General features: G+C 35.9%; 12 protein-coding genes across 29 annotated transcripts; 8 read left to right on the top strand and 4 right to left on the bottom strand.

Annotated features, from left to right (window-relative positions):
• Positions 1-8879: 8879 nt before the first annotated feature.
• LOC127903711 (uncharacterized) lies at positions 8880-9920 on the top strand. The gene is made up of 2 exons (XM_052444265.1): positions 8880-8989; positions 9383-9920. Exons 1-2 carry the CDS (start codon positions 8880-8882, stop codon positions 9918-9920), a joined length of 648 nt encoding a protein of 215 aa, XP_052300225.1.
• Positions 9921-10136: 216 nt separating this feature from the next.
• LOC127903710 (putative ubiquitin-like-specific protease 1B) lies at positions 10137-10782 on the bottom strand. Its single transcript, XM_052444262.1, has 2 exons — positions 10598-10782; positions 10137-10535 (listed from the first exon to the last, which is right to left on the bottom strand). Exons 1-2 carry the CDS (start codon positions 10646-10648, stop codon positions 10137-10139), a joined length of 450 nt encoding a protein of 149 aa, XP_052300222.1. The 5' UTR covers positions 10649-10782.
• A 13-nt stretch (positions 10783-10795) lies between these two features.
• Positions 10796-14497, bottom strand: LOC127903709 (uncharacterized). Its single transcript, XM_052444254.1, has 6 exons — positions 14249-14497; positions 12333-13353; positions 12140-12247; positions 11882-12043; positions 11551-11796; positions 10796-11464 (listed from the first exon to the last, which is right to left on the bottom strand). Exons 2-6 carry the CDS (start codon positions 13347-13349, stop codon positions 10796-10798), a joined length of 2202 nt encoding a protein of 733 aa, XP_052300214.1. The 5' UTR covers positions 13350-13353; positions 14249-14497.
• A 7468-nt stretch (positions 14498-21965) lies between these two features.
• Positions 21966-23866, top strand: LOC102613119 (auxin-responsive protein IAA14). Its single transcript, XM_006489440.4, has 5 exons — positions 21966-22385; positions 22490-22674; positions 22764-22899; positions 23155-23216; positions 23338-23866. Exons 1-5 carry the CDS (start codon positions 22108-22110, stop codon positions 23373-23375), a joined length of 699 nt encoding a protein of 232 aa, XP_006489503.1. The 5' UTR covers positions 21966-22107; the 3' UTR covers positions 23376-23866.
• A 2287-nt stretch (positions 23867-26153) lies between these two features.
• LOC102613418 (hypothetical protein) lies at positions 26154-31922 on the bottom strand. Of its 15 annotated transcripts, none has more exons than XR_008052418.1 (10): positions 31581-31922; positions 31284-31422; positions 31126-31184; positions 30830-31025; positions 29905-30018; positions 29378-29484; positions 28448-28558; positions 28291-28362; positions 26729-27260; positions 26154-26601 (listed from the first exon to the last, which is right to left on the bottom strand). XR_008052418.1 is itself a non-coding variant. In XM_052435160.1 (6 exons), exons 1-5 carry the CDS (start codon positions 31761-31763, stop codon positions 29909-29911), a joined length of 687 nt encoding a protein of 228 aa, XP_052291120.1. In that variant the 5' UTR covers positions 31764-31922; the 3' UTR covers positions 29271-29484; positions 29905-29908. The 15 variants fall into 15 exon arrangements, 2 of the variants coding, with proteins under 2 accessions (XP_052291120.1, XP_052291122.1); XR_008052420.1 differs by having other exon boundaries at positions 26729-26906; XR_008052415.1 differs by having other exon boundaries at positions 26729-26906; positions 26983-28558.
• On the top strand, positions 26485-28453 carry LOC102614008 (phospholipase A1-Igamma2, chloroplastic-like). The gene is made up of 2 exons (XM_052444250.1): positions 26485-27779; positions 28258-28453. The coding sequence occupies exons 1-2, from the start codon at positions 26485-26487 to the stop codon at positions 28451-28453; spliced, it is 1491 nt and encodes a 496-aa protein (XP_052300210.1).
• Positions 31923-32091: 169 nt separating the features above from the next.
• On the top strand, positions 32092-35040 carry LOC102614305 (protein transport protein SEC23). The gene is made up of 2 exons (XM_006489446.4): positions 32092-32896; positions 33229-35040. The coding sequence occupies exons 1-2, from the start codon at positions 32243-32245 to the stop codon at positions 34885-34887; spliced, it is 2313 nt and encodes a 770-aa protein (XP_006489509.2). The 5' UTR covers positions 32092-32242; the 3' UTR covers positions 34888-35040.
• Positions 35041-37815: 2775 nt separating this feature from the next.
• LOC102614983 (magnesium transporter MRS2-I) lies at positions 37816-43340 on the top strand. Of its 2 annotated transcripts, XM_006489447.4 has the most exons (11): positions 37817-38178; positions 38288-38317; positions 38659-38809; positions 38960-39081; positions 40181-40255; positions 40664-40888; positions 40987-41031; positions 42267-42311; positions 42423-42452; positions 42612-42731; positions 42826-43340. In XM_006489447.4, the coding sequence occupies exons 1-11, from the start codon at positions 37924-37926 to the stop codon at positions 42910-42912; spliced, it is 1185 nt and encodes a 394-aa protein (XP_006489510.2). In that variant the 5' UTR covers positions 37817-37923; the 3' UTR covers positions 42913-43340. The 2 variants fall into 2 exon arrangements, with proteins under 2 accessions (XP_024947909.2, XP_006489510.2); XM_025092141.2 differs by lacking the exon at positions 40987-41031 and having other exon boundaries at positions 37816-38178.
• Positions 43341-48252: 4912 nt separating this feature from the next.
• LOC102615555 (E3 ubiquitin protein ligase DRIP2-like) lies at positions 48253-53697 on the top strand. 2 transcript variants are annotated; one of them, XM_025092184.2, is made up of 8 exons: positions 48253-48599; positions 49758-49887; positions 50436-50535; positions 51691-52006; positions 52145-52584; positions 52696-52746; positions 53344-53416; positions 53524-53697. In XM_025092184.2, the coding sequence occupies exons 2-8, from the start codon at positions 49761-49763 to the stop codon at positions 53695-53697; spliced, it is 1281 nt and encodes a 426-aa protein (XP_024947952.2). In that variant the 5' UTR covers positions 48253-48599; positions 49758-49760. The 2 variants fall into 2 exon arrangements, with proteins under 2 accessions (XP_024947952.2, XP_024947951.2); XM_025092183.2 differs by having other exon boundaries at positions 48254-48599; positions 49761-49887.
• Positions 53380-55543, bottom strand: LOC102615275 (PRA1 family protein D). 2 transcript variants are annotated; one of them, XM_006489448.4, is made up of 2 exons: positions 54845-55543; positions 53380-53756 (listed from the first exon to the last, which is right to left on the bottom strand). In XM_006489448.4, exons 1-2 carry the CDS (start codon positions 55395-55397, stop codon positions 53743-53745), a joined length of 567 nt encoding a protein of 188 aa, XP_006489511.2. In that variant the 5' UTR covers positions 55398-55543; the 3' UTR covers positions 53380-53742. The 2 variants fall into 2 exon arrangements, with proteins under 2 accessions (XP_006489511.2, XP_052297628.1); XM_052441668.1 differs by lacking the exon at positions 53380-53756 and adding an exon at positions 54255-54639.
• A 194-nt stretch (positions 55544-55737) lies between these two features.
• Positions 55738-56512, top strand: LOC127902493 (uncharacterized). Its single transcript, XM_052441682.1, has 2 exons — positions 55738-55965; positions 56051-56512. Exons 1-2 carry the CDS (start codon positions 55950-55952, stop codon positions 56341-56343), a joined length of 309 nt encoding a protein of 102 aa, XP_052297642.1. The 5' UTR covers positions 55738-55949; the 3' UTR covers positions 56344-56512.
• Positions 56513-58718: 2206 nt separating this feature from the next.
• Positions 58719-60706, top strand: LOC102615856 (uncharacterized). The gene is made up of 3 exons (XM_006489450.3): positions 58719-59356; positions 59480-60003; positions 60125-60706. Exons 1-3 carry the CDS (start codon positions 58738-58740, stop codon positions 60557-60559), a joined length of 1578 nt encoding a protein of 525 aa, XP_006489513.2. The 5' UTR covers positions 58719-58737; the 3' UTR covers positions 60560-60706.
• Positions 60707-61168: the final 462 nt, after the last annotated feature.

Here is a 61168-nt window from a genome sequence, read left to right as displayed (position 1 = left end):
GACTTTGTTAGTTTGTTTTGATTAATCGACTTATTGGAAAATCTAAGCCCGATTCATGTAATTTAATCTTTGATGTTTATTGTTATAATGGTTTGACCAAATTCATTATTATGCCATACTTATATACGACTCTAGATTTGTAAACAATCATTTGACAAATACGAACAAGGCGTAACTTATCTCTAAAGGTTACAAATTTACATTCATTAATTTAATTTTCACCTTATTATAAATATACCGACCAGATGCAAATTCTGTGTCTGTTACTTCGAGATTCGAATACCTAATTTAGAAAAAGGAGAAAATGAGTATAATCCCCACTTTCTTTGCTGAAAGTGAAAGTAAGCAATCAAGTGGAGGGTTAGATTTTTATTTTTCCTAGATAAATAAGGAGGACTGAATAGTCATTGTGAAAATTAACAAAAGGTTTAATTTATGAGAGTATATTTCAAAAATAGAAATGCAAATCAGTCACTATGCGAACCGATATTGAGGCATCCTCAACGAGTCATCCAGCAAACTCTTTCTAATAGAGGGCTCTCGTTGATCCCACCATACATAATTTGAAATAATAAGACGACGAAGATTTGCAAAAATGACACTGCAAGCGATGGATGATAGACGAACAGTTCAGCCACCAAACGCACAAACGCCAAGGTGGCTGGAAATTAGAATTCAAGAGACAGGCCAGAGCTATTCCGATAGAAAATACACTAACAAATACTAAACAATTCAGTTTCTGTAGGATTATTCTCTTATTTAGTATTTATATATGTTCTTTCATTCATTACACTAAATACTATCCAAACAGAAAAAAAAAAAAACATTGGTGATAAGTTTCACCAAAGTTAAAGGAGTAATTAGGTTCTAAATTATTAGTAAAATATCTCAATTTAAAATTTTGAACATATATTAAACATGCAATATTTAGATCTAAAGAAAATGAGAAAACATGGAGCAATTTTCCTTTGCCACAGGTTGGAGTCCCACCTTGTCCGTTGGTCTGAACAATTTTGCATAGGATGCTAATTTGGGGCAAAATCAATTGGCTCATAGCATGCATACAAATTACATTATCAACATTTGGGGTCCATTTTCTACCTAGCTCGAGCACTCGTGCGCAATGAAAAGTTGGTCAATAATTAATTATTGATCATCTAGTTATGTTTTGGTATTTGTATTTTTCCGCTAACTAAATAATATCTGTGAACTTTCTCTCTCGAGTAAACTCTTTTTTTTTTCCTTCTCTTTTTCCCTGTTTCAGCTAATTGAATCATTAACATTTAACACGTGCTTTTCGTTTTTATTTAAAAGAATTTTCATTGTTTGAATTGAATTATTCAAAGCGTTAGCGGATGATTTATACCGCTGTGTTTTGTTTGATGTGGGTTGGTAAACTTTCATACCATTAACAATTAGTACTACTATACCGTGAAATCAGAACTAAAGAAGGACGGACAAAGTCAAAAAAGTTGTGAAAATTCTTTATATATTATGATAAATTTTGAATTCATGATTTTACTACTCTATACTCGTGTTCTTATATCATGCTAGAAATTAATTAGACTTGTAAATATGGATATATATATATAATTTAATAGGCAATATAGCTCATACTACATATGAATAGCATTGTCTCAATTGTAATTCATTCTTTCAGAGTGAGTGTATGGTAAATCTTAGAAGGGGAAAAAAAAAATTGCTTGGATGGTCATAACCGACATTTATTATTATTGATGACTAGGAAACATGAGTATAATGAATATTTATAAATCTCGAGTTCTCCTAACTAAATGAATGTGTTATGCACGAATAAGCAAACTAATTTGTCGTTAGAGTGAAAGATTTTTGCATGAAGTTCAAATAGGATAATCTGCGGTTAGTTAATTGGGTGATAGACTAATACAGTTGTCGTTACTTAATTTGCAGATGTGCATCATTTGCTGAAAGAAAACCAACTTAAATTTGCTTTTTCTATTGTGAGATAAATGGTAGGTATGCCTTGCTACTAGGGCCGGCTTTAGAGTATTAGGGGCCTTAGGTGAATTTTTTTTTTTTTTATGAGGTCTCTTTTTATTTAACAATTCCAATACTCAATAAAATAAAAAAGAGCTGAAAATTCATTTAAGCTTATTTCTTGAATTTCAACAAATAATCAAGAAGATTATAAAAATTTTCAAAAAAGAAATCTAAAATTTACCTTTAGAAATTATACAAAAATAAACAAACGAATAAATGAGAACAATATTATTTGCAAATAGAATATTTAGAATGGTAGCACATAGAAAGTTGAGATCATGAATTAATGGTTAGATAATGGATATGGATTTTGTATTTCAAGTAACTAATTTTTTTATCTTTTTTGAATGAACTAATGCATGTAATAATGTTCATTGTAGAGAAGAGAACAATAAATTTTTCATCTATGATTTTCTAGATTATAAGATTTTTAATAGAAATTAAAAGGAATACTCAAAAGTCAAAGATTCTAATGTTAAATAATTGAGCTTTTTTAAGAAGTTGTAAAGGTAAAAAAAATTACTTATTTTTATTGGAAAAACTAATAATGAATAAATTAATGGTTAGACAATATTATTAATTATATCTCTTTAACAATAAGATAACAAATTATAGGTTTTTACATATAAAAATAATTATTAATTATAGAATAATTATTAATTAGAGAGATGTCTAATAGGGTTTTTTACCACACATAATTTTTTTTTTAAAAAAATCTTTATTAACTAGAGAATTATTACTAATATTCAAAAAATAAGGTCTTTTTAAAATTTAGGGGTTTAGGTGACCATTTTGTTCGCCTATACTTAAAGTCACCCATGGTTGCTACAACCTTCTAGAGAGGGAATGCAGTGGTTCTTGATAGGCGTATTGACAGCCTAGCAACAGTGGACAATATTGATCAATAATGGCTTCTTATTGCCAACCAAAAAAAGGTTCTTAGAAAAGAAATAAAATAAACTTTGAAACTTCAAAGAACCCGCATGCACAACCAATAACATGCATGGCACAGAATCTAGTGCTACTCGTTCAGCAATAATTTTATCTTATCAAATCTAGAACTTAAGCTAATTTAACTTCAACGAATCAAACGAATCAAACAAGTATATGGTACGAACACTGCTTGATCTGTTTCGTCGTTTGGCTGATCGTGTATCATGTTCACATTATTTGTTTTTGTCATAATAGCTCTGGCAATATCACGATAGCAACATCGATGAAATCGTGAAATTAAAATCTTCAATGTTAGCTGAACTTCGTGCTCTATGACAGGCTAGCATGCTTTGCAATATTGATGGTGCATGCAAAGCGTATATCCTTTACTTTGACGTTTGTTCAATGTAAGACAGTGATGCATAACAAAACCAATGAATTGGATCATTTATTTAGGTCTCTTTTGGATTTTTTTGATCCACAAGAATGGATATATATGAATCACGATCACGATATGGGATATGACCATTCACTGGAGTTGAATTGAATGTATAGTTGGCATTGATTGACAGCTCGGCAAAGCTTAATTTTGACTCAGCAGCTCGCTTGTGAAATGGACATGTTTGGCATTTGTGGTGCACAAAGATTCTGATTAATTTCATGTTTGGTTCCAGAACAAGAGACGTGTGGTCGTGATTGATGAAGGTTTGCTTCTCCAATTAATTCTGTGCTTTGCTTTAGTTTTACTTCTTGACCAAGTCTGCCATAATATTCTCCGCGCTTTCAAGTTATTTTGTTGGATCCTGTTTAAAGGGAAAATTCTGCGAAGAATCCATCAAGTTTCTAGGCAATCTCCTATGTATCAGTTCCATGCACAGTTATATTATCACAATTTTTCATTACACTTTATTACAGACATGACTTTTCCGTCAAAAATTTTTCATTGTGAGACATGTGACAGAGAATTAGAGAAGTGAAACAAATACTTTATAATAATGTGGCATTGGAGCAAATGCTCTTGTTAATTATAACGTATCATTAATTGAGCGGATAATATGGAACCAGGAACATGAAGAAAAGTTTGATTTTAATATGTAGTTTTACAACTTTGATAGATCATGACTATATGCTCTTGTTTTCAACAACAGAAACACTGAGGGCCTTGTACAGCTTATCAAAGTTAGATTCCTTGTGTTACCAAGTCGGTGCAGATACCTTTTCAGTGATCAGCTGATCATGTCTGAAAAATATGAGAGTAAAATACCAAGCATTAAGAGATTAAAATATATATATGCCGACACAGCAAGCATGAGGGTCAGTGTAAGAGCAAAGCTTGTCTGAGAAAAACCAAGCTAAGTTGAAAGCTTCAAGAGGACGGAGGAAGAGATATATAAATATATGGATCAAGTTCCTCCATTTTTAGGGTTTCTTATTACAAGCCTAGCTGGGAGGGTAAAGTGACGAAACACAACTTAGCTAGCTTTAGGGTATCGTGGTCCTACTCCTAACAAGCCAAATACACTAAGAAACCAAACCAACTAAAAATAAATAAAAATAAAAAGTGTCTTTTTCTTTTGCATTGAATCCGTGGGCATTGATTTCTGCAACTCTGGCATTTGCGAGAATTTTGAACCACTTTTATTTGGCAAAAGGGTCCACAATTTTTGGCTGCATTATATTGTGCAGCAAAATTGAAATTAATACCAAACATTATATTGCTCTCCTTCTCCACGGCTCTGCATTGTATTAATTTCAGTATCTTTCAATTTTAATTTGCTTAATGGACCAAATTAATACCAAACATTGTGCGTTTTCAAGACATGCTCGTCCCACCCCACCCACTTTATTAATTTGTTGTAGAATAGAAGGAAAATTGAGTGCGATTGGCGAAGGTAATGATCACTTTCGGGCATTTATTTGAATGTTGGAACTATAATCATCCCTGGGAACCAAACTTATTTTTGTTGAAACTTCTAGGAGACAATGTATTCATATTAATTCTTTGAAACTTTTGCATGGTGTGTCTCATACCTTTGCCGGATTCGCCTGGTCATAGCAACATGAAGAGGAGTTGGCAGTGCCACAATTTGCTTATTCCACTTGCAAACATAATCAAGATGTTTAGGGCATGTGTTAATTTCTGTTAAATAACTTTTTTTATGTGGTTTAGCAAAACGCAAACCATTTTTGCATCTAAAAATCTCTCGGATAATATAAGAGGAAGAAGCCTAAAACCCTGTTATATACGAGGATAGGGATCAATTGGCATGCGGTCATCGTATATGTTGATAGTTAATAATAAAATTAATTTGTGTTATGCAAATGGTAATTAATGATTTGATGATACACAAGTAAGTTTCACAACTATGTAAACGTAATATTATTGTACTTAAAATGAGTTTTGCGTCTAAAAATGTTTTTAGCTTAGTTACGACACAAACTATTTAATTATATCATTAATAGGAAATAGAATCGCGCTTCGCGCGGTTTTGAAAAAAGAATTTAGTATTATCATTTTTTCTTACTTTGCACTTAATGAAACTGACATATTTTTAAAAGAATTTAGTATTATTATTTTTTCTTACTTTAAAAAAAGGTACGGATGCCTACTTTTTTTTAATGCGAACATATTTTTAAACCATGAGGTTTAATAGACTTATTTCTGAATGATCTATAAAGTTTTGTAGTTTAAGAGAGTTAGAATCTTAGCTCTATTAAATTACATAATTTAAAGATATTTTTGTATAAAACAAATGAGAATGTCCGCACTAAAAAAGTACTATATACACACATAAAATCATCATTTTTAAGAAAATTACAAAAATGTTTTATGTTCTGAAAATATTAAAAAAATAAAAAAAAAGGAGAGAAAAAAGTTACAGGCCGCGTGAACAGGAAGGAAACACAAGGGAGGAGGCATCGAGTACAAACAGATACACGTGTGGTGAGCATTATGCGTTTGATGAAATCATCATGGGCCCCATGTAATGAAACCCACACGGGAGGTTGTACGATGGATTCATTTTTGATTTTGATAGACTGATTGGTTGATTGTTTGTTTGTTTGTTTGTTTGTTGGTTGGTTGATTTGTGGTTGTCAGGCTTTCATGTCATTGATTGACACCAGCGTACGATTAGCAGATGTCAGGATTTCCACTGTTCGATGCTAGTCCGGCCACGTCTGCATATCATGCACCGTTAATAATCATCCCTTTTAGGATCTTGTTACCTCCCAAGTTGGATCATCATCACTGATTATGGGGCCCATCTTACTCGCTATGACCTTATCAGTCTATACGATCTTAGCTAACTAAGCGAGTCAAGCCCAATCTTAGTCCAGCTACTTTAATGGATTTGGAGAAGTAATTGGGCCTGAGTAATTATTCCCCGTCACCGGGCAAAAACTAATAAACAACTGCAAATTGTACGGATGCTCATCATTCTTCATTGGAAAATTTACAAAAATAGCTAAAAAAATTAGGTATTTTTCAACTTTAACCCCTCAAACTTTTTTCTATCATAACTAGCCAAACACCCTATTTTTGGACTACATTACCCTCATCATTTTCATCAAATTTACAAAGGCATGCCACTTTCCCTAATCAATTCCAGCACTTCCACCACTTTTCCCGTTTCAACTTAACAAATTTCATCACTCAACAAACTCCATTACTCTTAATAAATTAGCAAATTTCATCAAACAAGTATTACATAATTGAAGATATAATTATCAATTGGAGAGCTTCTTAAGGTTAGTTTATACTCTTACCATAACCTAAACTTTTAATCTATTAATTTTATCATTCGAGTTCGAAATTGAAGTGAGTTTTTATTGCAAATATTGTTATTTTTCATTAACAAAACAATGTGACTTGTTAAAGTAGTTAGTTTGAGTTGAGAAATGAAAATCAATCATTGAAACCCCTGAAAAATCGAGTAAAACAGAAGCCCAGAACAAGTGAGACAGGCACCTGTCTCACCAAAATATGTGCAACAGGCAAGTGGGACAGGCGTGTGAGACAGGCGCCTGTCTCACTTGTTACCACTAGTTTTATGTGAGACAGGCAAGTGGGACAGGCGCCTGTCTCACATAAATTTGCTGGTTTTATGTGAGACAGGCACCTGTCCCACTGCCTGTCTCACTAAATTTAAGTTATTTTCCGAAAGTAATAACTTGGGCTACATGAGTCCGTTTTAGGCGTATAATATATCATTTCGAAGCTTACGATGAGACGAAGTAAATCAAAAATTGTATACTTCATTTCATCCACATAAATGTACTGCATATTCATTTTTACTAGGTTTTGTAGCGTGAAATCTTATCTCTTTTGTTTTTTTTTAGGTTTAATGGATTCCGTTGTACTTCAATTATGTTATGACGGTTGGTGGGAGACATTAGCAGATGGCCGTACGGAGTACGTGAATGTGAAGAATACAACATTTTTAGTTCGGAAAGATTGTACGTTTGAGCAATTTATGGCAAGGGTGTATGAAGTTTTACAGATAAATCCTATTGAATATAGTTTGTCGATGAAGACAACTTTGAGATCTAGTAACACAATGTATCGTGCATGTTCACTACCTATGGATATATTTAATGATGAAATGGTTAATGTTGTGCTGCACATGGCCTCTGATGTGGTCAATTATGGATGCATCCCTATATTTGTCACCACACATCCTCGAGTTCTGGCCAAAAATCCTGAGCCACTTGTGGAAAGTGAAAGTTCGTTTAGAGCAAACGAGTCTGTCCCTGATATTGAGGAAGAGGTGTTACCACAACAAATGTCGTTCCAACAACATTACTCACCAGTCAACGAAAACAATGACACTATTGATGATAATGGCATTACGATAGCGGATGTTGAAGATAATGTGTTACCATTAGGGACATCGTTAGGGCAACATTACTCTCCATTTCAAAATAATGAGTTCCGCAGTTATAATTATCCTGGTTATAACACCAACAACACAGAAGCTGATAATGTGCAAGGCATGAACTCCAATACTGAAGTTGATGATAGGGACACTGGTCATTCCGATATTCCTATCAATAATGAGGATGAGCATCAGTATGATATTCTTGTTAACAATAGAGAGAATCGACCTATTCCTCCGATGGCCCGTTCGAGGAGGAGGACAACAGTTGATCCCCTGGTGAGTCTTGCTCCAGTTTTGCCTTTAAACTTGGTTGCTCCAGACTTAGTTAGAAGCTGTAATTCTGCCGACATTGGTGTGGGAAAGTTGTTCGTTGAGAAGAATGAGTTAATACTGGAATTGCGCAAAGTGGCCTTGCGGGAAAAGTTTGATTTCAAGATTGCACGGTCCACAACGACACGCTTTGAGGCTCATTGTTCTTCGGAATCATGTAATTGGCGTCTTCGCGCAACAAGAGGTTTGGATGAGCATAATGTTCCTTGGGTAGTGAGAAGAGTTGACAATGTTCATACGTGCTCTAATGAGGTTTTGCCTAGTGGCCTCCGCCAAGTTAGGAGTCGGGTTGTTGGCCATCTTATTGCGGATAAATTTATTCAAGATAAACGGATATACACGCCGAATGACATTAGAGCAAACATGCAGCAAGAATACGGGGTCCAGTTAACATATCAGCAAGCATATCGGGCTAAAGAAGTCGGTCTTGAAATAGTACGAGGGAACCCTGCAGAGTCATACAACTTACTTCCCAAATACTCTCACGTTTTGACCAAAGCGAATGAGGGCACAGTGACACACCTCCAGCAGGATGGAGATGATAATTTCTTATACTACTTTGTTGCGCTTGGATCTTCCATTAAGGGCTTCACATAGTACATAAGGCCTGTGATCGCTGTAGATGGCACTCATTTGAAGGGGCTATATCGTGGAAGCATGTTTATAGCAACATGTCTGGATGGTAATAATCAACTGTATCCGTTAGCTATTGGGGTCATGGATTCAGAAAACAATGATGCTTGGGAATGGTTTATGACGAAGTTACACGGAGTGATTGGCGATAGGCCAGAGTTAGTATTTATCTCTGATCGATGCACTGCCATCAAGTGAGCCGTTTTAAAAGCATTTCACACTGCTAGTCATGGAGTTTGTTTTTACCATGTCAAAGGCAACATTAAGTCTAAATTCAGGATGTCCAAAGCTATTTGGGATCAATTCGAGCCAGCTTTTATTAATACAGCAAAGACATATGGACACGAAGAATTTAAAAGACAATTTGAAGGGTTGTGGATGCTCCACTCGGCCGCGGCTGATTACTTAGAGAATAATGTGGGCACGTGTAATTGGGCAAGGTCCGAATTTGAAGGTAGGAGATACAGCATACTTACCACCAATATTGCAGAAAGCGTGAATTCTTTAATGAGGGAACCACGAAAATTTCCTGTTACTTATCTTGTTGATCACTTTAGAAAAACATTATAGCAATGGTTTTATGATAGGAAAATTGTCGCTGAATCGATGAGCACTCGTATAACGACGTGGGCAGATGAGATAATCGGCGAAAGGAGAATTTTGGCCGAAAGAATGACCGTTCGGCCAGTGTCTCAGCATCGATTTCATGTTTTGGGTGGTGGTATGAAGGAAGGGATAGTTGACATTCATGAAAGAACTTGCTCCTGTAGAGTATTCCAACTCGATCAGCTTGTTTGTGCGCATGCAATTGCTGCTTGTCTGATCGTCCGTGTGGATTGCATAAGTCTTTGCTCTGATTATTACTCTAAAGATTCATTGGTCATGGCATATGCAGAACTAGTAAAGTCGGTTGGGGACATGACAGATTGGGACATTCCAGAAGAAATCCAGGAAATCAGAGTTAACCCACCGATCGAAGCACCACCACCTGGTCGTCGTCCAGAGTTAAGAATTCCTTCTATCGGTGAGAATGTTAACCGAAGAACTGTGAGATGTTGTCGATGCAACCAACCAGGTCATAACCGCAAGAGATGTAAAAATCCCATTGTGTCGAATCCAAACTGACTGTGTCGTTGTAACTAATTATGGATTATGAACTCTTATTATAATTTATATTACAATTATATGTAATGAGGTATATTATGTTATGTTCATTTGCATAATGAGTACTAAAGTTGATCAATAATTACTTATAGCTAAATATATGAATATATCAAAAGTTTATATCTATTAGAAAAACAATCTACATCCATACATCAAGTCTTAATACAATACAACGACTTACAAGGCAATATCGCCTGTGAATATATCTACAGCAATTTTCTTCCTGAAGTAATGCCCGTGGCTACTATCAAAATCAAGTTTTAGCCCGAACATCAAATACATTGTAAACATCAACATAAATACACCGCAATCACCACTTCCAGGTGATTGTTGGGGCACATCCTTAACGATTCTTACTTTCCAAGGGTCGGCACTCTGCAGCTCAGATCGAATGTTGTAGAATCCAACATCTTGAAGCCATTGAGGGAAGACGACCTGAAGAGGTTTGAATTTACGCAAATATGTTTTGTCCTCGCGAAAGGTAACCAACGAGTCGTAAATCCGCATCCTCCTCGCGCGAAGGTCCGCTCGAGCTAGTACCCAATGATCGCCGCCCAAATTCACAGGGATGAATATCTACATAAATAAATTAGTATATTTTATACACAATTACCATAAGATTGAGTGACAATTCTTACCATATCGACATCCGTAAACGGTTTGGACATGAGATCTTCCTGCCCATCCATATAGCTGCTCAAGTTGTTGCCATATTGTAATGAATTGACATCACAACTACCATTGTTCCATAATTGCTTTAGGAACACCTATTACACGATGAGTAGAAAATTAATAACATTTCGAGATATTTAAAACATCGAAATTATAATTAATGATTATAAAATTTGAAAACATGCCCAAAAGTATGTATCTGTATGCGTGACGTGTTGTGGTAGTGCATTTGGAAACCGCCGTTGCTTCTCGCTGATCAAGCGGTAATACGTGTGAATATGCTGTGAAGGGATTATACCAAGTAAATTTATATCAATATCCATGCCAGCAGAAATATTATTGTGTATTGTAATGTACTGACCATTAAACACGCTTACTTCGTCACCAAACCACCCCATCGAAGCATTGCCCATGAGTATTTCAAAGAAATTTCGAGATTGTTGGACGGGCCGATCCACGGAAATGTTGCCGGCAAACCACTGATCAAACTCCTCACATAGTCTTGAGTCTTCTAGTCCCCTAAGCGGATTTATATCCACACTCGATCTTTCATCAATTTCATAGTCCGTAATGTTGAGTGCGGGTAGAGCCCTGGCATTCCTAACTCTCTTGAAAGGAGAAATGAAGTAAGGACTGCCAAATATATACGACGGTCGGTACGGACGCCCAAACTTACTAACGCCGGGAGGTGCCTCCTTGAATATCTGTACACTGTCATCACATATGTCCCCATGTAGACTGTACAAGGACATAGGGGTGTGCTCGTCGTCATTACCAGCATCAGTATGCGTACCATAGCCAGCATCAACGTTCGGACCATAGCAATCTGGGGCCTGTTGTTTCGAGGAGATGAACATATTAACATAAGTTCGGGTTTGAAATCATAATAACATAACGAAAACATACGAAACTTGCTCACCGAGGGTGCGGGGCCAAACGGAGAATCATCGTACGCGCCCTTTGAAGCACCCGCGCCAAACGAAGCCATAAACCCCATGACCGCTGCTCTATATTGTTGTGCTTCTCTGCGTTCCGCCATAAGTTCTGACCTCAGTTCGTTAATGGAACTGTGTCCAGTCTGAAGTTCCAACCTCAACTCGTGAATGGAAGACTCTATTTTATCCAGTCGTCCAACGAAATAATCATTGCGGAACTTAGTCCTTGCCTACAATTTACGCAAATAAGAAAGTAGTGACAAAATGTCGGATATGTATATGTGCATTGTAAATGTTCAGGACGACAGAAGTTACCTCTGGCTCATTTCTGTCATCTGAATCATGTGCGGATTCATAATGGTCGTCAGCAGCACCGGCATCCTCAACAGGACTATGCTCCAGTCCTATTGGGCTCGTGGGGTCAGGATCCACATCGTTTGGCCTTGTACTGGATGGCGCATTGATTGAAGGCTGGTGCTGCACCAAGTAAAACAGAAAACAATAAATACCAAAAAAACAAACATATAAATGACTTTGCATCTGGTTTTCAATGATACTATAGATGATACCCACATTACGGACCCAACTTGGCAAATATGGCACGTAATCCTCGACACTCTTCCAATAATTTGTGGCTCTCTCCTTTGCATCCGGTTTCAGGGTTTGGAAAATGGTGTCATCCTGTCGTAAAGATTACCAAATTTCCAATTAGTATAACCATATATTATGTAATACTTATATACAGACATACATATAAATGACTTACAAGACGCTCGTTCAGGTATGAATACACTTCGCCGAAGTTAATATTTGAAGAAGCCACAGGCTTCCATCGCACGATCCGAGCACCCTTCCTCTTAATTTTCTCCACCCACTCTAATGGTAGTCCTTCGCTCGCTTCAAAAATCCATGCCTTCAACAAGGAAAGATATGAAGCAAAAAAACGTGTCATTAAATATTTATTATAACAAAACCAAGTTATAAAAAAAACTTCTTCACTCACATGCACTGCCGACGTAAAGCCATAAAAGTTGTATTTCTCAATTCTATGCAATGGATTTTCTGCGCTTGCCTTCTTAAATTTTTTGGCTTTGCCGTTCAATACATTATCAATGCTTTTATATATTGTTTCCCATGACAAACGACCCCACGGAATACTTCGAAAATGATTTATGTCATCTACCTCATTAAGTAAATTGAAATTGATTTGACAATGATCCTTTCTTCCGTGTAGCACTCTATCAGCAAAGTAAAACATGGCAATTTTTAGCGCATCGGTGTCATTCATATTCTTGAAGTGTAAGTTCATAAATATTTCCTCGAACTGGCCAAGATTTATATCGCGAATCCTGCCTCCAAAGTACTTATTAAGTAACCTATGATTTGTTTTATGCTTCGTCAGGAATACTTTTTCGCCATAGCAAAGTCCCGTTACTAGGCACCACTCTCCAATCGATAGCCGTATCAAATGGTCGCCAACTTGAAACCATAACTCATCTTTGTCATTTCCATCGCCATGTGACACTTGCCGAAGCAATATATTGTGCACAATCACGCCACTGAACGGATAGCTCCGGCACTGTAGGAAATGCCCAAATATATCGTCTTTGAATAGCTTCAACTGTTGCCTTGTTAATTTTTCCCGGATGGCATTAACAACGACATCTAATTTGCACATACTTGTGATACGACCAGGGAAGTGATCAACATAAGGTATCTTCATCATTCCTGGTTCTTTAATCGGTCCGGGTGGGTTATGCAATGCTAATTTTGATTTGCCCATTTATCTGGTACAAGTTAAAAGTATCACACATTAAAAAATTATGAACAAAAGAAAAAAAAATTAAGGCAACACTGCGCACTGCCTCTTGGTGCGACGGGCACCAACTGTCGCACCAAGAGGTGCTGCCTCTTGGTGCGACAGGCTCGCGCGAGGGAAGCCAAGCGCTCGAGCTACTTGCCTGCACGCAACTCGCGCGCGCTTGGCTTCCCTCGCGCGAGCCTAGCGCAACTCGCTCGCGCGAGGCCGCGCCCTCGCGCGCGAGATGGGCGCAACGTGCGCATCTCCAGTGCGACGCAGCGCCTGTCGCACACGAGATGCGCGCGGCGTGCGCACCTCGCGCGCGCGAGATGGGCGTGCGACATGCGCATGTCGCGCGCGCGAGATGGGCGTGTCGCGCCCATCTTGCGTGCGACATGCGCATGTCGCGCACGGCGTTCGCACCTCGCGCGCGCGACATGCGCCTGTCGCACGCGAGATGCGCGCGGCGTGCGCACCTCGCGCGCGAGAGATGGGCGTGGAGCGTGCATCTCGCGTGCAACATGCGCTGCGTCGCACACGAGATGCCCGCGGCGTGCGCACCTCGCGCGCGCGACATGCGCTGCGTCGCACGCGAGATGCGCGCGGCGTGCGTACCTCGTGCGCGCGACATGCGCATGTCGCACGCGAGATGCGCGCGGCACGTCCATCTCGCGCGCGCGAGGTGCGCACGCCGCGCGCATCTCGCGTGCGACGCAGCGCGAGTTGGCTTCCCCCATTTCTCTTCTCTTCCCTTTCCCACATGCATCTCACCCACCACCGCCGTTAAAACACCACCAACAACAACAACATCCCAAACAACAACAACAACCCAAACAACAACAGCAACAACAACAACAAGAAAAACGGCAATAACAACTCACCTAGGGTTTTCAATTTTTTTCTTTGATTTTGGAGATCTCCGAAGATTTTCAACGTGATTTAGCTTCTTTCAAGTGCCAACAACTTCCTCCGCTGCCGATGTACGCTGCCGCCGACAATCTATAGAACTTCCGGTGATGAGATTTTGGTGAGAGGGGAAGGAATTTGCTTGAGGGAAACGTGAGAATGAGGAGGGTAATTTCGTCCACAATTTGGTGATTTGGCTAATGTTGAAAGAAAAAAAAATTGAGGGGTTAAAGTTGAAAAATGCCTTCTTTTTTTGGCTTGTTTTGTAAATTTCCCTTCTTCATTAAGGAGTCGGTTTTGACCTTTTAAAATTGTATGTAGCATTTGAGGATATAATAGGAGGAATCCTCCTGGAGGAATGACAATTTTTTCAGGTCATTTTATAAAGGAAAATGATGTTTGCCCCGGGTCAAATCCCGAATATAAACAAAACAACGTCGTTTTGTTTGTTTGTTTTTTTTTTCTTCTCCAAAACGCAAAGGAAAATTATGCGGTTGTCTTCCAGTAGCAGTCTCTTTAGGAATCATATATCAGCACACGCGACACCAATAGTTCCCATCCACCTCGTTCCACATATTGCAATCCATCAGCAAAATAAAAATCCACAATCAAACCAAATCATAACAACCACAACAATGAAATTCTAAAAAGAGACCAAACCTTTGAATGTTAGCAGCCCACAAATCACTCAAAAGGAGCTTCTCCCTCATTGTCCTCACCCTCTTCTTCCCCTCCGGAGGCTTAGGCAACTCAATCTTTTCCCCAATTTCCTCGCCTCGCAAAATTCACAAACCAATTCACCTTCAGGAACCTCCTTCAACGGCGGCTTCAAGCACTTCAAATGAAACCCACCTAAGCAATCATCACACTCAAGCATAACATTCCTCCCTGCTCTAAAACAAATCCTACACTCCTCCACCTCAGGATCCTCTTCATCCGAGCTTGCATCCTCTCTCCTCTTCACATATACATCATCTCCCACCTCAAATTCACCCTCATCATACACCACTTTCTTATAATAAACCCTCATCTTCTTCAAATTCTCAACTTTGCCACTCCGCGTTTTCACGTTAGACCTTGTCACCACAACATCACCACTCATCTCTTCGCTATAGTCCTTCCTTTTTCTCTTCTTCCCCTCCGATAATTCAGGTGACATCGGAGAAACCACCAACTCCTCCAAATGTAACCCATCTTTAGGCTTCCTTTTCGGGGTCTTATTGCTCAAAACATGAGAATGGAAATGAGACAAATCAAGAATATGAGAACTGAAAAAATAAATTCAATGTTACAATGTTACAACGTTGTAAAAATGCAGGGAAAAATTAAAAAAAATCAAAAAACAAAATGCTGCAAAGAAGATAGTACTGAAAAAAAAAATTCAAGCTTCAAAAATTCAAGCTTTCAAGCACAATGTTAATCTTGGTCTGCCGAAACTTCGCAGCTGCTGTTGGTCTTGTTCCGACGAAACTAAGCTTAGTAGCCGAAACTCAGTTTTCAAGGACAAATTTCGCAGTCGAAACTCAGCTATTGTTGGTCTTGTTCTTCACTAAATGGGCACGTTCTTTGTTAATCAATTTCTTCAGTTCAACTTAAGACGAAGAGGATGAAGCGTTCTGCTGTGGATATCGTTCTGCTGTGGATCTCGGTCGAGGATGGAAGAAACGAAAAAGAATGGAAGAAACGAAAAAGAAACGAAGAAACGAAAAAGAAAAAAAAAGAAAACAACGCAAAAAAGAAAACGGACAAGCAAAAAAGAAAAAAACAAAACAAAACGACACCGTTTTGTTTATATTCGGGGTTTGACCCGGGACAAACATCAACACTCTTTTATAATTATGACGGGGACTTATCTAGCCTTAAAGTCCAATGAAAAATTTAAAATCCACCAAAAAATAAAAAAAAATCACAATTTTTATGCATGGTCTAGGAAGTACCTCATACATAAGAGTAATATTAGGAATCCTAACAATTGAGTCCTAACTGATGCGGTTTTTATCTATTAATTGTAGAATATTAATTTCATCAATTATAAAGTTCACTATCCAATAAATAAATGACATATGACATTTGGAACTTAAACTGTGACTCTATTGTTGAGATTGAAATTATTATTCTATACATAAAACATGATTTTAGTCTGGTAGTTGTATTAAAAATTGCTCTTTATGGCTGCGGAGGACATACCATACGCCAATCAGCATATAATCTAAGTTTTAATTATGGTGACCCTTGACGTCCACTTTGAAATTATTTGACACCATTACTTGCATATTTATTCTTCACCTGCAAACAATTCCAAGATATATGTCATCTTATCATTTATTTCAGGGTTTTGTATATAGCATTTTCATGGGGTTGATTCCTCAAAAATCATGACTTTTTCAATACATCATCATCAATTGAATTACCCTAATATTCATTAAAATTTTCTAATTTTCTGTCTTCAACATTTTTGTTATTGACACCCCAAATTGTATAATAACATATGTAATATATCATTAGTGGGGTGAGACTGTTATGCCAAACATAATTATACTTGAGTAATTCTTATGAATTATAATGTCATTTTTCTTTCTATTAAGATACATCTCAAATCGAGAACAGTCATTTGCTACTCCTTAAATCCTCTTTTTCCTTTTCTAACAACATCCTCAATTTCCATTTTAGGAGTCAATCTCTTAATAACGTGGCAGCTAAATGCTTTGATAATATAAATACTATGGGTGAAAAAAAGTGAAATTCCTCAGTTGTTTGACTAAAATAATTGAATCCCCTCTCATATTTTAAAACATATTTAAATTCTCATGAGTGTCAAATTTTTTTATTGATATTGCTGTTTTACCCTTAAATTGTTGTTTGATATTGAGAATATATATACCTTAAATTATTTAGTTAATTATAATTTAAAATTTAAAATTATAAAAAGGGAATTATTACAATTTTTAATAAATTCTAAATTTTTCAGAATTTATTAAAAAATTTAATGTAAAATTAACATTACGCACACACACACGCACAGAAATTTTTTTTGGAGAATAAAAAGTTAAAACTACACAACACACTTATTATTCTAACAAAAATTATGTATATTTATTTTGCATTTAATTCTTCAATTAATTCAGAAAATTTTGAAATTAATTGGAAAGTGATGACAATTCCCTTACTTTTTCTAATATTTTTTTTCGCATAAATTTTCAATTCATTTGATTAAAAAAATTATTCAACTAATTAAATAATTAAAGGAGGTTCATATTCCCAACATCAAACGACTACTAAGGGTAAAATAATAAGATCAATAAAAGAAACTGACACTCAAAAGTTAAAGGTATTCTAAAACTTTAGGGGGTTTCCGTTAATTTAGTGAAATAACAAGCATTTTGCTATTTTTCCCAAGATACTATTTTGTACTCTTTTCTTACGAACCCACATGTACCTTTCGCTTGATTCTGCCAAATTTTAATAAAACTCTTTCAAAGACAAATTAAAGTAAAAAACAAAAGATTAGGTAAAGCACTTTTATCAATGTTTGATCTTATTTGGTAAGAAGGTATGCATATAACCAAGAAACTGATTCATCTAATCTCTTTTTAAAAAGTTAGTTGATACTCTTGTCAGCCACTTAACATGATTCGGTATCCTCTTTGATTTCAGCTTGATAGTTGTAATTCGCGCATTGCAATCACTTTTGATCCTAAGCATTTGTCATTGATGACCTCAAGCTGCTGCCACCCATAAAACAAAATATGATTTGACTTCAAAATCTTTCATATTGGCAAGCATATTAGATAAGAAAAGATTAATTAATGATTAGAAAATTATAATAAAAACCGCGTATGTTAGGAAAAATAAAAAGATAATGAATCAAAAGGGGTTAGGTTTTTGCGAAGTTGCAGTTTAATTTTAAAACTAGACTTTCTAAGCAAAGGGTGCTATGGTCAGCCCCCACCAATGGTACCAATTGTCCCAAATTCTACCAACATTTGGAATAATATTATTGCAGGGAAGATTCTCATATATTGCATTTGTAGGACCGGCTTTAGCTTGTTAATAAACTAGATTAGTGATCATTATTTGTGTAGTTAATTGATTAATGAAATGTAAGTTAATATGACATGTCTGCTCGAGCTCCAAAAGTATCCTAAGGGATCAATTTCAGATCTAATCCTTTGATATGCCAGAACATAGAGAAAAAGCAGGCCAGCAACTATGGAACTACAAGTATAGTCTATTTGGGTTAAACTTTAAAGCCTTTAAATAAGTTTTACGGTTATATTTCGGATTTTCTTTTAGTCTTTGACAAATATATATCAAAAGCACTACTAAGTTCACTTTAAATTTTGAAGAAAAATGTTCATCTGAGTCCTTGATATTTTTAAAAATGCATCAGTTAAGGTTTTCTAATTTCTTCTTTGACCATATATGACAGTAAATGAAGACAACAACATAAGAGCTTTTTAGTCTAATTAAATTGGTATTGTCTCTTAACATTGAAATGCATATGTAACGCGTATGAATTATCAAATGGTTTAAAGTATTAATAAATGCAAGTGATAACGTTACTTTTTTTAATCAAGTAATTGTAGTACACCTATATTTCTCTAAAAGGAGCCATGCGGTTATGGAACGACCATGAAAAATTGATTTATGAAAATGTTAAAGGTAAAAAAGGATGTTGAGAGTGAGGAGACTTATGTGATTGTTTGAGAAATATTTTACATTAATTGAGAGTGCAAATAAATGTAATTAATAATCAGAAGATTATTTGAAATTGGTGAGACTGTGTGTTAAGGTGAGAATAAATGTGATAAAAGAAAGAAACATGAAGCGTTTTGATTGCTTAAATAACTGTCAAATTTCTAACATAACTAAGAAAATAAATTACTAGATGAGAAAAAAAACAACATTAAGTCACTACATAGATTTATATGTAGGCGAATATATAATTTCATAGATTATGATCTTTTTTTGATCTAAGCACTTCTAAACTTTTAACAATCTCATGCCATATGTCATGTAGTAATAGGATATGGATATGATTTAACTTCTCCATATTTTAAATTTATTAACCACCAATCAACACATGGATTTTTACTTGGGAGAAATTCATATTAGCAGAGAATCTTAATCCAAAATTTCATTTTAACGTTTTTGTTAAAAGATTTTTCACCAACTCACCCTGACAGCCAAACTTACTCAAGGACTGAAATGAAACAAACTGTAACTACAAAGGGCTCAAGTGATGCATTATTTAAACTTCTAGTATTTAAGTTCCTATGTGGAAACAATGAGTACTCAGACCAAAGGAACCCTCTAAAAAATATCAATGGGCTTATATAAGATACTTGTACAGGACCACATCAGAAACATGGCAGCTAGCCCTGTAAAGTATAAAAGAGAAGATATTAAAAAGAAGAAGAAGAAGGTAGGTATGATATTGATTTTCTCCTCTGATCATGATCAGCAAAAATGATCTAGCTTGTACACTTCTGAATTCTGATACGAACATGTGAAATGCTGTGGCCAGAAAATAACCACATTGCCACCTGGATGTGCTTGGTATTTTGATTCACCTTCTGTGGCATGATCAGGACCACTTAAAAAAAAATCCTCTTGCCTGGCTAAGGCTAAGCTAGGTCACTTCATTGTGAAAAATGAAAAGGTATATATTGGCGGTCAGTTTGCCTATAAGTAGATAAAAGGGTTAATATAATTATAATGGGTGCATATTCATCCAAATGGAGAAAATAGGGTTTCTTGTATTTTCATATGAAATGGACTTCACCAAAAGCTTAAAAGATCAAAAAGGGTGTGTTTCTTATAGGGGATGACCGATGAGTTTGTTAAAAGAGAAGATGTGGCTGAAGGAGCTCGAAAACAAATGAGATTGGATAATTATGAATAGAGAGGTTAGGTTAGAAAGAAACAAGCAAGAATGGGGTTGAGGGATGGTGACAGGGCAAGGACACAGCTAGGGTTGGGGATGTTTCCTTATTGTAGGGATGTGACTTGTCTCTAAGTCATCACCATATGCATGCCCTCATAAAATTTTAGAATGAGTGATGTTGATCACTACTTCTCTCTTTGATGTTTATGTGTCCTGCAGGGGAATTGCTACTCATAATTAGCCTCAATCTTGCTCTAAATTGCAATTTTCAAAGACTCTTATCTTCAAGAATCAATCTTTGTCGTTGATAATATTTTTAACTTGTAAGGGGTGATTTATTAGTTTAATTTCATTTTTACAATGGGGATGCACAGCTGATCAGTCAATCAATTAATAGGCTTTATATTGGGTGAATTATTGGTTCATGTGAGTTTGTGCGTAAGTGGATGATGGTTCCTGGAAGAATCAAATCATTATAAATAATGAACAAATTCATGCATACAATTACTAGTACATGATGTAGTTCGTGCTAAGTGCATCTGCTTCCCAAATTGCCCAAACGGACCCCATCAATTGATTGAAATGAAAGATTGCCAGAAAAGAAAAGAAACAATAATGATAAAGTAAAATTGATAAAAATGGAATTAAGTGAGTTTGACACTTATCTCCTACACCTTTTAAGATTATCACTTGTCCTTTAAATTCTCATAATGCTTTGTTACCTTCAATGTTAAAACTTTCATGAAAATTTCATTTTAACCACAAAACAATAATTTTTTTTTGGGCAAAATTTGTTGTCAAGAGATAAAAAAATATTATGAAAGCTATTGAGGGTAAATGGTAAAACTCAAAGAAACTGTAAGATGATGAAAGTATTAATTCTCCCAATACAAAAGTATAAACGCTTAAACATTAAAAAGACAGTATCCAAAGTCGAGGGTAAGTGGCTGAATGCTCTTGGCATCTTTATAATTTGGTTTAATAACACATTACATTCTTATTGTTTGTTAAAAATATGAACACATCATTTCTCAACTTTTTACATAATTTGATTTGTTTATCCCTAATGAATTTAGATAATTCATATAAATAATGTTATACTTACTTAGTTGGAATACTTAATTTCTATCTCAATTCTTAACTAATGTGGTAAATAATGTGACACTCTCTGATTAGTTCAATTGATAGATAATTATTAAGTCTTACAATTTTTAATTTAAATAGTAAATTTCTACTGATGACACATCAGATAAAATACAAACTAAGTATGCTAACTAAATAAGCATAATATCATCCAATTCAAATAACTGATAAAATTTTGGAAAACACCATTGTGGGTTACAGAAGTGTACCAAATTGAGTAAAAATCGAGGGGCAATGGCGTGAGGAGGTATTTTACAGACTAAAGGAATGTGATGAGTTATTAAGACAAACTATTGGAATATATAGAGCCCCAAAGTCGACTGGATATATAGAAACTTAAAACTACACTAAACGATAATGAAATTTTGACTAATGCATTAATAGGTGCTTAATTACGTTTTAACACAGCCCTAGTGTAGTGGTTTGCATGTGCTGTTTGACTAAGAGGGAACAGTATAAAGTACTCAAGAGCAATGAAATAGCTCCTAAATAGCCACAAGCCTTTAGAGAAATCTAAACACCCAATCACGTTCCTAACGTCGTCAGGTTGGTAAGAGCTTCCAAAATTAACGTCCCCAAGTGTTTCCACGTGTCAGACATATCATAAATCAGATACATTGATACGACATCGGCATACACATGCAGCTGATAACACAACAGCCCACAGTTATATTAATTATTGGGGTCTCTGATCTCTTTCTCTTGCAGCGCAACAACATAACTACAAGAAGAAGGAAGAAAGAAAGAAAGAAAGAAAGAAAGAACGAAAAAGAAAATCTGTAAAGGAGTTGTTTGATAATTTGAATGGAAGCTATTGGCCTGAAAATGGACTTCAAAGAGACTGAACTTTGCCTTGGATTGCCCGGCGGTGGCAACAACAAAAAAGATGAAGCTGCTGCGTTAGAATTAACTCCAACTCCAAAGGCTAGCAACAAAAGAGGCTTCTGTGAGACTGCCGTAATTGATTTGAAACTCAATCTTCAGTCTAAGGAATCGTCAGTGGATCTGAATGAAAATTTCAAGAATCCTCCTTCCAACAACAAGAATCATGATAAGGATCCCGCAAAGCCATCCGCCAATAAGTAAGTGATTTTTCATATTATTGTTATCCATATTATATATGGTATTGTTAAATTATAAACTAATGTGTAGCGAAATTATGTCTATGTATTTGGATTAATTTTAGGGCACAAGTTGTGGGGTGGCCACCAGTGCGATCCTATAGGAAGAATGCTATGGCTGAAACGGCAGCATTTGTGAAGGTTTGCATGGACGGGGCTCCATATCTTCGCAAAGTGGATTTGAAGACGTATAAGAGTTACCAAGAGCTTTCTGATGCATTGGCCAAGATGTTCAGTTCCTTCACCATGGGTAAGTTTTTGTTGCATGCAATATAATTTGTAATGTTAATTATCTTTATAAATTCATTAGTTAATTTGTTATATATATGTGAATTGTAGGTAATTATGGATCACAAGGAATGATTGATTTTATGAACGAGAGCAAGTTGATGGATCTTTTAAACAGCTCTGATTATGTGCCAACCTATGAAGACAAGGATGGCGACTGGATGCTCGTGGGTGATGTTCCTTGGGAGTAAGTTTTTATTTGTTTATTATTATTATTCCTCTAGAAACCCTAAAATTAATTAACAAGCATTATATTTGCAAATTAAAAAAAAAAAGCATGATATAATTGGACATAATCATCCAGCAGAAAGAGCTTGCTACGCTGGCACTACTTGAACAAACAACGAAAATTTCCTTATTTTCAATATTATATTATTATGCAGCTTTCTGGGTAATGAAATAAAGTTGTCACTTACCCTTCAAAATTCTTTGATCTTTACAGGATGTTTGTTGATTCATGCAAGCGTATGCGCATAATGAAAGGATCAGAAGCAATTGGGCTTGGTATGTTTTCTTTTGTTTTCGTTTTTTTTTTTACACAATTTCCTGAATGATATATATTCTCGAACTTAATTGCAAAAGATCATCTAACATCTAAATTAAATTTAATTGAATCATTTTTCAGCCCCAAGAGCAATGGAGAAGTGCAAGAGCAGAACCTAAAGTAATATATATGCGTGGCTTTGTTGGTCTTGTTGAAGGTGTCATCCATCATGTCCTCAAAAGACAAACCAAAAGGGAAAATTAAGCTATTTTATGGGCTCCTGCACAAGATTATTGTTTGAACAAGCTTTGGGTGTTTCTGTGGATGCGTTTCATTGTCTGTATTTTTATTTGATCGTATATAGAATATGCGAAAAAGGTCTAGACACTTGTAATGGACAAGAAGCAATTAACTCAAACCTATTGTCTGGCTTGTTTATGGCTCAATGGCAGAAGCGTCTAATTTTCTTGTTTTAGTAAATCACCTACTTTTGTTATTTGTAGTTGCCTTTGCTGTCATAGTTGTTGTGTGTTTTATTCCTTTGAAACTTTAATTAATGCTACCTGTTTTTTTTTTTTTTTTCTCCCCCGGGAAAGATTCTTCATATTCATGTACTATTAATCTCAATTAATATAATAATCACAGGCTTCTTATTGCTTGTTATTATTAATTTCGATGGGGAACAAGGCCATGTGCATGTCGATGGGGCCTGCATTCATGGCCATTGGTTTACGAAATTGGGATTGGGATAAGCAAAGTTAAATTTCAAAATTGACTGGTGAATGTAGGGTGTTGAGTGAATGTGGTTGGAATTTTTAATATCAATTTTATGGGATCACTAACATTTAATTTAGGCCAAATCAATTAATAATTATATAATGCCCAATACCCCGGCCTCTTTCTTTTCTTTTTATGCATAATATTTATAGTTTTTTTCTCGGATCTTGTGGTGTGGCAGCCTCATGTTCCATATTTAATGAAGGTAAATTATATTCACAACTTGGGGACTTCATATTATAATTAACAAATAGATTAATATACGCATTGGAATGATCGAGGAAGGTAACCAGTTTTGTTTTTAATAAATAAACCTAGCTCTATGGGGTTAGGAAGGGGATGATGGCAATATCTCATTGTAATTATCAAACGAAAAGTCAGTAATATTGTCTCCATTAGATGCTTTCCATTGCATGTGAGCTGTGTATCAATTCAGTGATCATGTTCCCACCATGATTGAATTTAATTTGTAGTGCTCTGTTTCGTCCAAAAGAGTCTACGGCTGTCCATTTTGATATTTCCCATTGTATGATTTGTGTTTTAGAAGCACTGTTGTTGCTTGTATGTATTCGGTAAACACTTTTAACTTTATTTAGAAGTTAAGATGATTTTAATTGACAACGATTAGTTACAAAAAGAAAAGAAAAAAGAAAGCAAGAAAGAAAGAAAGAAAGACTCTTCATTACCGGTCACAAGTGTCTACTGAAATCATTAATTGTTGATGCCGAAAAATTTGTTGATGCCCAACTCGGATATGACTTGGGAGTTGTTCCATTAAAACCCCTCAAAACTTACTAAACCCCTTCCTTCCGTATTTACACTTTTTGACCTTTTTGAGAAATACAATAAAAATGAGAACTTTTTACACCTCACGTCTTGTAAAGATTAAGCGTCGACGGTTCTTCTGTTCTTTTCTTTTAACCCCAGTTCAATTTGCTGGTGAAAAAATGAGAGGTTAAAATAAACTATTTAAGAATTTTCTCTAGCATCTTATTTTTATAGGATATTTTTCCGCCAGTGTTAAAAGGCTTGCAATTTGATGAATCCTAGATTTGCCTTGTGGAGTCTTAAAATCAATGTTAATTTCGTCAATGAGTTTTATTAATAGAGTAATGATACAGCCACAAATTCTTATATAAATTTATTTTGTACAAACTGACGTGGTATTAATTCATTGGTTAAATGAAAATATAAATTAATAAAAACAAATCATGTAGGCCAAGTGATATTTAATTCAATCAATCTTATCATGCCATATCAGTTTGTACAAAATAAGTTTGTACAAGAGTTTGTGACTGTATCATTACTCTTATTAATAAAATCGACATCACAATCGCCGATTATTCGAAGACGTAGACGGGCCCATACAAAGCCCAAAACTTTGGTAGTTTCAACTTTATAAAGCATGCACTTGCATCATTTTATTTGCACGAGCTAGAAAAGCATGTCTCATCTTGCATCTCACACAACTGGATTCGCAAGCAAGCTGGAGAATAACAGTGAGAACTCGCCGTTTGATTTGGCCCAAAAGAGAGAATAATTATTGGGGAAAAAAATCAACTCTAAATTCGTATTCAATCATGGCTTTACTCAAACCAAAGTCAACTCAGTATCAAAGTTGACCAATAAGGCGCCAAGCTTGTCTTCGTCATCTGTTGGACATGCCGAAGACTACCAAGAAAATACTCTACATTGTTATACAAGGAACCAGTGAAATTCAAAGACTTCATCAAGGCAATTAAACTTTAAAAGTCTCCCCTTAACCTAATTATGTGGTACAATAGAATTTTTATTTGGATACTGGATCTAACTTTGTTTCGGGTATTCAAATAATCTCCAGACATGGGAAAAGAAACCAGTTTGGGTAGAAATATTCTAATATAAGTTTGATGTGTTGTTAGTTTAAAGAGCTTTATCAGTCTCTACGAGTACCCAAAAAAAAAAAAAATAATAATAATAAAAAAGAAAATAAAAAATAAAAACAATTCTCAAAGACAGAGAGATAGAAAACACCTGCATTTTTTTTGTCTCTAGCAACTAAATCATTAAGAGTGACATGGGAACTTGGTAAAACAAGACCTAATAACTAAAATAAAAAGTAAAAGTTTGAACAACTCAAACAGCTACTCTTTTACTGAAAAAATAAAACAGCATGTTGTATTCAAGAATTGATGCCTCAATTAAGAAAACTCAAAAATTACTTCAGTATGAAAGTATACTTCAGCATGAAAGTAACTGGCATTTAGATGTCACAACAATAATGTGCCAGCTCAAAACAATGAATAACAATTGTTTTCCTAAGTAGTTAAATATAGCCATAAAATACTCGAAAGTCTTCATGATTAAGAAGTATGGATATGAAATCTAGCTTCAAGTTCACATACAAGTCTTCATGATTAGTCATTGGATATCTTATACACAACATTTTATCTTCCCCACCTAAATCTCCAATCGTGCCTACTCATCTCATTACTCCCACCACCAGCTTAAGCTGCTCTGAAACAAAAATCAATGGCTATCCCTCTAACCAAAATAATCTTCCCCTACAACATACACATGCAAAAGACCTTTCCACTCAAGTATCATGTTCCAACTCCAATTACAGGAGGTCAAGTACCATTTCGAAGGCTGGCAAGAAGAGAAGATAGACAACAAAAATGTAGAGAAGTTATTGCTTTGTCCCAAGAAGACTACTGCACTGTAGCAGAGCTTGACATAAAGGAAGCAAAAGACAATAATGAAGAAATTACAATACCTAAAGAACCTGAGAGGAAGTTAGCAGACATTTGGCGTGATATCCATGGTGTGGATGATTGGGATGGTATGCTAGACCCCCTGGATCCCCTCTTGCGATCTGAGCTAATACGGTATGGGGAAATGGTACAAGCTTGTTATGATGCCTTCGATTTTGAACCATTCTCCAAGTATTGTGGCTGTTGTAAATATGCACCAAGTGAGTTTTTTGAGTGTCTTGGCATGACACAGCATGGGTATCAGGTAAACTCTTACATTCATGCCACATACAACATAAATCTCCCAAACATTTTCCAGAGATCACTCCGACCTGATGCATGGAGTCACACAGCAAATTGGATTGGGTATATTGCAGTTTCCAATGATGAAATGTCAGCACATCTAGGACGAAGGGACATAACCATTGCTTGGCGGGGCACAAAGACAAAGCTGGAGTGGATAGCTGACTTCATGTATTTTCTAAGGCCCATTACATTGAAAAAGATCCCCTGTCCGGATCCCAGGGTCAAAGTTGAGTCTGGGTTCCTCAATCTCTATACCAACAAGGATCAAAGTAGTCAAATTTGCAAGCGCTCGGCAAGAGAGCATGTTTTAGAAGAAGTCAGGAGACTAGTAAGTCAGTACCAGAATGAGAACTTGAGCATCACAATCACAGGTCACAGCCTAGGGAGTGCATTAGCAATACTAAGTGCATATGACATAGCTGAGACTGGGGTAGATGTCATGGATGATGGGCAGGCAGTCCCTATATGTGTTTTCTCCTTTGCAGGGCCACGTGTTGGGAATACACGGTTTAAGGAGAGGTTAGCACAACTTGGGGTAAAAGTACTGAGAGTGGTAAATATTCACGACAAGATACCTGAGGCACCAGGGTTATTTCTCAATGAACACATACCACCCATGCTCCGTAAGCTAGGTGAGGCATCACTGTGGTTTTACTCACATGTTGGGGCGGAACTTACTCTGGATCACAAGAGCTCCCCCTTCTTGAAAGAGACAAACGATTTGGCATGCTACCATAACTTGGAAGCCCATCTTCATCTACTTGACGGGTTAGTATATTTTTCTTTAGTAGACAAATCCCATCAACGAACCAAGTTAAGACTTGGAAATAGCATGAACCATTTTAAGGGCCCTCAGTTAGAATGTAAATTTCATCAAGAAGCAGCTATGCAGTTTATCAAAACAGTTCCAAATGCTCCTCAAAAGTTATTAACTATGACAGGAAAGTACTACATTTTGGTATATCTAATCATTTTCAATTTTTTTTGTCAACTCTTTATCATAAATGATACTTTACAGAGTCATCAATAAGACTACATCAAAACAAATTTGCCAAATTTGGACCCATCTATCCAATCTTTTAGGCATGCTCAGTGGTTGCGGCAATTCTCAAGTTCAGGACCTACAATTTCTAAAACCTCTTTATGTTTTTTATTCTAATTCTTTCATCACAATATACTCTGCTCAGCAAAAAACATGACATAAGGATTAATCATTAAGTCATTACCTTTGTTTCCTATTGAACAGGTACCAAGGAAAGGGCCAAAGATTTGTGCTTACCAGTGGAAGGGATATTGCATTGGTTAACAAGCAAGCTGACTTTTTGAAGGACCATCTCCTGGTCCCGCCAAACTGGCAACAACATGAGAACAAAGGGCTGGTGAGAAACAATGAAGGCCGCTGGGTGCAGCGTGAACGGTTAAATCTTGGAGATTACCCTTGAAAAGTACAAGATCAAGTCCAAACTTGGATTACTTTGTGATGACACTCATAATAGCAGATCAACTAGACCAAACTTGTGGTCGTATGATGGTAGCTCCCATGAGTCCTGAAGGATAGATGGAGGTGGTATTTCAAAAGACACAGGATGTTAGATAGGATTGGTTTAACTCGAAGGTCAGTGTGCATTGTTCAACAAAACATTTGGAAAATATATTGATGAGGTCATCTCTATTTCTTCAGCTACAGTGAAGCAACTCATCTTTAAATGAGTAGTATTTTAATCTCAACTGCAGCATGATACAATGTTTATGTTCATCCTTTACCGCCCAATGAATAATGCATAAAAATCATTTAAAATAGATAGGACATGTGCAGTATTTCTGGTTTCACAGATAATAGTAAATCTGTAATGCTTTAAATCTCTAATGCTTTTAACTCACATACACAAGGAATAAGTAAACTCCAAAGCATCCAACCAAAACACCAAAAAGCTATTGCAATTGATATCATGAAAGAATTTTTTTGAGGCAGCCCTAGAAAAGAAAGCAAAGAGAAACAGAAGCAAATGATGGATTCAAGCACAAGCACCATCTATGGGGCATCTAAAATCCAAACGATTGGGGTGGACAAAAATGCTTTCTAACTTGTCAAAAAAAAATTAGGAAAAAAAATATCTCAAAAAAATAGCTCTTGACACTACTCAAACAAACAAGGGAAGAGGATATGGGTTTCTCTGGGATTTCTCGAATTTAATCTTCATCATGTGACTATAAATTTGAAAGCTGACAGTTACATCAATCAAATGCGCAAGCATAACATTCAGCACAAAGGTGGACATGCAATTATTAAAATAATTCCCAGCAATATAGTGCAGTTAACTATTTTCCAGACCCAATTCAGAAAACAAGGGTGAAGATTTACTAACCGAACAAGTACATACAGCAAAAAACCTAGTTGATCTTGTTGAATCACAGGACTTGAATTCTCATAAGCTAATCAACTAGGTCATTTAGGTTAAACATCGCATGGTTTCTGCATTAACAAATTCAAAAAATAGTTAAACCAACAATGTGAAAAAAAGGCTCCTTCAGCAACTCACATTTTGACAGGCAGAAAACAGGAGAAACAAATGTTGATTGTGCTTTTATGCAGAAACAGCTTGACTAAACTTCGGAGTTGTTCATGCATACAAGACATTTCCCAAACAATGCACCACTGACATGCAACCCAAGAGAAAAAATAAGACCATTGTTGCTTCTACAACAAAGTGAACTTTTACATCAGTGCCAAAAACTGCTTGCAAAACTACAATAAGGCTCCAAATATCTGAAATATATGTACTTCTTTGCATAAATTTAGCATGTAGCTATTTCTTTTTACATTTTCCATTTTACAGGAATGCTGAATCATGAAGAATGGAGGCAGAAATGGACAACGAGTAAAGAGATCTACCTTTTCATTCTCTTTTTATCTGATTTTCAGGCTGAGAAAAGAAATCTTTTGCATTATTTGCTACCTCTGATTCCAGTACAGCTTCTAACAAAATGTCTGATCCTTTTGCACCATCTACAACCACATCCACCAGCTAGTTATTTTAAATTATGCCCTTAAAGGGGAGATCGTATAACTGCAAACTAGTGACAAATTCTTTTAAACAGTCACATAATAAAAGTCAAATTATTCCTATAAGGTTCATTTACAACAAAACATTAAGACATTAACACAATGTGATTACCTAAACTAATTGTAGGACAGACTTAGCTTGTTGCAATGGAACAATTCTTCTTTCATCTTTTAATGCTAAAGCGGCATGATCTGACTAAATAGAGTAACATCAGATTCAAGCCTTAGCAGCTAGCATGGTTTTCTTATACTTGCAAGTGCAATAAAATTGAACAAAGGACAGATTAGCAGAGTGAAAATGGTCATATTTCAAGTACTAGCCAAGCTGCAAAGACAAAAGCACTTTTAAATTGTTTGAAGGATCAGAATCATAGACAGCACCATAAAATTCCAAAACCATCTTTCATCTTATTAACTCATATAATTCTGGTGATTGCATCAAAAGTTCATGCATCTTCCAACAAGATTTCAATTACAACATGTGGTAAAAACCAAATATCAAAACTATGCACCAATTATAAGAGGTAAATAAAACATTATCGGAAAAAAGAAAATAAGACTCAGATTTTTTTGTTAATAACTCAGCAATTTAATGTGATATCACTAAAATGGAAGCCTTATTTTCAAGTCCCACACAGATTTCATTTGTTTCAGGTTAGGACATTAAATAAGAAATGGCATTGACCAAAACAAGGAAATATAAAAAAAGCCAATGTATAATAACGAGAAAATAATTTTTAAGAATTGTGGTTACCCTTGCGATTTGGAAGCATGGCAGTACTTTCAGCTGAAACGGGAAGAACAGTAAAACCAGCTTCAAGATTAAAATTTTCTTGATCTGCACTTCTCTTCAAAGAACCACTCTTCACAGCTTCAGATTCAGCAAGTCTTGCATAAGCAGTTGCTTGGCTGTGTAAATGTAATGGCCCAGAGGGCTTCAAACTATAATTCTGAGAAAGGTCCATATAAAGGAATTAAGACGATGCAAAACAGGCTTTTCTGTAAGGAACAAAATTAATGGGGTAAACAAAATGAAGAAGATTCAAACACCTTTGCCACATCATCTGTTGCCTTTTGCTCTTCTTCACTTTTCTTTAATGAACTGTCATCTACAAACAAGGAAGCACAGGAAATTAAATCAAGAGAAATACACAAAGCAAACTTTACATAAGTAGCCCGAAGTCCAATGTCAAGACAGAATATGTTACCGCTATGGTTAGGAGTTGGCTGTGGAAGATTCTCCATCAGCTTTCGAGTCATAGGCCCAGGATTAATAAGAGATACGCTTCGAATTTCATGACGGATTGCATCCAGTTGTTGCATTGCATCTTGAAGTTCTTTCGTCACCTAGAAGGGTAAAGTGAATGACCAATATTAAGAATCGTCTCCAAATAGTTGCCATAGCTATATTCATAATTACATATGCCCAAGAATTCTAATAAAATATTTCATATTTCTATATAAAACACAATTAAATAAAATCATACAAAAACCAAATAATGTACCTGCCGAGCTTGAGATTGTTGCATAACGTTATCGAATTGGCCACGAGCTAATTGAACGTACCCAATGGCCCGACCGGCTAATCTGCCGGCAGTTCTTGCGATTATTGGCAGATCCTTTGGTCCAACAAGAGCAGCAGTGGCGCCGATTATGAGGAAGAGCTCTCCGTACGAAATGCCGAACATAATGAACCGCTTTCGGGTTTTGTTTATTATACAGGCTTACTCAGTAGTGAAGAGGGAGAGTGAGAGACGAGGTTTTTGAAACTTGTGGGTTACCCATAAATTGGTCTTTGCAACGGCTAATATCAGAATCTAAATGAAAATGTCGATGATGGATGAAATATGACCTGTTGTTTACTGCAAAATCAGAAAAGCTTTTAATAATTCGAAATGCAAGCATGCTTCTTTCCTATTCTTACACTTAGGTCCATTGACCAAGGTTGACCGTTGGCTCTCATTGTCCTCAAATTAACAATCCAAATTAATTTTCCATCAAAAACCCCAAACAAACCCTAACCCTTACCCATTATGCTTTTTCTTTTCTCTTTCCTTTTTCTTCATCTCTACGACAACAATGCAAGATTCCCTTTCCCTGTATATCATGTTACTCACATCACTCATCACCACCTAACCTCAAAAGAATTTTCTCCAAATCCATCAAAATGGATTTCACCGAACTCGAAGCCATCGAGGGCCTCCGCTGGTCCTGGAACTCATGGCCCTCAACCAAGTCCGACGCCGTTTCCCTCATCATCCCACTCAGCCTCCTCCACACCCCCTTAATGCAATCCTCCGAAATCCCTGTCCTCCCTTACGACCCACTGATCTGCTCCAAATGCGGCGCCGTTTTAAACCCTTACGGCCGCGTCGACTACGCCTCCCGCATCTGGACTTGCCCTTTCTGCTACGGCAAGAACCCTTTCCCACGCTCTTACTCCTCCATCGCCGAAACCAACCTACCCGCCGAGCTCTTCCCAACCTACTCCTCCGTCGAGTATGCCGCCGCCCACGATCACTTGCCTAACACTTTAGGCTCCGCCAAGTCGTTTTCTTCTATGGCGTCATTTTCGTCTGTGTCGAGTGGCGGCGGTGGCGTGTTAGGGCCCGCGTTTGTGTTTGTTGTTGATGGTTGCATGGAGGAGTCCGAGATAAGGGCGGTTAAGCATGAGCTGTTGCGTGTTATGGAGCAGCTACCGGAAAATGCCCTGGTCGGTTTAGTTGTTTTCGATTCAATGGTCTATGTTCATGATCTTGGATTCTCGGAGTGTTGTCGAGTTCTAGTTTTTCACGGTGGACGCGAGCTCTCTTCAGAGCAGGTATCGGACTTTTTTTAAAAAAAATTATACTTGTTGTTGGTCTATTATTTGAACAGTGTGAGATTTGATGTAAAATGTACAACTAGTAACAAATAATGGGTATGTTATGTAATTATTGTGCTTCTGCTTCATAGTGTTTGTTAAATTTGCAGCACCTCAATGTTAAATATACCCGGCATTGTGTTTAATACTGGTAATGGATAGGTATTCGTGATGGGTTAATTTGGCTGTTGGGGTTTTGGACAGATATGTTAAGTTGAATACAAACAGTTGGTAATTGATAGTTTCTTAGGATTACATATTCAAGTTTGTGCTTACTTTTAATGTCTCAGATCCAGCATTTGATGGGAATTCGTTGCGCAAAGCAGCAGCAACTAGGAAAGACACCAGTTATTCAAAAGCAGGGATTTTTGTTACCTGTGTCCGAATGTGAATTCAACGTTACTACTGCAATTGAAGAGATAAATTCTTTGACGCAAAGAACACCCGGACATCGTCCTCAAAGGTGCACAGGAGCAGCAATATCAGCTGCAGTTGGTCTTTTGGAAGGATGCTCAGTGAATACAGGCTCCCGGATCATGGTCTTTACTTCAGGCCCTGCAACAATGGGCCCAGGGATTATTGTAGACACGGAATTCAGTAAAGCTATCAGGAATCATGGAGACCTAATGAATGGTCACGCACCTTATTACAGAAAGTCTTGTGCGTTTTACAAGCAATTGTCTGATAGATTAATTAAGTCATCTATTGTTCTTGATTTGTTTGCTTGTTCTCTTGATCAAGTTGGTGTTGCTGAGCTAAAAGTTCCTGTTGAGAGGTCAGGTGGATTCATCATGATTGGGGAGACATTTGAATCAGATCAATTTAGAAAATGTATGCGGCATATTTTTGGTCATGATGAGGAGGGCAATTTGAAGATGTATTTTGATGCAACTATTGAGGTAGTCGCCACCAGAGATATAAAAATTTGCGGAGCCCTTGGTCCCTGTGTGTCTCTTAAGAAAAAGAACAATTTAGTCAGTGACAGTGAGACAGGGGAAGGTGGGACTTATATGTGGAAGTTGAATACACTCGCTAGTAAAACATGTATTGCCTTCTTCTTCCAGGTGAGTGATGAGCAGAAAGCTCAACCTGGATCTGCATTTTTCATTCAGTTTATTACACGTTATCGTCATGGAAACATGAATATCCGGAAAAGGGTGACAACTGCTGCCAGAAGATGGGTTGGGAAACAGTCACCCGAAATAGCTGCTGGTTTCGACCAAGAAGCAGCAGCTGCAATAATGGCCAGACTTGCTATCCACCGAGCAGAGACATGTTATTCCCGAGATGTAGTAAGATGGCTAGATGACACACTTATTCGTTTCACATCCAAGTTCGGGGACTATGTGCCGGAAGATCCATCTTCCTTTCGCCTATCCTCCAACTTCTCTCTATATCCTCAATTTATGTTCTATTTAAGGAGGTCCCAGTTTATCGATGTGTTCAACTGTACTCCTGATGAGACTGCCTTCTTCAGGCTGATGCTGAACCGTGAAGGTGTAGTGGGTTCTCTTATCATGATCCAGCCTACACTTTTTCAGTATTCTTTTGATGGGCCTCCTGTTCCGGTCCTCCTTGATGTTCGTTCAATCTCTCCAGATGTTATATTACTCTTTGATTCTTACTTCCATGTCGTTATTCATTATGGGTCCAAGATTGCTCAGTGGAAGAAGCATGGTTATGATAAAGATCCAAACCATGAGAATTTGAGAAAGCTGTTGGAAGCTCCAGAGACTGATGCAGAGCAATTGGTGGCTGAACGCATTCCTGCACCTAAGATTATAAAGTGTGACCAGCATGGTAGTCAGGCAAGATTTCTTCTTGCTAAGTTGAATCCTTCTGTTACTCAAGACTCAATGTACAAAGAAGGGTCAGATGTCATATTTACCGATGATTTGAGTTTGGAAGTTTTCATAGATCATTTGCAAACCTTGGCAGTTCAGGGTTAATTAGGAATTTTGTGTAGATTTTAGCTGTCAGAAAAGAGCAAAACCCCTTGTATAGTCCCCTCAAGTGTGATGATGCCTAATTATCTCTTGCCATAATAGGCTTACCTTGTCTTGGATAGATTCATTTTTCCATACAATTTTTCAATTTTGTGATGCGAGTGTGAAGATTGATTGCGATTATTTTTCCTTCCATGTAAATGAGTTCATGTGTTTTTCTTCAGTCATCAACAAGCATTCTGCATTCACTTTTTTAACTATTAGATCAAGATGGATGTTCAGGTTCTTGTTTATCCTCTTCTTAGCAACCATAGCATTGAGTTCGGAAAAGGAAGTTACAGTGTTCGTACAAGTATGCATTCTTCATTTCTTTGCAAAGGACAAATGTTTTTGATCTTATTTTCAGTTGATACCTGCCTGCATGTTGTTGATGACTTGATGGGACTGGTGAAAGACATACTGAACCCATAAAACTTTGTCTTTTTTCAAACTTTTTTTGGAGGGTTTGATCTTTCTAGATTATGCATGCATCCAAGGTTGGTTGAAATCAGATCAATTTAAATAGTAGAGAATGACATGGGAAATGACTCAAGTCTGTGGCAATGCGCCTTTGTCCTTTCTTAGGAGGGAGGCAAAATCTGATCAATAGCCACATCTTCAGCCCTCGAGTCCACGTGTCCACAATCTCAAACCAAATATGAATTTACAAGTTGACGTCACCGTTACTTTTGAAATACAATTGAATGCAAACTTACAAGTGGGATTGGTTGGGTTCATGTGATAGCTTACTGAATTTACGTAGTTGTATAATCATATGATGTTCGGAAAAATTTGTAAACGAGCGGGTGTCATGCTTTAATCATTTTCTTCAATCTATTAAGTCAAAGACACGCTAGATAGCACCGTCCTTAGTTTTATAAAGGAAACAAACAAATTTCAGTTGAACGCTTTGATAAATATGCCATTGTTTTGTAATTCTCAACTCAAATCTCATCATACCAATAATATATTCTAGTAGTATTAGTTTTGACCTAATTGGTTGCCAAGAAAATTATTTTAAAGAAGTGCTTATTAGTTATATTCTCGAGAGATCTTGTTAATTGCCTTTATACTGAAATTAGAGAAGCAATAAGAAGATAGCGGTAGCCTTTAATTTTGCCCGTTAGAATTAAAACGAATTTAATAAAGAAGAGCTTGTTTGCATTTTCTTCGTTGTCAATGAACGGTTGGATAGTAGTGGCGTAGCCAAAAATTACGTGTGTTTGTATTTGTAGCACTACTGTTATATTATGCAGAGTAAAACTTTTGTTACTCTTGTTGACAATATTAATTTATCAATTCGTAACATGCAAAATGAAGATTATTAATAATTTAGTAGATGAAATATCGTATTATGTCTGCAGTACTATCACATGATGTTACTTATAATTATCCCACAAGGTCAACTTCACTTACTAAGGTTCCGTTTGGGATTGTTTTTTGAAGGGTTAAAAGTAATTTTAAAAATCTAAAAGCTAATTTTAGTGTTTGGTAAGAAAAAATCAAAATCACTTTTGCCAGAATCAGCTCCTCCTACAGCTGATTTTGAAAAGTAGGAAATGATTAATTTTTAAATTCTGATTTTGAGAATCAATTTTATCCTTTAATATAATTCCATAAATATCCTTACAATTATTACTTAAATCCGAAATGATCCTTATTTAAATTAGAAATAAAATTAATATTTTAATAATTTTTTATTATAATTAACGCATACCTTTCGTTTACCCTATTTTTTCATATTTTGTGTTATATCAAAACTTCTCTAGTACAACAAAGCAAGATCCAGTACGTGTTCCATCACCATATTCAATAACAATAAGTGATTCATCACCCTTTTCATGCATATTCAATGTAATTTTTATTATAATATTATAATATTCATCACCCTTTTCATCCAACATTACGTACATTTTAGCCATTTATTTTCTTACATCAGTTTAACAATAAGATTTACCAAACATCCATAATTGCTTTCAAAATTTACAGTACTTTTGAAAATAAAATTTACCAAATACTTAACTGATTCTTTTCACAGTTGATTATTTCTACAGTACAGCTAACAATAGTTATTTTAAAAGTTGTAGCATTACCAAACTGGCCCTAAGCATTTAAAAAATTTAAGTATTACTTTCATTTACTAAGCGTTATAAAAGTTTAAGTGTATAATTGCACTCTATAAAATTACCAACATTACAAATCGGATCATTTATATGTTGGCTTGGTGCCGCGCATCTAATGTTGAATTATAATGTTTTAATATAAAGGTGTATTAAAACTTAACTAAAAATCATGTTTGTGGGTTTAGAGTATAATGAATCTAATTGCATATTTTAACGTCCTAAAAATTAATATGGATTTTATTTTTAATATAAACCCACCTAAAAATTAATTTAGGTTGTGAACATAATCTCCTTCGTCCGTCTTATTTATACGATTTCATAAATCCAATGATAAAAAAGTTTTTAATCATATCAAATTTGACTTTGAGGAACACCGTTCCCATAATTACGTAACGCAGACGCCTTGAAATAAAACCCACCCATCCCCAGGTTCGCCTCTAAAAATCTTCAACCGATTATTCAAATTCAATTTTGCCCTTCTGGCGTGCATGGCCATAACGTTTGTACTTGACAAAATCGACTTTGTGTCACGTCGCTGTCGTCGCAGAACAGGTAACACGTGTCGGTCAACAATAGGGCCAACACGGTAAAAAAATATATGTCCCACGTAAGAGGAAGACCCTCCCAAATCTATTTCGAGTTTCGCTTATTTTACAACCAATCATATTCCAACACGTAAGCAACCGTAAAAGAAATTCGAGGTCGCGTCCGCACTCTATATCAATCTCACGAGTGATTTTAAACAAAATTACATTATAAGTAATATTTTTTAAAAGAAAAAAAAAGGAAGGATTATTAAACGGAGGAGGATTCTCGGTGTCGTCTTTAACGCTGGGGCTGGGGATGTGATTCTGAAAGGTGATGGTTAAGAAGAGAGATGGCGCGAGACGGGTACGTGGTGCCGGCGGCGGAACCCCAGGCGGCGGCGGCAGCAACGAAGAAGAAAACGCGGTCATCTCGGAGCTGGATACTGCTCGACGCCGCCGGAAACAGCACCGTTTTGGATGTAGACAAGCACGCTATCATGCACCGTGTCCAAATCCACGCGCGTGATCTCCGCATTCTCGATCCCTTGCTTTCCTATCCCTCCACTATTCTTGGACGTGAACAAGCTATTGTTTTGAACTTGGAGGTTATTTATTTTTTTCAATTTCGTTTTGCTTTTTATCCCCCCCCCCCAACCCTGTTAGTTTATTATAAGTTTTCAATCGAATAATGATGATTGTTTTATGCATTTGCAGCACATCAAGGCAATTATTACTTCTGAAGAGGTAATTATTATTATTGTATTTATTTCTTTTGGCAAATTTGGGATTCATCAATCTTTATTACTGCATAAGAGTGCTTCTTTTAGTATTAAATAATTCCTCAATTCTTTTTTTCAAGTACAAATTCTAAGCAGATATGTTTTTTACCTTTGTATTGCTTTCAGGGAATTCTAATTCATAACTATTTTTGTTAACATTATTACTTAATCAAAATTATTATTTAATCTTTTCTAACATGTTTAGTGTTTGCTTTTAATATAAAGTTCTGGTGTGGAAAAGAACATGCAAGTGTGAGCATGGGCCACTTTGGGCAGACTGTGATGATTGATTTTGTTATATAATAGGTGTTGCTTCGAGATCCTTTGGATGAACATGTAATCCCTGTTGTTGCGGAACTTCAAAGGCGATTGACTCCTGTAAATGCCATTCGCGATAGTCTGGGAGATGGGAAAGAGTATACAGGAGGGAATGATGTTGATGCGGGTGAAGAAGATGGTATGACACATTCTTAATTATTACAAATTGTTTTAGTGCATAAAAACAACAAGAACATTATTTGGTTGTACTTGGCATATTAGTAAGCCCCTTCTTTTCCACAGATGTTAGCATCATTTGGAATTTCTAATCGTTTAATATGCTATGCAGAGTCTCCATTTGAATTCCGAGCCCTCGAGGTAGCTTTGGAGGCCATTTGTAGTTTTCTTGCTGCGCGAACTACAGAACTAGAGACTGCTGCTTATCCTGCCCTGGACGAGCTTACTTCCAAGGTGTGCACTCTTTACCTTTTTCTTACTACGATGATAAGTTTCTGCTGTCAGTGTAGACTTACAGGTTTATCTTGGGGTAAAGATTTTGTGCATGTTGCTGCTTGTTCGCATATCATCTATTTGCTTTGTTGTTTTCTGTTGAATCATGACATGTCATAGAAATCTGTCTGTTGAAATACGAGTTTTTGCAAGAAACATTTAGAAGACTAATGCCTTTTTAATTTAATTTCGATTCTTAGATAGAGCCTTATTGAAGTATTGAAATTTCAAAGTGTCTCTAGAAATTGTATAGAAATGTGTTATATTCATTATTCCACAGCTTGCTTATGGAAAAGTTTCATGCTTAACCAGCTGCACGTTTGACATTTGAGAATATCGCTCAATCTCTTTGTGTGTGTTCGGGTACAAAAGTTGTTTGTTTCAATGGTGTAAAATTAAGAATATTGTTTTTGGTAGAGCTCCTTGGAGATTCTATTTAGAGAGATTACCCCTGATGATTTCTTTCTTTTATGTTTATTTTCTGGTTCAAGGAGTCATATTTTGATCATACGGTGATGGTTTATGAAACCCTAAACTGATTATATGAAGAGTGTCTTTGTGGTGGATGCTAGTTGAATATGTTTCTTTACTGTGTTATATGAAGAGTGTCTGTGTTGGATACTCATAATACCATGGTAATTTTTTCTTGGAGTTGTCTGACTAAGTCCTCTTAACTCTCGTGTATTTAAATCTAGAGAATGGTCCTCTTTCAGACAGCTGCCTGTTTGCTAGGATTGTGATAGGGAAATTATTCAAGGCTTGTTGCAGTTTTGGTTATGCCAGAGTTTCATATCTTTCTTTTACTTTTTCCATAAATTTTACATTCATTTTACTTGTCATTTTTGTAATTGCCCTGAATATTTTGCTTCCACTTTTGGGTTTACTCTGTTACTGTGCTCAACCTGTCTAAATGGTAATTTCTGTGGTGGAAAAAAAATTGTTTACGTTGATGTGTGTGTGTGTGTTTCGCAGTTGAGTGAAGCTGTCCATCCTTGTTTGCTTTCTGGCTTCTTGTTTTCTACTTTTTCATAACTGTGTGTGGCTTACTCCAACATTGCAGATTAGTAGCCGTAATTTGGACAGGGTTCGTAAATTGAAGAGTGCAATGACTAGGTTGACTGCTCGTGTTCAAAAGGTATATGTATTGTGCCTTGTGATGTCCAAAACGTCTGGAAGTGTAATATTAAATCCTTTTTATCTATTCATGACTATTTAGAAATCATGCTATCTACAGAGATATGTTTCTTTATTGGAAATTTATGAATTTCATCCTATTAACACAGAAATCATATACTGAATATGTCAGGCTATGCAACATATTTTATTCTCTTTGTTGTGGCTGCATTGATCCAGTGATCCCACTTTTTGGAAAGTCCATTGCTAAGATTACTTTATCTCATGCAGTGGAAAGCATTCATATATAATCAGCACATCTTCTTTTACACCTAGAGTAGAATCATTCCCATTATTAAGCTCATGTTATCTTAATCCACGAAAACTTTGCTAATAGGCTAAGTAATCTTCTGGCCATCGCTTATTGTAGGTGAGGGATGAACTTGAACAGTTGCTTGATGATGATGATGATATGGCTGACCTGTACCTGTCAAGAAAGATGGCCGGCGCATCACCTGTTAGCGGTTCAGGTGCTGCTAATTGGTTTCCTGCTTCCCCTACCATAGGCTCAAAGATATCCAGAGCAAGTAGAGCCAGTTTGGCAACAATTCGAGGAGATGAGAATGATGTTGAGGAGCTTGAAATGTTACTAGAGGTTATAACATTAATTTCATTCACATTTGTCATGTTATCAGATCCCAAAAAATGCTATCAAGTCAGAAATTCTAAATTGGTAAACAATCTATATTGCAGGCTTACTTTATGCAAATTGATAGCACATTGAATAAATTGTCAACAGTACGTACTTTCTTTCTTTGTTTTTCTTCAGTATATCATTTTGGCTCTTAGTCTGTCTTGTGTTATTTTAGATGTATATTTGTCTATATGCTGCATTTAGCTTGCTAACATGGGGCACAAATATTGTGTACAATAACATATGAAGTGTGATGAATAATGCATGCTACTAATAATTTGCAAGAAGTGACGATTTATTTTGAGTGGATTTCAAATTATTTTGAAGTTCAGTTGGAAGTGAATTATCTAGTGCAAGTCTTGTAACCAAATTTTGAGTTATTATGTGGGTGTTTAATTTCATTTCAGTTGTCCCATATATGTCAGGTACATGAAGTAAAGTAGATCATTTAGCACCTGTGCGTTTAAAATTTTGATTTCATATTCAATGTACGAGGTTTTGGCTAAAAGTTTAAGGACCATTTTAAAGTTTTCTCTTAGGTAGAAGGGTCTTTGTATAAGTCAATATGCTTAGACTTCTAGGATATTCAACTAGTCGAGTCAGATTCCCTATCAGTATGGTTTTCTAATGTTCTTGTCTCATAATGTGGTAAAAAGATTCATTTCTATGTATTACAAAACCTAATAATTTACATTGTGTGCATTATATTCCGAATGTTATTTGTAGGGGGGCATGTAATCTAATGATCACATCTCATCTTTGCTACTTATATCTTTGTAATGATTACACAGATTAAAAGAAAATTTTATGCGATGGGTAATATGTAAACAGTTTTATGTTAAAACCCTAATATTTAATTTGTCAGATTCCATCAACTCATAAGAATCTTTGATGCATTTCAGACAGCTAGAGGATAAAATCTAAATTGGTTTTGGTTGTTTTCGTTATTTTCGTTATTCATATACCCATTGCCAAACATCAGAACAGGTCAAACCCTTTTTGCAAGCACCGGATGTCTGATGAACTCAGGAATTGATTCCTTTATTCTTATTTGTCATTTGTTTTTCAAATTCTTCATAATGTGAACTATTGACAGACAAAATTAGTCCCTTTTGGAATTCCCCTCACTTACTAATGAACCGAAAAGCTTAGGAAATATTCCCTGAACTCCAAGCCTGCCGCTGGCGCACTTAGGCTTAATGAACCATAAATATCTGGTTCAGAGATCATATATATGATAGATGAAAGACATAATTTACATTCTTTAGATGAAAGACATAATTTACATTCTTTGTTGTGCGAACTTATTTTGTCTGATTGCTTAATGTGAATTTTGCAGCTGCGAGAGTATATTGATGACACCGAGGATTACATTAATATTCAGGTAGCCAACTTTGAAATTGAAAGCTTGCAACTTATTGACCCCATTTTTAAGCCTGTGCTGTTTTTTTTTCTTTTTGAAATCCGATTAAACATTAAATATCCGTTTTTGCAGCTGGATAATCATCGAAATCAGCTCATTCAGGTGCTTTAATCTTCTCCATATTACATATGATATCATTATTGCTGCTGGTTTCTTTTTTCTTCTTTTTTTTTTTAACATTTGTGTCTGGTTTTCTTTTTTCCTTTCTACAGCATTTATATCACATTTGAATTCTTATCCTGTCTCACTTTTGTGCTGCAGTTAGAACTCTTTCTAAGTTCAGGAACCGTCTCATTATCCATCTACTCTTTGGTGGCTGGAATATTTGGCATGAATATCCCGTACACTTGGAATGAAAACCATGGATACATGTTTAAATGGGTGCGTAAAGTTTTCAAGCTGATCATATTTGCTTCTGATTTTGGAGTGAAGTTTCCTTTTGGATAACTGAATGATTTTTTTCCCCTAATGGTAGGTGGTCATCTTCACAGCAATATTTTGTGCAGTGACATTCGTGTTTATTATGTCCTATGCTCGCTTCAAGGGTTTGGTCGGATCTTGATTTGTTGATCCACCATTCTCCGCCTGAAAGGATCTTTGAGATTGCACTTTAGGAGACTCCAGTAACGTGCATGTGAATGAATTAGGTTGCTAAGACCGTGAATGGGATTACAAAATCACAGCCCCATCTACAGCCTTGTCATTTCATGATGATAATGGAGTGGGACAAAGTGTCTCCATCTCTTAAATTGTAATTTCAAATGTTGGGGTCACAACACTACAGCAAGTTCATATGGAGTTTCAGCAATCTGATTAACTGATCTCAGGTACCAATACTGATAACTGTAAAAATATTTTATAGATGGAATTTTTTTTTCTTGACTTTAATTATTCTTAATTTTCTCATTTGAAGTTCACATTACACGTTAGCGGTTGTAACCGTTATATAATTTTTACGTCAAATTAACGGCAACAACCAGTATTGATTGACCACTGTTCTTGAATAGCAGTGCAGTATTAATTAGCTGCTCTAATGAGCGTTATACAGACTTGCTTTCGTCAAGATCACTTTTTATATACGTTTATTTTTAATAAATTAAAGCATTCATTTGAACAGTGTATCAAATTCTATAAGAGATCATTTCTAGCACTTTCCTCGCGATTATCATGTTTTGTGGATAATTTCACCTGGTTCGGTCTTTAATTATTTATTCAGAAAAGAAAAAATTTTAACTTTGTACTTTTCTGTTTTGTTAGTTTTGGTGTGTGGGTTTCTGTTGGCTTGAATCCATGTAAAGGATGAGACAAGAATTTCTTGTGAGGCCGGGCAATTTTCCTACTGATTTGTGATTTTGTCTACTAATATAGGGAGGTAAAAATATATAAAATAAGGTTACTTTCAAACTGTTTTTATTATTATTATTATTATTTGTCTCATTGATTATAGGTCTCAATTTTTTGTCGAAATACGTAACCCGATTTGTTAAAATAAATATAGAGACAATTTCACACCAGCCATCTTACGAAGACTTGGGTGCATGGTCTTTCATGTCTATGTAGTCTCAGGTTCGTGGCCTAATAACCAAACGTAACCTAATTAATCTCCATTAAAATGAGGTGTTCTAAAATAATTAAATTAATATAAGAGTAGTAAGTTAGTGTTTTAAAATGATAAATAAATAAATAAATACTTATAAAATTAGTTTAAAATTTATAAATTCATATTAAATTTTAATTAAATAAAATTAGTTTATTCTTTTAACTTAATTAAGTAAAGAAAAAATTAACCTGTCAATTGAAAATAAAATAATTATATTGAAAATAATTAGAATAAGTTTTATTAAATTGGTTTAACCATAAATTCTATATTTATCATAGGATGTTTATAATTTTTTATTTTCTATCATAATATTTGTAATTTTCAAGGGTTCCTGATCCGCCCCCATATATAAACACATACATATATATTTTTATATTACTAGATATATATGATAAATCAATAAAATTAGATTTAATTTTCAGTTTTGTACATACTTCATGTTGTTTCAATATTTCCTTCTTACTTGTACTTAAAAGTCATTTCGAGTTGTTGTCCAAGAGGTTTGGAATGATGCAAAATCGCTTATCTTACAAGCAACTTTGAAAAATATGAAACGATTTTCAAAATTTAATTTTGAGAATAAATTTTATCTTTAATAAAATTTCACATAAATCATCACATGTATTATATAAACCCCAAACTATCATTGCTTAATTTAGAAATAAAATCAGTAAATATATAACGATAATCATTATTATAATGATATTTTAATTTACGTTTCTAATTTTTTTTTCAATAACTTTTGTATTAACCTACTTGTTTTACCTTCCATTTATAAGTCTTACGTTTTATTTATATAATTTATGTTTTATTTTACACTTAATGTTAATTTACAAATTTTATGTTATATTTGTTAGTCTTCATTTTGTTTACCATTAATACACCAATTTACCATTCCTATGATAACTTACTTATTTTATCTGTCATTTACAAATCTTATATTTCATTTACTTATTTTATGTTTTGTTTTATAATAATTATTGATTTACAAATTTTATGTTATATTTATAAGTTTTTGTATTGTTTATGATTGATATACCAACTTGCCACTCATATGTTAATTTACTTGCTTTCTTTTTTTATTTATATTATTTATGTTTTATTTTACACTTAATAGTTGTATCTATATTTTTTGTTTTGTTTACAAATAATACATCAATTTACTACTATAATGTTGATTTACTTGTTTTAATTTTCTTTTTACAAGTCTTATATTTTATTTACACAATTTATGTTTTATTTTATACAATTCATGTTTAATTATAGTATTAATGCATGGCATTATTATTCAAAATTTTACTTCAAAATTAGAGCTAGAATTCTTCATATTTTAATGTTCAGGTACGAGAGAATAACTAATTAATTTTGTGAACAAGAGGAGAGTTTTGATTATTTTCCCGTATTAATTATAAATATATTTGATTGCTTATAGTGGAACATCGTAATTGAACTTAAAATTCATCTCTGTTATATTTTTTATTTTTCTATCTTGATTATTTAATGAATTAACTCAAATCTGTATCCTCATGGAAAGGTCCTGAGTACCCAAGTCTCTCTCTCTCTCTTTAATTTAAATTGTGACCATTAAAATCCTTGATTAATTTGATGATTTAAATATAAAAAGAATATATGTTGTTTTAGACAGAGTTTGGGGGGTAGAAAAAGGTAAACCTATCTAGAATAATGAATTTGTATTTTTAGGGGAAACAAAGTACCTCACTGGTTTATTGTGTGAGATATTTTTGAATTCGGAGGAGGTAAGAAGGGATGTGGAAGTGGTAACAATGGTGAAAGGTTTGAACCAAGAAAAATGGCATTCGAAACGAGCTTCACGCCTGCAAAATAGTGAAATAGAGGTTAGAGGTGAAGCCGGGGTACCCTAGCGTTCACAGTCCGACGCTCAAGTTAGCAACTCAAGTTTTTTTTATGGTAAATAGCGCTTGCCAACCCTCTGTAAGTCGAGGTTCAAGGTTGAAGAAATCTTATTTTGTAGAGTGTGAGTGTTTATGAGTGAATGAATAACTTAAGAGAATAAAATATGGACACCTTTATATATGGAGTACCTTAGCTACCACGTGGCGTATCTTTTATGGCTATTGGCTATCCCTTTTCAGGCCTTTCACGTCTTTTTACCTTTTTATGATTTTTGGGTTGTTATGTGCATGCTTGGGAATTAAAAAGGCGTTCGCGACGTATCTTATCCTTTGGGAACGTGGCGCGCGCTGGAGAGTGGTCTAGGGTACCTCTGCAATGGCTGTCAGGTAAGGCGGTTGAGAACAATTGTCCTTGGGACAATGTCCTTCACTTTTGATAGAGGTAACAGGCGGCTGTCACCACTTTTCAGTACAACGTTTTAACATTTAATTCTGAAAAAATCAAATATTAACCTTCAAGAGATGGAGATATTTCTCATGGCAAACTTGTTTAGAGGATTCTTTTGAATCTAATCTGTTGGATACCTCAAGTTATACGAGGTACCTCTAGCTATGTGGAGTACCCCTAGTTACTCACGAGTTATGCGGGGTACCTCGAATTAAGCAGAGTACCTTGAGTTACTCTCGAGTTATAAGGGGTATCCCAAGTTATACTGGAGTTATGCGGGGTACTTCAAATTGTGCAGGGTACCTTCAGTTACTATCAAATTATGCAGAATACCTCGAATTATACAGGAGTTACTCCGCTCATCGACACGTAGCGTTCTGCTACATTTTCCTTTTTCTCTCCAAACATATGTGTAAAGGGATATTTTACAGGAATGAAAGAATTCATACATGTCTCCTAATAGAAGATTTTTCTAAAAAAATGAAAATGTTTATAAATATATATAGATATATATAGATAGATAGAGAGAGAGAGAGAGAGAGAGAGAGAGAGAGAGAGAGAGAGGGAGGGAGGGGGGGGGGTGTAAGTCCTTAAATCCTTCACAAAGATGTCACAAAAGTATAAAAGAAAAAAAAACCACAAATTTTAATACATTAGAAATTGTATTTTTTTGTCTATTAGTGTATTGAAATTTGTGTTTTTTTTTTATTTTACTGGTATCATTTGATTAGAATCAAACATTATTGGATAGAATAAAAATAATCAATTAAATGATTGATTGTTATTAAGAAAGATTCATTGTCAATCAACATAAAGATTGATTGACTCAATCTTTGCTAATCAATCATTATTTCTAAAGTATGTTAATTGTATCATTTCTTTTTATATATTTTCCATTATTTGTATAAATTGAGTCTTTGTGCTCATAAATTAATAAGAGTGAAATTTATATTTTTTATATTAACTTTAAAAAGTTTCTCATGATATCTCAGCAGGTTTGAGAGTCCTCAAATTCATGAGTTTAGCCTTAATGCCATGTTGATGATGGGTTTTCGAAGGATGGTCGTCTAAAGAGGAGAGATGTGAGCTACTTTATAATTGATTTTCAATGTTTTCACCCAAAAAGGAAAAAAGAGTTGTTTTGACGACACCTTCAACAATACTTCCGCTATCACAAAGGGAATGAAAAGGAATCCTCAAAAATTGATATTTTCCATGACAAGGTCAATGAAATGACTTTCTAAACTAAGAATTCCATGACAAGATGAAAGGAATGAAGATAAAATTCTTGAGTGAAGATTTCTATAAAAAATATCAAATAAATAGCTTTTATATTGAAAGAATCCTTGATCAAAGAAATTTACTTATGATTTTTCATGGCCCAAAAACATAAAAGTATACATGGAAATAATTGGAAGATTTCCTAGACAAGCTTAAAAGGAATGCTTCCTAGATTGTTGCATGACACTTGGATGATACCCTAAATCAAAATCAAGGATTTAGATTTTTCAAAGGTAAATTGGAAGTTAAAAAATTTTCCTCTGCCACCTTGAGGGAGGATGATAAGAATCAAGCAATATTGATGTAATAAAAACAAAAGATTGATTGACAATCAACGTAAAGATTGATTGACTCAATTTTTGCTAATAAATTATTATTCCCAAATTATGTTAATTGAATCATTTCCTTTTCCATGTTTCAAATATTTGTATAAATTGAGTCTTTGCGCTAATAAATTAATAAGAGTAAAATCTATATTATTTTATATTAGTTTCGAAAAGTTTCTCATTTTCATCTTAACAAAGTAGGATACCTTTATTTAATATAAGAGTGAAATTTATATTCTCAGTTTAACCCTATGGAAAATTTTAAGAATTTCAAGATAGGGAGTGTAATTTTAAGTTAGAAACTTCAAAATAAAGATGTGAAGAAAGTATCTATCTGAAAATAAATAATTTCCCATTTATGGATACGTCAATAAATTTGCTAGTTTGTTGTATTTTGTTTAAAGAGGAAAAAAATACGTATATATGCAAAAAACAAAAACAAAAAAAAAATAATACATTTGCGTCAATTCTAATAGAGAAAACTGTTTCAGTCATTCCGAAAAATTTAAAATTACTAACTACTCTCCCCCCGTAAGCATCATGCACGTTACAAATTTCACACAGTATGCATCTGGATATCGTGAAATCGCAAATCCTGACACTTGTTAATCATTAGAAAGAATAAAAAGGAAGGATTTGAGTGATAAGAGGCATAGAGCCATGCATATCTAACTGAGGGAGATAAAAGCGCTTCGATTAAGAATTAAAACACAGATTAAGGTAATCTCTCTTTCTCTCTATTATCTCTTTGTTATATTTCCATGAAACTTGGTTTGATCAGATCATGAAATTGATGTGCATAATTCTAGGGATTCTTGATTTCTTCGACGGTATATTATTGGGTCTCTTCATACCAAATCTATCATATATTTGATTTGATTCGCAAAGCTTCATCATCGAAAATTATTGCAGGTTTCAACCCTCTGGGCAGTGAATTTGCATGTCCCATCTGTGAATAGCCATTTCTTTCTCTTTTTGTTCTTCATGCACATTACCAAACAAACATTTTTTTTTTTCCATTTCCCGTTTCCATCCAATACTGTGTGGGCCCCACGCATTTTCATTGTCGGCTCAAACCAGATCCATCCCATGATTGAAAAGAAAGAAAAAAAATTCATCGCGTTAATGATTTTGATAAGAGCCAACAGATTTGACCTTGTTTTATTTATTTATTTATAAAAAAATAATCACGTGCTTTCCACGTGATTACCTCTAACTTGAGCTGCGTCGTCCGTTGCTCGATGCGCCGTAACTCCCACTTGGCATGAAAAGCGAAAGTATATTTGTGGGCTCAAGTGCGCAGTTTAGTCACAAGTACACATCGGCGCATTTTATCAACTGTTGCTACACTATTCATTCTTAGTAGTCTTCGGTCTCTCTCTTTCGAACTTGAACTGACTTGTCTTCTCTTTCGTAAACCCCATAAAATATTAATAAAAAAAACAATTTTTTTTTAAAAAATTTTAGTTTTATCACTCTACATGGTGTGATTTTTTGTTCTTGTAAGCCACTATATATATAGTTATTGAGAGCCTCGAACAGATCATCAAAACCATTGCCGTTGTCTCAATTGAACAAAAACCCACGTCGAGTTCTCCGAATCACTGTACTTTCTTTGCCCTGTTATTGCCTTTTTCTCGCCCGCCAAACAGACCCCAGAAAATATAAATTACGAATAGTTCATTTTGTGTGCGCAAAACGAGGGAAAAAAATCTCATGATTGGTTGCGTTTTGATGACATGCACCATGCTGAGTACGTGAATATATTTATATTCCTTATTCATAATATAAATATAAACCACAAGTGAGAGCTTTTGTGTGCTTGTATGTGGGGGCTCTGTTGAGTGCTTTTTCTAACAAATATTATATATTTATAAGAAGATGACGATGGCGACGACGGAACAAACGCTTAAAGTAAATAGAGAAAAGCTAGTAGCATGCATGACTTGTCCTCTCTGCAGCAAGCTTTTCAGAGATGCCACCACTATATCTGAATGTCTTCACTCATGTGAGTTCACTCTGCACATTTTCTTGTATTATTGATGTTTCGATGTAATTTAATGCCATTTTGTTTATTCTTGAAGTTGGGTTCTGTGGTTCTATATGTTATGTTGAGTCTTGTTTGTTATTAGGAATTGATTATGGTGTTTTTGTATGTTGATTGTGATCTGGGTGTCTCATGATTTTCGTTTTCATGGCCTCAGTTGATTAGACTGTTTCAGATTTTCTCTGTCTATGAGTAATGATTGGACTTTATAGATAGTGATGTGTTGACTGCTGCTGTTACATTGTTCACGATTAGTAATCTTTTTTGCAGCATTACTGGCAAGGAGTCCATGTTTGTCATTCTATTTTTGGAAAAGTTGTCATGATTTTATTTATATTTAATGGTTCTATATGTGAAAGCTGATTCCGAAGAATAGTCATAGGAATGACTATGAATGGTAAAATTTTAAAATTTTTGTTGGCATCGCTTGTTGGATCGGTTTTGCATCTTATAAAAGTGTAATTAAGCTGAACAAGTTGATTGATACATGCCTTTGAATTGTACAACAGTTTGCAGGAAGTGCATATACGAGAAGATAACAGAAGAGGAAATTGATAGCTGTCCGGTGTGCAACACTGATCTCGGTTGTGCTCCTCTGGAGAAACTCAGGTATCAGATGATGACTTTGAAGTTCATGCAACAGCCTTTACCTTATATAAACTAATTCATGTAAAATGATTTTTGCCTAATCATTAGCAAATTACTAAAATGTACTTAAGGGGAAATTGTGAATTATTTAGAAAGACTATTCGCGATTTAACTTATTTGGATTGGGAATACAGATGATTTTCATTTCTGAATCTTCCATATTTTCTGTTCTGTTTGTTAGCATTTCATGTAAACTGACTGTTGCTTAAGTGTTATGTTTGAGCTGAGTCTACTGTAACATAGTTTGCCAGGACTATGGCTTATAATTTGTTGCAAATCATTGTGAGGGTTGAGGTTGATCTTCATTGTATTGACGTTTACTGCATTTTAATTATCTTGGCAGAGTTGTATTGCTATGTGAGGAAATTGGGAAAATTATATTTCCTGGAGTGACAGTCTAGTAGTTTCAGTGAGGCCACGAAATACAGATAGAATTGACCATGCCTATCTTGCCACAGAGACAGTTACTTACGCAGAGCTTTTTGTTTTGGCTATTGTACAATAGATAGATTATTATTTTAGTTGGAAGTAAATTGTCGTTAAAGATTTTTGTTTTGTGGGGGGTGTTTTGGGCTGCGGGGAAGAAGAGAGAGAAAGAGAAGGGTCGCCTCTTTACCAAATAAATAGTTTAATATCTCATTTTGTTTCTAAAATCCTTGTTGACATTGATTTATTCAAGTTATTTATCTAGCTGATGAACCTCACATCATTTTGAAGAGCTTCATGACATGTAAAGCATTGTGATTGTTTTCATTCGAGTTGTTCTGCATAATTGAAATCTTTTCAGTCCTTGGGGATACCTCATATGTAGTGCAGTGTAATACTCATTTTAACAAAAAGCAAAGTGGCTAAAAAATATTAAAGATGCCAGCTGTCATTGAAAATCCTATAACAAAGATGGCCTGCCCCTGGTGTGGCAAGGCTACTCGTCTATTCTTGTTCAAGTTGTGTGTTGTGTTTTAGACACATGATTTTTTGACACCATAAATGCCAAGCATCTTGTAGTTAGAAGTCAATTTTATTAATGGAAAAAAAATTCAGATGTTGATATGATGAATGTATTAAGATCAGGAATCTGTCTACTAAAACTTCGTTGATTTTTCTTATATTCTACAGGGCAGACCACAATTTGCAGGATCTAAGGATAAAAATCTTCCCTTCGAAAAGACGCAACTTGGATGCACCTGACTCTGTGTCCTCGGTCCCATTGCCAGCAAGAAGAAAAGAGATATCTTTATCTTCATTGGCAATTAGCACACCTAAATCACCAGTCAAGTCTAGCTCCAGTGGAAGAAGATCAAAGCCGGTTCCAAAGAAGACTCTTGTTCAGGAAGAATATACTTCTCCCATTGAGGAGCCCATTAAGGATGTGGAAGATCCCCCGGAGCTAAGTTCTGAGCCTCTCTGCAGAAATACACAAACTAAAAGGCAGGTAAAGGAGGCAATGCAGTGGTTATTCATGCTTGTTATGTTGTTAAACATCCTTGTATAGCAATAAAGGTGACAGTATATCTGACCTATTGGATCTTATGCTTGAAGTTCTTTATTTTTTCCTGATAAAATGATGCAGATACTTTCTGCTACTGAATCATCTATCCAACACACACCCGATAAAGGTACAGAGGACATTGCCAGGCCTTTTGATGGGAAATCTGATTTGTGGAAACCGTTGAATGTCCTGGTGGAAGCTGCTAGTAAAACAAAGGCCAATAAGTCTAATTCGCGAGGGACTGTTGGCAAACCAATATTGCTTGATGCCCATGACAATGATCTAACCCTTAGAACCAAATTAAAGGATTGTGGTAACACATCAAAAGCCCATGGTAATGAAAATGGTACAATTCCTGGATCATCTGGTTCAGCAAGACCTAGAAAATCTCTAGGTCGACCGAAAAAAGCAGCTGTCTCTGCGGGGTTGAATGTTTCAGCACAGGCTGTGGTCGACACAAATCAGAGATTTGATGGAAGATTTGGTCCAATTTGGTTCTCTTTAGTTGCTTCTGATGAACAGTGAGAGTTATTTCCTTGCATTGCAAAAGAAGATTGGTCTTTGATTGATGTAAAATTTTCTTTAGAATCTCATATATGTTGAGTTTATGATTATTTATTCAATTGTTGCAGGGAAGGAGATGAACCCCTGCCACAGATTTCTTCATGCTACTTAAGGGTTAAGTGAGTTCCAATATCCCAATCACCTGAAAAGTGCTCATATTGTCACTTTTCTTATGTTTTCTTTCTGGTTTACATAGAAACTTACGATAGAAAACGCGTTTTACAGCCCCTCTAGCTAAGTAGCTATAATTTCAATCTCTTAAAGTTACTTTTAGTACTAAAAGAATGCTGTCTTGGTGTGTGAATAGGATGTGTATCCACTGTTTTGGCCTTCCCCAATGTCATTACTCATTACCTCTAAATCTGCAGACCGCAGGAACGTGAGAATGATTGATAGAGATTTGAATGAACTATTTACGTATGATCATCATTTTCGTTCGTTTGTGGGTTTCTTCTTGAACACGGAACAAGTTAATCAATTACTGCTTGTAACTATAAGAAACAAAGCACCTCGATATTTTTTCCTCAGCATGAGACATTGTTGACCGTGCATTTGTTCTTAAGGTTTAGAGAACTCGTCAACTGTTAGATGGTATCCACATACACGATAGATATATTATGATTTCACAATTCCCAAGTACAAGCTTTAACTTTCATTCACACGCTCTCTTAATTCTTGTTTTAGCTTTCACATACAAGCTCTCTTGCCTCTTGTAGGGATGGTCGTTTGCCGGTTTCATTCATCAAAAGGTATATCGTGAAAAAACTGAATCTTATTAGTGAGGCTGAGGTAATGTCATCTCTCTGTCTTCTCAATAATTGAATGCCAACATAAAAGGGTCTATATACCATAATAAAGATTCTAACACAAGCTTTCGCTGCTTGTAATTTACAAAGGTGGAAATCTCCTTGCGGGGACAGCCAGTGCTATCTACATTGGAACTGCATAACTTAATAAACTGGTGGGTGCAGACATCCTCAGCATCAGAAAGAATACAAACAGTGGTAGGCAGCTCAGCAAAGGATTTTGTGATGGTTCTCTCGTATGGTCGGAAAGCTCAGCCCCCCTAAACATGTTTGGAAAACAGTGTACGAACATCTCTTACATCAATGACGTCAAGTCTGGAGGCCTGAGGAAGCAAAGTTTTTCTTGTCAAGCATTTCAATTATTTAAAAAAAAGTTCTAATTTCCCCCAACTTGTCACACCTGCACAGGCATATAAATGTTGTGCATGACATGTTATATGATTCCTGTTATTTCATCTCTTATTTTCTTTTCATATTCAACTTGTATGTAGTAGAGAAGAGCATCAATGAGGTCCGAGTCTGCTAGAAAAGTTATGAATGAATGCTGAAACTAATAGGAAACAAATATGCCACATAACCCCTCGCCGAAATCCTGTTAACCCCTCGCTGGAATCCTGTCATTCTTGGGTCTTCTGGCATTATCATTGTCACAATGACGGAAAGATACTGTGCTGAATTTCATCATCATACATGGTGTGGTGAAGCTCGGAATGTTGTGATCCAATGTATATCTTTGTACATATGTGAAAAACCAGCAGCTGAGGAGATGTTTAATTCTCATAATAATGATGATTTATGTGGTGAAAAAGGTGAGAGCTTGGATATGCAGTGACTAAATATAGGAAGTAAGAGTGTACAAGGCATTGTCCAGGAAGAGTATTCATATGCAAATGCAATTACACAAATGAAACAATGTAAAAACACACCAAATGTTAATTCCGGATAGTTTAGAAATTCTATTTTGGCTGCAGATTTGATCATCCTGTCCATTGCAGAATTGGCAAGACCCAACTAGCAGAGAGAGAGGATGAGAGACCACCAAGTACCAATAATTACAACGCAATATCGAAAAATGATCACTCAGGGAAACATGTTCATGTAGTCGAACACGAATTGATAATAGTCTGTTATGTTCATCAAAGCATTTTGCAACCACTCCAGAAAATACGTAATTCTGTTTCAATTCCATTCGCTTTCCATTCCATTCTTCAAAACAAACACCAGCTCATAATTTTAGCCCCAAATAATAATAATACAAAGCAATCAGCTAAAGTTTCAATTTGTACGTTTAGTTTCAGCCAACCAGTGTACACAAATCCAAGCAATCTACCATTCAACATTTCGACAGTTTCAATTTAAATTTCTTTGAACAAAAAGAGTTCCCTTGAAAACATTAACAAAAATCAAATACCCGTATAAGATCCGCGCGCGCTATCACCACCAAGATCGTCAAGCAAAACCCCAAAAGGCGATTCTTGATCCTCCATCACAAGGTCATCCGTACTCCTGAACCAAGCATGCAAAATTACCAATACAGCCCCAACAACAACGGACACCAACACGTTAACCCACACGTGCGTCAAGACTAAGCCAGTCACCGTCACGGCAAACAGCGCACCGATCACGACCCGGTCGTCCACCTGAAACCCGAGGACCGTCAACGGGTCGTCGCGCGCGAAGTACAAGAAGAACCACGCCACGAGGGTCAGCAGGAAGACGATTATCGAGACGGGGTGGTAGATTAGGCTCAAGAAGAGGGCTAGTAATGTGATTACGGCGTAATTAGAGCGAAAGTGAGTGAGGTTTTGGGTTATGCGAGTGGTGGCGTCGGAGAGTGAGAGGGGGAGATTGAATGCGGACAGGTCTAGGAAGTCGGACCAAGGGCGACGCGTGGCGTTTATGGATTGGGTGGTTCTCTTCACGCGCGAGAGGAAGCCGGTGTCGCTTGCGGCGGTGAAGGACATTGCGTTGGGAGTTAAAAGCTAGAAAGTCGGATTTGAGAGTGTGGGTCAACAGCGGCATATCATAAGGTCTTTTTTAAATCGGGTCGGGCCGGGTCAACAGTTAGTGGATTTTGTTGTTACGGGCCTAGGTTAGAGTGGCGCTACTAAACCCCTCATTTTTCCAAATACCATCTCTAAGTTCACTTCATTAAGGACAGCTGCGTTGCCCCGCCAAGCGGCCTCTTAAAATTTTCTAAATTTTGAAGGGTCTCTTTGGCTCTGCAATGCTGCAAACACCTGTATTTCTGGCTTTTAAACCAAGCGTATTTTTATTTTTATCTAACTAGTAATAATTTTATAGTCATGACTGGTTAATTTTATATTAATAGTGTATTGTACTAAAATTTTGTTGAATTATATAGTTTATGTGCTAAAACTTTATTGAATGAAATTCTATAAATGCTCTGATATTAATCCAATTTGAAGGACACTGTGATCCATAATACATTAGAAACCTGCACGTCAGTTGCCCATGATGGGCCCGATGGGAAGACAGCTTTGCACTCCGCAGTCATGAGTTTTGATCTAGGTAATGTTTGAACCTTGCTAATTTTAGGTCATGCAAATTATATCTTGTTTTGTCAACTTATTTGTTATCCGGTGATTTTGTTCAGATACAACGAGTAAAATACTTGAGAAAAAGAAGAATTTGAGAAAGGAAACGGACCAATATGGGTGGACTCCGCTCCATTATGCTGCAAATTATGGTTACTTTTCAATTGCCTCGTTGCTATTAAGTTTCGACGTATCTTCTGCATACATAGCTGAAAAGGACAAGAAGATGACAGCTCTTCATATGGCAGCCGGTCAAGGCCAGCTAAACGTAATGGAGAAAATTATGTTCAAATGTCCAGACACTGATCGTGGACTGCAAAAGCTGGAATGTTCTTCACTTTCCCATGGTTAGTTTAAGTGTGAAACAATTGAATAATTTCCTTAGAGATTTTCACTGGACAACAAGCTTATGAATGGGAAGGATGCCAATAGAAATACTCCTTTCCATGTATTTGCTGCTGGCCATCCGGACTTATTCTTCCACATCATTAAACAAGTTAGAGACAAACGTTTTCCCGTTAATAAGCAAAATGATAGTGTTTACCAACAAGCGTGTAGATTAGTTGGCTGTTCTACTTTAATAAAGGTTCTCGGTTCGAGGCGTGAGAATGCAGCTGCATTAAATACTTGTTGGGAGAGTTTTGCCGCCTAATGGTTCTACCAGACTCGGATATGGATTAGTTGGGGTCAAATGTGGTTTTCGGATAGCAAATGATTTAATTTACTAAAAAAAAAAGCAAAATGATAATGTTTGAGACATACTACTTTTTGGTTCCCTGAACTAAAGACAACAATATACGCCATTTAATTTCTAATTAATAACATAGATAGGATGTTAAAAATGTTATGTTATACATGTATTTGTATTGAAAAATCATAAAATAAGTTGGTCGGTATATTAAACTAATAAAACTACATTGGATTATCGAAGCCTTCGATGTACATATATAATACCATATTAACCTTAAGGATCATAACAATAATAATTTTTGTGTTTACATCAAGGAATCCAAGAATTGTCAAAAGTTGTCGAGGGTGGACCATATCGATGGGGCATTATTCGTGTCCATGGAAAATAGTATAACAGATTCGTCACAAGAGTCAATAGAGCAGAAGAGTTGCATTGGGTTGTGGCTGCACTCATTGCAACAGTAGCTTTCTCTGCAGCTTTCACCTGACCCGGTGGCTTTGGCGAACAACACCCGGGCAAGGGCTGGGCTGTCCTCATCAGAAACGTAGCCTTTCAAGCTTTTATTATAAAGGACGCTACAGCCATGACCCTCTCTCTTTCTGCCGTCTTTGTTCACTTCATTATATCATCCAACACATTTGATTTTCCGTATTTGTTCAAATATGCGTTTTCAATGACATTGCTTGCTATGGGGGCAATGGTGATTGCTTTTGTTACGGGTACATATGCAATCTTGGCACCTTCTTTAGGGCTTGCCGTTGCCACTTGTGTTGTTGGCTTGAGCTTCTTCCTCTTGGTGCTTCGAATCTTTGTCACGATAGGATCGGAGGATTAAAATGCTTTTGCCCATGTATGGTTCAGACAAAAGTTACAATGCCCAAACTTAAATATTCAGAAGTAGATTATTTATGTCGTTGAAAGGAGCTATTGATTTATAATGTCGCTCGTGTATTCTACTGCTTTCCCCCAGTTTATTCATATTAGTATTTCAAATGTGAGAAAGCGTAATGATATCACTTCGTAAGGAAAATGGTTTCAGCAGGCTCTGTCCTCACACGATACTTTCCTAAAAAGTTACAAACTGCAGCACGGACATACTTACAAATTAAACATTGTTCTGTTCCTTAATTTTTGTACCAAGCTAGGCGTTCATTCCTGAGCACTGCCTGGCTTGGAGGGGGGGGCTGATAATTTATCTAAGATAATCAGGGGCAACAAAATTCCCACTTGAACCGAACTTGAGGAGGGCTATTGCAAAAGGAATACCAAAGTCACGTTTGACTATCAAGACGGCTCAGAGTTCTCCAGAAATATTCGGAAGTTATGATTCAAGATTGACGCAATCAAAACTCTTTGCATGTGCTCTCAACTAAGGAAGGACAATTACTGGTTTATCACTCAAAATTGATTCTTTATGATGGTAGCAAATTTTTGTGCTTTCCGTACTCTTTATTTTTTACCAAAGGAAATAAAAACCACTTTTCCTAATTTTTGGGTAATCTAAATTTTAATTGGATTTTGTCCTATCTCTCTCTTTCTTTTCCCCTTAAGGAAAAAAAAAATTAATTAATGCTTTCCACCCCGCCAAACAAAAGTACATAAATGTTAGTTGAATCATTGCCGGAGGGTCAACATAGCTAGACTCAAAGCTGAGGGTGGGGAAAGAAAGTCCCAACTCATATTTGGTAAAAATGTTGCATCCAAAATTAATTGACATTAATGCCCTCTTTAGTAATTAATCTCACCAACAGTTTTGCAACGCTAGAGTAGTAGAGTGGTTTTAAAGGTTCATGGAGGAATACAGGGCATATCATATAAAATAGACGCGGAGAGTCTATATTAGTTATTTAATGGTCAAGGCATATAATACGCATAGCTTTTGTCAATTAATTAAGAGTCACTTTGATTCTTTGCCTACCAAATAAAAAGTATAAATGTCAAATGTGAAAGGGAAGCATCAAGCGGCAAACTGCAATGCTTAAAATCTAGGATTAGTACGCATGCACATGCATTTCCGTCCTCAAAACAAACTCAAATATCATCGCATTCGCAAACATGGATCCTAAACTATACAAGGCTGCAACTAATGGGGAAATTGAACCCTTCAACGGAATTGCTAAAGACAATCTTCGAAGCATAGTGACTCACAACAACAAGCATACAGTGCTGCATGTCAACATTGCAAGACAGAGCTTGAAGAATAAAGAAGGAGAAAGTGTATCAACAAAGTTCGTGGAACAGATACTTGAAATATGTCCATCATTACTGATACAAACTAATGCCAAAGGTGACTCTCCTCTCCATGCTGCGGCCAAATGCGGGCGTCCTGCTGTTGTAAAAGTTCTGATTGAATTCGCGAAAAAACAGCCCACAGCGATGAAATGTTGCGCGAAAACAGCATGGCAGATGCTAGGGTTGACAAATGAGGAAGAAAACACAGCGTTGCACGAGGCAGTGCAATGTGGTAACCTCGATGCTGTGAAAATTTTAATGGAAGCAGGGCCTAATTTTCCTTATTCCGCTAATGTTAATGGCGAAACTCCACTTTACATGGCAGCCGCGAGGGGATCTAAGAAGATGGTAGCTGAAATATTAGAAAAATGCTCATCAGCCGCCCATGACGGCCCCAATGGAAAGACTGCCTTGCATGCCGCAGTCAACAGCTATGCTGCTGGTATGCTTATAGCGCATCCTCCGTAGTCTGTATGCTTACAAACTAATCTGGTTGCTTTAAAAATTTTAGCTTACCATGCTATTGAATTATTGATGTGCTTCGTATATTTATTTATTTATTCAGATGTGGTAGAAAAACTACTTGCGAAGAAGAGGCATTTGACCAGAGAAAGAGACGACTATGGTTGGACTCCACTCCATCACTCTGCTTATTTAGGTCTCAAAGACATCACGGCACTGTTACTAGAATTTGATGGATCTAGCGCGTTGATTCTTGACAAAGATCGGAAGATGACAGCTCTTCTTATGGCAGCCAGCCAAGGACATGAATCGTTAGCGGGAACTATTATTGCCCGTTGTCCAGAATGTTATGATCTGGTTGATAACAGAGGGTGGAATGTTCTTCACTTTCTTATGGTAAGTTTACATGAATCTAAGTTGAAACGTCTCCTGAAAGATCCGTTATATAAAAGTTTTATAGATGAGAAGAATGAGATGGGAAACACTCCACTTCATATACTTGCTACTCTCTCGGCAAGAACCTGCAATGAAATTGTACGTCAGATTGGTAAAGGTGATACTCAAGCTGTCAACAAGAAAAAAATAAGTGTCAAACCTATTGAACTTTACGGATGTCCTGAGCTCCAGGTATTATTATTATTACTATTTCAATTTACAAAGCATAAATATTTTTGTTTTTATTACTACTACTTTCTTTTTAGTTATTGTTATACAATTTAGCAAATTTCATTTGATCAATATGTCGCAGCGAGAAATCCAAGGGTTGTCCGAAAATATTGGCCGCGGACAATATCCAAAAGGTGTTGTCAAGTTGAGACAAGACGAATCGCATTCGTTTGTGAAATTTCTGGATGAAGAAGTCACTGGAATGGAAAATGCATCAGTGTCACATTTGGTAGTGGCAGCACTCACAGCAACAGTAACCTTTGCCGCAGCATTAACCTTACTCGGTGGTAACAAGGGTGATAATGAAGACGGCCCAAACAGGGGCAGTGCAATTTTCGCTAAAAATGCAGCATTTCAAGCATTTATTATATCAGACGCCATAGCCATGGTCCTCTCACTTTTTGCTGCCTTTGTCCATTTCATTCTGTCGCTCAAGTTATTTCGAAAATTCATCTTTGTGTTCGTTTTTGCCCTTTTCTTCACCTTAATTGCCATGGTACTTGCATCATCGGCTTAAGCTTCATCCTCTGGGTTGTCCTCGTTCTTTAATGGTTACTATATCAAAGAGGGAGGAACGGAACATTAATTAGCCATGTATTCACGGTTCCAATAAAAGTATATGTAATGCCTCATCTTCAATGAATTATATAAGTTCATAGAAGAAATAAATCTCCATGTTCAGGAATTTGCGATTTTGCGTTCTTCTTTGCCTTTAGTAACACCAATCAATAACAAAATCCTGTACATTGATCACATCACATCCTCAAATAATCTAACTACAAAATTATTAACCAATTTGGTGGAACAAATACTTGACTTGTGTGTCCATGATTTCATTACACTGTCGAAGAGGTTAAATACGACATTTTCACATACATTTTTCGCAATACTTCCTGATTTTTTTACAAACAATTACTTGACCTTTTTTTTTAACAGCCAATCTTTTGATTCTTCGATTATCGGTTCAATAATTTAGTAGTAAAACCGAACTGATTGGTTTGTTCTCTTAATTAAACAGAATCAAACCATCAGTTCGATTCAAATTTTTCGGTTCTCAAATTTTTTTTGGCTCCCCTATTCGATAGTGTACATTATATCTTTATTTTATTAAACAAACGGATCATAG

The sequence above is a fragment of the Citrus sinensis genome, chromosome 1 (genome assembly GCF_022201045.2).
Source record: "Citrus sinensis cultivar Valencia sweet orange chromosome 1, DVS_A1.0, whole genome shotgun sequence".
Classification (NCBI taxonomy): Eukaryota; Viridiplantae; Streptophyta; class Magnoliopsida; order Sapindales; family Rutaceae; genus Citrus; species Citrus sinensis.
Note: the sequence above shows the minus strand (reverse complement) of the source record. Positions and strands in the feature narration are given on the sequence as shown.

Bases quoted from the DNA above. Each gene is read 5' to 3' on its own strand.
- LOC102615555 (XM_025092184.2), top strand. From the start codon at position 49,761: ATGACGATGGCGACGACGGAACAAACGCTTAAAGTAAATAGAGAAAAG. The intron at 50,536-51,690 runs GTATCAGATGAT...TATATTCTACAG, and splicing joins GCTCCTCTGGAGAAACTCAG to GGCAGACCACAATTTGCAGG. The intron at 52,585-52,695 runs GTGAGAGTTATT...CAATTGTTGCAG, and splicing joins TTAGTTGCTTCTGATGAACA to GGAAGGAGATGAACCCCTGC.
- LOC102614983 (XM_006489447.4), top strand. From the start codon at position 37,924: ATGGCGCGAGACGGGTACGTGGTGCCGGCGGCGGAACCCCAGGCGGCG. The intron at 39,082-40,180 runs GTGTGCACTCTT...CCAACATTGCAG, and splicing joins TGGACGAGCTTACTTCCAAG to ATTAGTAGCCGTAATTTGGA. The intron at 42,732-42,825 runs GTGCGTAAAGTT...CCCTAATGGTAG, and splicing joins ATGGATACATGTTTAAATGG to GTGGTCATCTTCACAGCAAT.
- LOC127903710 (XM_052444262.1), bottom strand. From the start codon at position 10,648: ATGGATGGGCAGGAAGATCTCATGTCCAAACCGTTTACGGATGTCGAT. The intron at 10,536-10,597 runs GTAAGAATTGTC...TTATTTATGTAG, and splicing joins CGTTTACGGATGTCGATATG to ATATTCATCCCTGTGAATTT.
- LOC102613418 (XM_052435160.1), bottom strand. From the start codon at position 31,763: ATGTTCGGCATTTCGTACGGAGAGCTCTTCCTCATAATCGGCGCCACT. The intron at 31,185-31,283 runs GTAACATATTCT...CCTTGTTTGTAG, and splicing joins GCCAACTCCTAACCATAGCG to ATGACAGTTCATTAAAGAAA. The intron at 31,026-31,125 runs GTGTTTGAATCT...GACCTTTCTCAG, and splicing joins CAACAGATGATGTGGCAAAG to AATTATAGTTTGAAGCCCTC.
- LOC127903709 (XM_052444254.1), bottom strand. From the start codon at position 13,349: ATGGGCAAATCAAAATTAGCATTGCATAACCCACCCGGACCGATTAAA. The intron at 12,044-12,139 runs GTGGGTATCATC...TACTTGGTGCAG, and splicing joins TGCCAAGTTGGGTCCGTAAT to CACCAGCCTTCAATCAATGC. The intron at 11,797-11,881 runs GTAACTTCTGTC...CGTAAATTGTAG, and splicing joins ATGACAGAAATGAGCCAGAG to GCAAGGACTAAGTTCCGCAA.
- LOC102614305 (XM_006489446.4), top strand. From the start codon at position 32,243: ATGGATTTCACCGAACTCGAAGCCATCGAGGGCCTCCGCTGGTCCTGG. The intron at 32,897-33,228 runs GTATCGGACTTT...TTAATGTCTCAG, and splicing joins GCGAGCTCTCTTCAGAGCAG to ATCCAGCATTTGATGGGAAT.
- LOC102614008 (XM_052444250.1), top strand. From the start codon at position 26,485: ATGGCTATCCCTCTAACCAAAATAATCTTCCCCTACAACATACACATG. The intron at 27,780-28,257 runs GTTAGTATATTT...CCTATTGAACAG, and splicing joins CATCTTCATCTACTTGACGG to GTACCAAGGAAAGGGCCAAA.
- LOC127903711 (XM_052444265.1), top strand. From the start codon at position 8,880: ATGGATTCAGAAAACAATGATGCTTGGGAATGGTTTATGACGAAGTTA. The intron at 8,990-9,382 runs GTGAGCCGTTTT...GTTTTATGATAG, and splicing joins GATCGATGCACTGCCATCAA to GAAAATTGTCGCTGAATCGA.
- LOC102615275 (XM_052441668.1), bottom strand. From the start codon at position 55,397: ATGTCCTTCACCGCCGCAAGCGACACCGGCTTCCTCTCGCGCGTGAAG. The intron at 54,640-54,844 runs GTATTTGATTTT...TTTGTTTTGAAG, and splicing joins CGCGCGCGGATCTTATACGG to AATGGAATGGAAAGCGAATG.
- LOC102615856 (XM_006489450.3), top strand. From the start codon at position 58,738: ATGGATCCTAAACTATACAAGGCTGCAACTAATGGGGAAATTGAACCC. The intron at 59,357-59,479 runs GTATGCTTATAG...TTATTTATTCAG, and splicing joins AGTCAACAGCTATGCTGCTG to ATGTGGTAGAAAAACTACTT. The intron at 60,004-60,124 runs GTATTATTATTA...AATATGTCGCAG, and splicing joins ACGGATGTCCTGAGCTCCAG to CGAGAAATCCAAGGGTTGTC.
- LOC102613119 (XM_006489440.4), top strand. From the start codon at position 22,108: ATGGAAGCTATTGGCCTGAAAATGGACTTCAAAGAGACTGAACTTTGC. The intron at 22,386-22,489 runs GTAAGTGATTTT...GATTAATTTTAG, and splicing joins GCAAAGCCATCCGCCAATAA to GGCACAAGTTGTGGGGTGGC. The intron at 22,900-23,154 runs GTAAGTTTTTAT...TGATCTTTACAG, and splicing joins GTGGGTGATGTTCCTTGGGA to GATGTTTGTTGATTCATGCA.